The sequence below is a fragment of the Lepidothrix coronata genome, unplaced genomic scaffold, assembly GCF_001604755.1.
Source record: "Lepidothrix coronata isolate B3197 unplaced genomic scaffold, Lepidothrix_coronata-1.0 Scaffold24, whole genome shotgun sequence".
Lineage (NCBI taxonomy): Eukaryota > Metazoa > Chordata > Aves > Passeriformes > Pipridae > Lepidothrix > Lepidothrix coronata.
The window spans coordinates 1,188,942-1,258,725 of NW_016690204.1; the positions used below are offsets into that span (position 1 = coordinate 1,188,942).

Genomic DNA, 69,784 nt, shown 5'->3' on the forward strand with positions numbered 1-69,784 from the left:
GCTTCTCTGGGCAACCTGTGCCAGGGCCTCACCACCCTCACAGCCAACAATTCCTTCCCAATATCTCATCTAACCCTGCCCTCTGGCAGTGGGAAGCCATTCCCCCTTGTCCTGTCCCTCCATGCCTTGTCCCCAGTCCCTCTCCAGCTCTCCTGGAGCCCCTTTAGGCCCTGGAAGGGGCTCTCAGCTCTCCCTGGAGCCTTCTCTTCTCCAGGTGAACCCCCCCAGCTCTCCCAGCCTGGCTCCAGAGCAGAGGGGCTCCAGCCCTCAGAGCATCTTCATGGCCTCCTCTGGACTCGTTCCAGAGCCCTTCCCTCGTGCTCACTGGGTGAGGGGAGATGGCAGAGCTCTGGGGTGGGGGCTGTGCCCCCCTTTAGTGGTGCCAGCCTGGGTCCCCCTCCTCTCCCACACCCTGAGGGCTTGAGCTCATGTGCTGCCTCGGAGCCATGTAGTGTGAACTCCTTTGGGGGTGTTCTGGTGAGGGGTTTGTATCCCCGTGGGCTGAGGGGATGCTTACACTCAGCACTGCTCAGTTTGGCTTCTGTACCTGGCAGGGGCCAAACACAGCCCCCTCCATCCCCCCACCCACCTCCCAAACAGCCCAGCTCCCACAGCCACTGCTAAAGCAAAACGAAACGGCAGATAAAGCAAACCAAAACAGCAGATAGAGTTAATGGAAATAGCAGCTGTCCTGCTGGAGTCTCTGCCACTCCCAGCCTCTGCTGACGGTGTTCCCCAGGGAGCAGGGGCTTGGAAGGTGAAGCCTGCAGGGAAACTCTCGCTCCAGGGCTCAGCCCTGGCAGGTGGAGCAGGGGAAGCAGAGAGGGGGGACCTGTGCATGCCTGGATTCCCCAGGAGAGAAAAGCCACTCCTCTCATTTCTGTCCATCAGCCCATTGGCTCCAAAGCAGTGGAAGTGGAGAGGAGGAGGATGGGCAGGAACCTCCTTGATTTTATTTCTTTTTTCAGCCTCTGGTTCTCAGTCCTGCCACTCCAGAGGACCCTGCTCATGGCTCAGTCAAGGGATTTCTCACCTCGCTGGGATAGTGGAAACCAAACTGGAGCTCAGACCAATGGGAATCATGGCAAGAGGGTGTGAGGCAGAGCTAGAAGGGTGATCCTGGCAGAGGGGGGATCTTGGCAGGTGGTGTGTGGGTACTTTGCCATGGCTGTGCACTCAGCTGTATGAAAGGGGAAAGGAATGGGAGGAGTGCTCTGGGGTGAGGAGGAGTGGTCACAAGGCCCCATCATTCCCATCCCAGCTTGGGCTCCTGCTCGGATTGGGCAGTGCTGCAGAGGTTTGTCCTCCCCATCCTGCCTCACACCAAACAGCACCACACCATAGGAACAGGCTCAGGGGAAACCCTCACTGACTTGTAGGAAATCCAGAGCTGGAAGAGCATCACCTCAACCATGTCCAAGGCCTGAGGTGGGATCAGCTGGGTCAGGGCTCCTCCCTCCATGGGCTTCACGGCCTTGGCAGAACAATTAGAGCTGGACCAGTGGTGAAATCCCTCTGTGTGGGAGAGCAGAGGATGAGCAACTGCCCAGCCAGGCCTCAGGAGGGGGATGAGCTGCCTGCCTGGGTAAGCTGAGCCTACAGCAGCCCCCCTGCCTGTCCCTCTGCTGTGGCAGCCACACAGTGCTTGTTAAACAAGAGGGAAGAGCTCGATTTTTCTCCCAACATCTTTATTATAGTGTAATCAAAATCCATTTAAGTTCTGATTAAAAGGTTTAACTAACCCCAAAACCCCACACCTGTCAGCAGAACAGAGCTCTCCATCCCTAAACTCTCCCACAGAAGCACCTGTACCTGGTATGTGCAGAGCATCCCTGGTCCCACCTGTGCAGGGACCTGCTGCCACTGGCACTGCTGCCACTGGCATTGCCATCATCCTGCTGGCATTGCCATTGCTCTGCCCAGCACTTCTGCCTGCAGAAACAGAGCTGTCATGAGCCTAAAGCCAGTCTGATTCCTAAGGCAGGGCTTGTTCCTGGCCAGTCTGTGTTTCACATCATCAGGCTGCGTTTCACATCAGGGCTGTGGTGGGAAGGAAGTCACCTTAGCTGGGGTTAGTGGTGACATTTAAAGCAAACACTATGTCACACTTTGCTCCTGCTGAACGTTCATGTGAGAGAAGGAGAAAATGTACCAGTGGTTTTTAAGCAGTGATCAAACTTCCTCTCAAACTTCACGCACAAATACACAGTTTCAATGAAACTGTCAGTCATTCAGTGCTCTTTCGTAACACTTTACTTTAAACCAGAAAACACTGTAAGGAGGAGGATTGATTCCAAGAGTTGTGAAGTTCTCACAAATTTCCCCAGTGCCAGAGGTTAAATAACACTGCGGATGGGAGAGGTGCTGCTGCTTCTCCCTGCCCTGAGTGAGCACAGAGCAGGGCCCCAGCTCTGCTGCTCCCCCCGAGCAGCACAACCAGCACCTCCCCTGCCCCGGGAATGCAGGGAGTATATTCTGTCACCTCCAGCATCCAGCAGCACAGGGATCCTCTTGTATTTGGCTTGCTGAGACAGTAAATGGGGAGTTAGAGCATTCCTGGTTTGAGGCCTTGGCGTGGGTAAGGGCTGGAGGTGCCAGCTGGGAGTCCAAGGCAACAGACTTTTGCAGCAACTACTAATGGAAAATGGTGAGCCAGATGCAAAGGTGATGGGCACACTGTTCTCATCCAGGAACAAAAATCAGCTGCCCATGTGAGGTTTGGGTTGCTCTGAACATGTTTATCCTGCACTCAAAAGCTCCTGAGCCAGCTGGAAAGCCCCATGGCCTCCTGTCATGTGGGGGATCCAGACCCATCCCATCTGTGTTCAGAGCACACTCACCCTGCAGAGCCTCAGGGCTGCACACAGAGCTGTTCCCAACACGTGGGCACTGCCAGGCTGGGGCTCTGCTCCCCAGCCCCCAGAGCTGCCCCTCTGTGCTCAGCACAGCAGCAGTGTGGCTGCACAGCACGTGCTCTCAGTGCAGAGCAGCTGGCGAGGAGCAGGTCAGGTACCTGAGTCAGCGCACAGGCACCCCAAAACCAGGGCTTAGACACTCCCCAAGAGGCAAAGGGGCTGCTGGGCAGTCCCTGAATGGGGGGAACAGGAACAGAGGCGGCACAGGGCTGCAAATGTTCTCAGTCACTGAAGAGATCTGAGTTATGGTGTCTCCAAGCTTGGCACAACAGGACAAAAGGCAATGGGCGTGAACTGAAACACATCAAACCCTGGCTGAAGAGCTTTTCACTCTGAGGGTGACCAAGCACTGCACGGGTTGTCCAGGGAGGTGGTGGAGTCGCCATCCTCGGAGATATCCCAAGGGCATGTGGACACAGTCCTGGGCAACCAGCTTTGGGTGGCCCTGCATGAGCAGCGGGGCCGGACCAGATGATCCTGAGGCCCCTTCCAACCCCCACCAGTGGTTGCTGCAACCAGCAGGTCTAAGGACAAAGAGTAAATCCCTGAGGGCTTGAGTCAAGCAAGAAGATGGTGTTGGGGCAGCAGGATGAGGCAGCGCAGGCCAGAAGGAAAGCAGCTGGTTGTCTGCAGGATGACCATGCAGGATATTCCCTGCCTTACACTCCTGAAAGTCAACCTACGGGTTATACACTCATGGAACCCTCTTTGTGTGGGCCTGAACGGGGCCCAGTCCAGCTGCAGGATCAGGGAAAACTCCCAAACCCATAACCAGAGCCTTCAGTGCAGTGTAATTGCTGAGGTTTCCTTTCAGCATTGTCACATGCTGTGCTGGTGAGGAAAGGAAAAGATTTCTCCAAGGCAGAATTTCTATCTAGGATGGAGTTTTGCACACAATGAATCACGTTTTCCCTCACAAACCGCCTGCCTAAGTAAAGAGGGAGTTTGTGCCAGCACTGGGAACCATAGGGTGGGAGAAATAATAATTAGAAAATGCAGTATTAAAAAAAAATCTGCAAGATTAGAGCCTCCTTGTGCCTGCTCTAAGGCGTGTGTGGTAGGAATGGGAGATCTGAAACCTTTAACTACTTCTCATCCAAGGGCTGACATGGAAAATATGGATCTGAGGAAAAATCAGAGCCAGAACCTCACCAGCAGCCTCTTCCCTGAGGAAATGCCAGCGCTGGGCCAGTCTGTGCTGCTGTGGAAGATGATGCTGATCCCAACTTCTAATTAGAGGGATGACATAAGGTCAAGTGTTCCTGAGCAGGATGTCTGCTGAGTTGTTGTAATGTCTGTGCACAGAGTCGGAAAAGGGTGGGGGAAGACTTGTTTCACAGCAGGGACTGGAAAGGAAGAGGAGAGACATGGCAAAGATCCAGCACAAGGAACTCAGATGCTCAGATACCACCACGGGAGAGGAGAGCGCCCAGGGGGAGGAGCAGTGGGACAGCTGGGGCACCAGTTCTGGGTGACACAGGAGAACTGCACCCACAAGGAGCTGCCACCGCCCAGCTGGGCTGCTCAGGGTTCTCTGTGTCTCAGAAGATTCAGGATCTCAGGTTTGAGGAGCTTTCTCTCAGTTTAGTATTTCCCCATCCCCACAGTCAGTATCAACCTTTAGTAAACGAACCCAACACTGGAACATCAAACACATCTGGCAGGTTCCCAAAAGGAAGGTCATATTTGCTGGTCTTCATGGCTCTGTGCTGTCTCTGGGGATTTCAGGTCACTTGATCCCAAAGGACAATCACAACTAAGACCATCATGAACTGTCTGGTCTCACAGGAAGATTTTAAAAGCCAGGAACATTATTTTTGTAAGACCAAAAATAATAAAGTTTCTCACAGCAGTGAGTGAACTGAACTGTGCAGGCCTGGGAGGAACCATTTAGTAGCTCCAGTGGAAAGATGAGAGAGGGTAACGTGTAAACCTGCTGTGCTGAGAGCCAGGTGAGGATGGGACTGCAGGACTGACTTCAGCTGAAGTGAGAAACATTACTCAGACCATTCATCCACTAAAGGCATCACTGCCTGGAGTTATTCCCACCTGCAGTGAGAAATACCTGGGCAGTGGTATTCCAAGAGAAGAAGATGCTGTATTTGTACAGGAGTTTTCAGCAGGGATCATCAAGGAGGAACCAGATCTCTCCAGTTTCTGCGGACAGGGATGTCCCACCCAGAGCCTGCAGTGGCAGATGCTGATGGGGGGCTTTTGCCATGCTGGCTTTCTTCAGTGAGGTGCCCTTCTTCCCTGGATGAGGTAACAGGACATCCTTTGGGAGCAGGGTCCATACAGCCCTTCCTCTCTTCATGATGTCCCTAAGAAACCTGGAAGGCCTTGGAGATTTGCCTGCTAAGGAAAGTCTGGACCAGGCACCTGCCTGCAGAGCTTCCTTTCCTCCTGATCAGGCTGTGACTGGAGAGGCAGTGGCTGCACCATGACGGGCTTTTAGCAGCTCCAGACAACCCAAATATATCTGGTCAGGGATGTCTTAAGGCAGGGGGGCCATAACCCTTCTCTTCTGTGACAGACTCCAGCACATGGGGTAGGAAACTCTTATCCTGCCCCTGGAAGTGCTGAGTGAAGGCTCCCAAAGCCCACGGCACCTTGCCTTGCCTCCATAACTCCTGCAGGCAGTCCTCCAAGGAAGGGCTGAGTCACAGCACATCCTCCTCCTCCATCCTGGGTTCCTTGGACAGCCAGAGGAAATGGGGGCAGGTCCAGCACACCCCTCACCTGCCAGTTAACAGAGCCACTTTGGGTGTGCAAAGCAGGGTACAGGGACACAGCACCCTTGTTTGAGCTGGGCCACAGGAGCCAGCAGAGCTGGAGGAAGGATATTTTGGGTAAGGGCTGTGTGTAAATGCCTACACAACCACAGAGTATCCAGAGGGACATAACCCTCCCATGCACAAGACAGGGAACAGGAGACACATCAAAATGAGACCAGGACACGAAAAACAGAGCACTGCTGCACTGTGGAGGTGTACTCAAAGCAGGAAATCTCCCCTAAGAGAAATCATGGAATCACAGAACGGTTTGGGTTGGAAGGGACCTTAAAGCTCATCTCGTTCCACCCCCTGCCATGGGCAGGAACACCTTCCACTAGACCTATAGTTTCAGGGAAAGAAGTGGCTTTAAATGCCTCACAGCCAAGACTTTAAAAGCTCCTTGACTGCTAGGAAGTGCAAAATGAGGGACCCCTTGACGAGGGTCTCACCAGGGCCCTGGAAACAGGGGGTGTATGGGCCCTGTCAGGGGGTGCAGCACAGGCTGCCCTGAGCTCACTGAGCTGGGCAAGGAGCTGGGCTGAGCACCCCCAGCAGAGCTCTGGCCAGAGCTGGACTCAGCAGAGCTGTGAGAGCCTCACACTGGGACTGGAGAGCCCTGAGCCTTGGCAGAGCCCAGAGCTCTCTGTCCCCGGGCTCACAGCCACACACACCTGAGCAGTCCCAGAGTCACAGGATACTCTGAGCTGGAAGGGACCCACGAGGATCATGGGAGTCCAAGTCGTTCGGGAATGCCCACACAGGGCACTGTTTGCTTTGGAGAACAATGTAGATGAGACCACACAAGCACGCTGTTTCTGTGCTGAACACCTCCTCTGGTGCTGCAGCGGGGCTGAATCCAAGCTCTCCCAAAGGGAAAAGAACAAATATCCTCTGAACCCAGACAAGCTGCTGCTCAGTTTTCAGTGTGTGACTTTACAAGACAATCCTCCACTTTGTGTTTGATCAGCTTGAAGGCTGAAGCACAAAAAGTCCAAAACACCCTTTAGCCAAATGCACCTCAGCATTGTGCCTCTGAACCTCCTCAGGGGCTGGCCCTGTGAGCCAGCACAGAAGGAGACATTCACCCCCAAACCATTCAGGAGCTGCTTCCTTGGTGACACGGAGGGCTGGTTTAGTGAGGCACTGACGGGTTTCACCTTTAGCTTCCAAAATAATCATTAGCATGTTATACAAACACAGTGTAAGGGAAGAGGAAAGTGGAAAAATAATGCTTAAAAACACTTGCCTTTAAAAATTCAGCCCCTCTCATGTTACCAAAATCTATTTAAAGGGATGTGGCAGTTGCTGGCTCCAAAAAGCCTTTGGTCCTAAAGCATTAGGATTCAGTACGTTTTTCTGGCCAAGATCTCCAGCTCTTTCACTGTCTTTAGTCCTGCTTCTCTCCTTTGTGTTTCCAAGGGTAGATCAGCTCTCCAAGGAACAGCTTCTTGCAGAGAGATGCCCAGGAGTCCTTGGGGTAACAGCTGTAGGTGGGCAGCCTGTATGTCTGTACAACAGCACCATAGGAGAGAGGGTTGATCTGTGGGAGAAAGAGGGGCAGGAGAAAGGAAAACATGTGGTGAGAGGCTCAGGCAGCTGAGGAGGGCAAGTGCAGCTTCTGCACAGCACCAGCCTCTGCTAAAAACATCACTCCTGCTGCTCACAAAGCATCAGAATCCCTCCCTGCCTTGGTAAGGCTGTTTGTCCTTCCACACCATCCCCAAACGTGACCAAATGGAGCTTGGTAAGGGATGCCATTGAAATCATCTCCAAGCAGAGAGGCAGCACAAGTGCTGGTGCAATGACAGTTACACATATCACACACAGGTTGGGACTGTGCCCTCCTGTGTGATGGGGTGGCAGTGGCTGCAGAGACAGTGATAGAATCACAGAGGCATGGAATTGTTTAGGTTGGAAAAGACCTTTAAGGTCATTGAGTCCAACCCTTAACCCAGCACTGCCCAGGCCACCACTAACCCATGTCTCCAAGTGCCACATCCACACAGCCTCCAGGGATGGGGACTCCACCACTGCCCTGGGCAGCTGTGCCAGGGCCTGACCAGCCTTTTAGAGAAGAAATTTTCCTTAATATCTAATCTAAACTTACCTAATTATACCCCCCCCATGGATGGGGGATGCACTGGGTCTCTCAGGAACTCTTCTGGAATGGGCCAGTGAAGCCATACCTTACATGAGCCCTCAGCCTACAGCTGTGCTTTAAGTTAAACCTGATATCACCCAGTGGAACTGAGCCCAGGACAGCATCACACTCCAAAATAATTACCACTACTATTTTCCCCACTTTCCCCAATTTTACCTATTGGAAATTACCATTTTCAATTAAATCTCCTTGGCTGAGTTCATCTTTTTAAATTTGATTTCAATCACCATCCTAACCCGTGCCTACAAAAGCTCTGATTATGGTCACAAGTTGCTGTATTGATCTTTTGAAGAGGAGGGCAGACAAAGGCTTTAGCTGGATGAGGGGTGACAGAAGTACATCAGACCTTGGAAAAGCTCATCCCACTGCTTTCAGGGCAGGAGACAGGTGAAGTCCATGGGATGGATCCAATGCAGCCAAGATCTGACACATCTGAAGGCTGCACAGCAATAGGTTGTCTCCAAAAGAGCAAAAAGCTTGCACAGAAATGGTGGGGCTCAGAAAACAGATCATGAGAGATGCCAAGGGAAGGGACTTACAAAGTTAGAGGAAGCTTGGACACTGGGGAGAACTGGAAGGACATCCTCTAGTGAAAGGGTCCAGCTCTGCTGGAACCAACCAAGCAGCTCCATGAAAGAGGACTCTCATTCACAGCAGAAAATCCAGCCACAAAAAGGAAAGAGAGACAGCAAAAACCACACAGAGAGTCACCACTTGGTCAAAAGGTGAATATTACCACTGAGAAGTACCCAGTTTTCTGGGACTGTGCCTGTACCACCAGCTTGCTTCAGCTTTCTGGTGCTCACAGAGCAAGGGAGTGAACTACAGGGATGGAGCTCTAGGAAAGGGTGGTTGAGCAAAAGGTTCATTAGAATTAATCCTGGAGACCTTTGTCAAATTAGTTTCAAAGTACAACATTGCTGAAGCTGAAGGGGAAAATGCTAGTACACAGAAGCATCCCTAGGAAGTTTAGGAAAAAGGCCAGGGTTGCAGCTTGCAGGGGAAAAAAAAAAGAAAAAAAGAAAAAAAGAAAAAAAAAGAAAAAAAAAAGCCAAAGAAACCTGCTCCCAGAACAAACAGCAGTAAAACCTGAGTAACTGTTTCTGCCCATTCCCTCCCTATAGGCAAACCAGTCTGTTCTAAGTGCAAACATGCTGGGGGAGGACAGGAACTGCTGCTCTGCAAGGGACAGACACAGTGTGTGTTCCTTTGACTATTGGCTCCGTGGGCTGGAAGGTTTGGACACAACATTTCTTGTTAAGAAGCATCTCCAGGCAGAGTGTGGATACCAACACTTCCCTACTAAAACATATCCAGGGATGGGGCTACACCCAGAGCAATACATTCCCTGCCTGTCCTGTTAAAAATGGAAACATGAGGCAAACCCCATGCATAAGTGAGGTGCCAACATGAGTTCCCCTTATGCAAATCCTGCAGTTCAAAGCTATGATATTCCCTGCTGGAATATCCATCCCTCCTCTCATAATGGAGCTGTTCCCTTTCCCTTCCTCTTCTGCTTAACCCTTTTCAAAGCAATTGCTGGGAAAGGTGACACTTCCAGCAGCAGGATGGATCAAACTCATCATGTCCTAGAATCATAAAATCAGAGAATGCAAGACTGGTTTGGGTGGGAAGGGACCTTAACACTCATCCAATTCCAGCCCCCTGCCATGGGCAGGGACACCTTCCACTAGCCCAGGTTGCTCTAAGCCCTGTCCAACCTGGCCCTGGAAACTTCCAGGGATGGGGCAGCCACAGCTTCTCTGGCCAACCACCTCTCTGGGCTTCTCTCACCACCCTCACAGGGGAGAATTTCTTCCCAATATCCCACCCAAACCTGCCTTCCTTCAGCTTAAGGCCAGTCTTTCCCTGGGCTATCAGTTCAGTTGAGCCACACTGCCAGAATTATTTCTTCTTATGCATCCAAAAGAAATTATTTTAAATACTAATGAAAACACTGACCTATGTAAGAATTCCTGGAGAATATTAAGTAGCATTTGGAATGGAAATATCATTCCCTGCCCTCCATCCCCCCTGTGTCTGGACTTTGCATTCCAGTGGCACTATCTTAAAAATCAAAAATAATCACTTGGCTGAACCACGAGCTGGATGGGAATGCTCAGACCCAGAATTATTGATTCCTAATCCATTACCAGTGTCCCAAAGGACAGCTCTGAATGTATCACTCACCTACAGCTTCAATTATTTTGAGCATAGCTCCATGCAAACAGCCTTATTTCCATCAAGTAGAGCTCCAAGAGAGCTACAGGGAGAGGGGGCAAAGCCACTGTGAAAATTCTAGAAAGGCACATCACCTTGTACAATAAATAAGAATTTTAGCATGTCTTTTAAAATAAGCTTTTTAGATCGTCCTCTCCAAAGGCCTATCAGAAAGTGGGATATTCAGCAGGATTTCTAACACAAGCCCATTTTTCATTTCCACCAGCACAAAGAGAGTGAAAAAAGTGCCTTTCCTGACTCTCTGCTCATTATTATTTGAACAGAAGGCTGGGACAGACATCCACTGCAGCACTTCCACCTCTCCAGATGATGACTTGTGCTATATTCCAGATAGCAAATGGATCTTCCTGCAGTGGCCCAAGGAAAATTCATCACAGTCATATGACTCACTGCCTCTGCTCTTTAAGTGGGGATCTCTTCCCTCTGGAGAGCCCAACCAGCTCATGCACACACAGGCTGATGCCAAAGCTCCTGTGCCTCATCTCTGGTCTCTGGGTTCTTTTTTAGGGAGTTCTCTGGCCATGGAGGATGATGGATTTTGGTTCCTACACCACTATCCTACTGAAAGACAGGAACTGGGAATACAGCATGTTCAGGGAATGCTAGATTTGCCCTGGAAGACATCTGTTGAAGGGATTCCCTCTGGAATTGCTGCTAGCTGCTGTGCTGTTCCCTGCTAGGCTGACCTTTTGAAACAGGGCTGGACCCAAGATGGAAAAAGCAAAAGAACTGGGAAGCTGCAGTTAATTCCTTCCCACACACTCCCCCAGTGTCCAAGTGTTTTATAAGTGCTTTGCTACTTGCAGCCTCTCCTCTTAGGATGCAGAGAGCAAGCAAAGTCACCCTGGGATATGGCTGTATTCCTGCTGGGTCAGGAAATGGAAAATTCACTCCTGAACCATAAGGAGAACTTCCCTGCTACCATCACCTCCTTGCTTTTCAGAAAATAATTTCCTTCAGTATCTGTGATGTCAGAAATGCAGGGTTACAAAAGCACAGGTGAGCTCTGCCTATGCACCTTCCCAGAGCAATTCAGGGGAAAGAGGAGGCCCTTCCCTTTCTCCAGGCTCAGGTTCTCCTCCTGTCAGCATTGTGGAGCAGCCAAGGCTTTTTGCCACAGCTGGAGGGGAGGACCTTTCCTGATGCTTCATTCTGGATGGTTTAACTGCCTCCTTTTGCTCCTCTCAGTGTTCAGCAATTACCAAGGGGAAGCTGCCAGAGCCAGGAGGTGACAATGACATCAGGTCTTAATCCCAGAAGTATCACGGCTCCGTGTTTCTCCTGCCTTCCCTTCTACTGCATTTCACTTTGCACCATGCAGGGCACTACATTTTCTCCAGAGGACTCAAGCAGGGCATCAAAAACACAGAGAGCACAGCCAGCCATGGCAACAGGAAATGATTTCCTTCATTTTGGTGTTTTACAGCTGATGTATTTTAAGTGGAGCCTTTCAGTGGGAGCAGCTACAGGAGAGGGAAGGACTGTGGGGTCACAGAATCACAGAACATGCTGAGTTGGAAGGGCCCCAGCAGGATCAAGTCCAACTCCTGGCCCTGCACAGGCCCATCCCCACCCTGTGCCTGAGGTCACTCTGAGGGGAGTGGCAGAACTGTCACAGAGGGCACCAGGGCCTTACCTGCATAAGGAGCCGCAGAGGTTTTCCATCCTGCTGCTCAAGGACTCTGAACTTCACTCCAGCTGCAAAGACACAAAACAAGGAAATCCATGGTGGGATTCTTGGGACTGTTCTGTGCAGGGCCAGGAGCTGGACTTGATTATCCCTGTAGATCCTTTCCCACTCAGGATATTCTACAGTTCCATGCCATTTGTTGCCCAGTGCTGTTGTCTGAGCACTGATTCCCTAGAAACTGTCTTAAACCTTTCTGGATTTGGGAACCTCCCCACTTTTTCAACAGGATTCTCTCGTAGTGGTTTAAGGCTAATTACAAATGATATGTTTCCCTCAGCTCCATTAAAAGCATCTCCTCTGACTTCCAGCTCGAGAACACAGCCCTAAAGCAAGCACAAAGACCAGAAATCAACCAGCCAGACCTGATGATGACAAAGGGGCTGGGAAAACCTTTTTCTTTCCCCAAACTTCCATCAGAATGGGCACTCCATGTTTAGAGCAGACAGAGAGCTCACCTTTAACTTGTGCTCATGTGGATCCAGCACATGTGCAAATCTCTCCCTCTTTCAGACCGAGGGAAGGAAGTGGCTGACTAGAGGCATGAAAACATTTTGGAGCAATCCCTGCCCATTAATCCCAGCATCCCGATGTTTTTAACAGGCTACTAACCCCATCAAACCTGCCACTTTTCTATTTCCTCTTGGATAAACCTGTCCCATCCAAGTGTGTCCCTGTTATTCCTTTCTGCAGGTAAGATGAGACAAGATTAACAAAAATGATCTGCCACAGATCAAACACTGCCTCAGGAGTACAAATAGAAATAAAACCTGCGTAAACCCCATCACTACTGTATCTCTGTGACTCCTACACATTTAAAAACCAAAATGTTTCCTCTTTTTCCTCAAGCTTTGAATTAATTAAAATTATATAGTACACTCCTGAGACAGAACTCTCCTCTAGCACAGAGGTCTGGTTCAAACTCTCTGCCCAAATCCTAAAACCTTTCTTGTCCAGATCAGGAGGGGTTTATCTGCATTTTGCTGGATTATATTGAAACATGGGCTCCTCCAGTGGCTTCAAACAGATGTTTGAGTACCCTGGGCCTCAACAAGCAAATGTGCTGGATGACCAAGTGTGTTCAATGTGATCACAGAGCTGTGGCTAAGAAGAAGTGTCTGAGCCATTCCAGGAACTATTTTCAGGCAGAATTTGTCAGAGAGAGTCAGAAACAATAGGCAGTGAAGGTTCAGGTACAGGGTCGAGCACTCTGGAGCCTTATCCTACAACAGCCCACCAGAGCAGCAAAAGCTGGTTCTGTAGGTCATGGCCACACACCTCCCTTCTACAGCTGCAAGCCAACCACCTCTTAATTAGATTATTTAATTGCTCAAGAGACTGAAACTTCTAGGAAAATATGTGCAGGAAAAGGCCATAAATTTATTTTAGAATGACCTACAGATTCCTACAGTGCTCAGAAGTCTGAGCACTTCCCAGGAGAGCAGGAAGGCTCAGTCTCCTGCAGGTCACTCCAGCAGAGAAGAACCCTGAACTATTCCATGATTTCCAGCCAACTCCAGAGCTCAGGGTTCTGCTTCTTCTGTACAAAGGCACCATCAGTGGCACAAGAGAGACCAGGACATGAACTCATTTGCTTTGTTTCACAGGACAGCACACTAAAGTGAGCTCACTGTCTGTTTGTATCCCACTGATCATGGAGACAGCAGCACGACAGGTCCTACAGAACCACGACAAAACCTGTCCCAACCTTTGGGATGGGAATACTGGGACAGAGAAGCACAGAGAAAAGGAACTGGCCTGTTCACAATCAAACAGCATGTTGGTAACCTGTGTGTGGGCAGAGCTCTTGAGACCCCCAAACTCACTGTTATGCCTTACTTCACCCTATGAATCCACATCCCAACCAAGGTGGCACCCCTTGAGCTGACACTGGGTGGACACAACTCTTGTACAGAGGACATCAGCTGATGGATGCACAAAAGGCTTTTTAAAGTCACAAATATTTCACTTTGGATGTGTGGAAAGCAAATATGGGCTTAGTTTCTGGTGTGTGGATGGATCATTCACCTACCCTAGCCCAGGCTTCATCAGTGGGGTATTTTGTCAGTTCACTGAGTCATTGAATCATGGAGTGGTTTGGGTTGGAAGGGACCTTAAAGCTCATCTAGTTTCCCACCCTTGCCATGGGCAGGGACACCTTCCACTAGCCCAGGTTTCTCCAAGCCCCATCCAACCTGGCCTTGGACACTTCCAGGGATGGGGCAGCCACAGCTTCTCTGGGCAACCTGTGCCAGGGCCTCCCCACCCTCACAGGGAACATATTCTTCCCAATATCCCATCTAAATGTACCCTCTTTCAGCTTAAGGCCATTCCCCTTGTCCTGTCACTGCTTGCCCTTGCAAAAAGTTCCTCTCCAGCCTTCTTTGCAAGCCCCCTCGAGTAAAGAACTTGGAGGCCAGATGCCATGAGTGAACTGAGCTCAACTTAAACATGACACTAAACCTTTCCCACCAGGAAAAACTATCCATTCATGTTGGTAGAACCATCTTGACGTAAAATCAGCTGCGGTAACACATGCCAGAGGGTGTCTTATTCAAGTTCTGGGTCTGAAAAGGGAGGCAGAACCTAAGCAGTGAGGACATCAGGAGATGTGTACTTTCTGAAGTCCTTTGAATTGGATTCAACTGCTCCATCTGTTCCTGTTGCAATGCCATATCTTTGTGCTGGGGCAGGAACACAGGCTGCAGAAATGCTCAGAGCTGCCTCTTCATCTCACAGACAACATGGCATTGCAGGATCAGTAAAGAAACTCATCTGGGAAGACAACCCTGTGCCCGGGTGGAGGCTTGTTACCCTGCAACAGGTACCTGGCTGAGCAAGAATGAGAAGCATTCCAAGACTGACAGGAATATGTGGCCTTACACAGAAGAGGTTGGAAAAGACCTCCAAGATCATAAAGATCAACCCTTTACTGAACAACACCATGTCAACTAAACCATAGCACTGAGTGCCACATCCAGTTGTTTCCTGAACACTTCTAGGGATAAATCAGGGATACACCTCTCAGCGGCAATGAGACTTCCCTCTGCTCCGTGACCTGCTGTTTACTGGCTCGGTTTTCTTCAGCAGCATCTCCCCAAAGACAGCCCTGAAGGATTAAGAAGTTTCTGCCAGGAAATTCATAGGAACCTGCTGCAGGCAGAGTTGGTAACATGGCTCAGCTCTACCTTCCCAAAACTGAGCGTGGCACTGCTCCAACAGACAAAGCTGAGGTTGCCTCAAGCTCCTCCTGACTTTGATGACTAGCCTTGGTTTAGTGATGATCAAGCTCTTTCTCCCATGTTAAATTCCTGCTGCATGCTCTTTAAATGGATAGGAGATAATAATTTAGATGTGCTTGACTGTAACTAGATCAACCATAGCTGTCGACAGTCAAACCCATTCCAAAATGAGCCTTACTCTGGTGCCAGCCATGGTTTATGGTTACCCAAAGTGCAAACAATGACTAGTTCAAAATGGTGACAGATTAGTCTCAAAAAGACAGTGATGATCTGAACTCTGCCCAGAGCTTTGAATTTAATCCAGACTTCTCAGCTCAGGACTTCAGTCGGTCAGGTCAGCACAGAGCTGAAACAGCTCCATTGATTCACAGCCACTGTAGATCCAGCCCTTTGGAACAGCCAATATTCCAAGTATTTTTGTGATTTGGCTTTTTTCAGAACCCAAACTGCCAAAGCTATCGGCTTGTTTCATAGAATCATGGAATATCCTGAGTGGGAAGGGACACACAAGGATCATCAAATCCAACCCCTGGCCCTGCACAGACATCCCAACAATCCCATCCCTTCTCAAGAGCGTTGTCCAAACACTCCTGGAGCTCTGGCAGCCTTGGGGTGCCATTGCCCCACCACCCTCTGGGGGAAGAACCTTTTCCTGATATCCAGCCTAAACCTCCCCTGACACAGCTTCATGCCATGTGTAACTCTCTGAAGTTTATCTGACCTGGTTCTCTAGAACTGGAACAAAAGATGAACTCGTTTGTGGTGCTTGTTTGGATGTCACTTTTAGCTGCCACAGGATTGGACTGAGTAAAGGTGCTCGTGATTTTGCTTCAGCATCAGATTTCTTTCCATTGACATCCTCACCCTGCTCCTTGCAGGGTTAACAGTGGGGACACCTGCATGACTCAAGCCTCAGGTTCTTTCCTGCCCCCACTGCATCTTATTATTCAGGAGTGACCCAGGGCACCAAAATTAAAAGTATAATGCAAAATCCTTGAGCTGCTTTAGGGGCAGAGCTGAGGGACTTACCTGCGAGCCTGTAGGATCTGCAGAGCCGAAGGATCAGGGAATAAAGGGGCAGAGAGTCAATCAGGTCAACGAGCAAGTGTATGAGGCCTTGCACAATCACCACCAGCAATCGGAGCTACAAATACAGTGTAACAGAAAATAGCAGACAGGAGATGAAACACTTGGAAATTCATGCACTGAGCTGGGATCTGACATCGCTGTGGGCTAAGCCAAAGTCTTGTGTGCTGAGCTAAAGCCTCCCAAAGTGGGTTTGATGTCCAGAAGTGCTGAGCATCCAAACCCTGTGTGAGGATCCTTGGCAATCTGAGCTTTCAGGTGCAACTGGAATGAAGCTCCTGCGGTCCTGCAAGGACGTGGGACCTATTCCACTTTCGACAGCCACAGTTGAAAAGGAAGCCCAAATTCTCCCATTTCTAGTCAACTCCAGCACTGTGTACCACTGAATGTCAACTTTTCCCTCTCCAAAAGGGAGCTGAAGTAGCTTATTTCTGCCCCACACAGAGTCTAAGCAAGAGCAGAGCAGTCAGGAATGAGCTCCCTGCTCCATGTTTTCTGTCCCTGATTAAAGCACCTCCTTTTGTCACACTGCAGTTATTTTTTGCTGCCAAGCTCATCTGAAAAGAGAAGGCTCAAAAAAGATGCTGAAAGCATGTGATTGTCACTGTCTGTGGAAAATTTGGCTCTGGGGAGAGACTGGTCATGTTGGGGGAAGAAAAGAAAAAGCAGTCGCAGCGTCTGAGCAAAGCCTGGCTGAGAGCATTTAACACAGCAAGTTATTCCCTGAAAAAAGGTTCTGGATCAAACCACAGGGGCTGTCACCTCAGACATGGGATGGAAAGATAGAAAAACAGCTTCTGAGAAATAGAGGAAAACAGTTTGTCCTGCTGGCCTGGATTTGCTGGGAATTCCCTTTGGAGAAACACAAACATACATCCTGAATTCCACTTGAGCTGTGTGAGAATCCTTCCTAGGACACCCAAAATTTATATTTTCTTTATGGATGACAATAAATGTCTAGGAAACCAATTTTTACTCTCTCAGAAGAGAGTATATGACTTGTTTCAAGGGTTAAATCTTACCAGGGTAAACACCAAATAATACAGTGCAGTTGTAGGCAGGAGGAACAGCAGGATGGTGAACAGCAAAGTGCCAATAAATAACTAGGGAAAAAGGAAACAGTCATGAGCAGAGCAATGGCAAAATAAAACACATTACAAATAAAAACCAGGAGGCTGTGAGGCAGCAGAAGTTTGCAGGACCCCTTAATGTGGTTTTTTACTGCCTATGTGAATAATGATGTTACCTGGGATATTTTCAGTATTCCTCCTCTCATTGGGCCTTCTTAGAAGGCTCCCTATTTTAGGAGTATGTTTGAAATGATAAATAAAAGCTGGATCCTGACAGCACTTTTCATTTATAGACAACACTCAAGATTTCCTATTTCAGCCCAGCTTCCTTAGGAAATAAGACTTACATGATCTTGCCATTTGTTCCCACCATATCCACAAAAGTTTTAGAACCATTGATCAGTTTTCAGCAGAAAACTGTGGAAAGGAACAAAGAAGAGGAAATTTGGATGGAAATTTTGTAGAGAATTGAGCAGTACTTTTGTTCCTCCTTGTTTTAGCAGAACGGGCACCTGGTTAAAAGCTGTCAGAATTTGGCTGATAAACATTCCCTGAGGCACCAGCCACAGGAATTCTGCCTCTTGCTCAGTGGGAAACTGGGAGAAAGGAAGAAGCTGGAGTTACTGGGGTGGGGGAAGCAATATTCAGTGGATGAAGGAGAAAAAAATCCATGGAAAGCAGGTGTCATTGGCTCCACTGCCCACACAAAAAGTTATTTTTATTCTGGGTCAGCCCAGTTGGTGTAAGTCTAACTAATTCCAACTGGGAGAAATGCACATTTATGACAAATAGGGACCTGATTCTTTAAGTTTCAGTCACCACTTCCAGAACAGAGAAGCCCCAGGAGCACAGGGCACTGCCACTTTTGCAAAAAGAGATCATGGCTGTGGGATATGAAAAAAAAGAACCCACCAGCCACATCACAGAGGTGGATCAGCACCCCAGCTTTAGGCTCACAACCAAGAATAGATCACAATCCAACCCATTCTCCTCACAGCAGTTGTTTCTCCCCTCCTCTGTCACTCCACTGCAGTTACTTAAACCTCCAAAAGTCTTTTAAGGTCTGCTTTAAACGTCTCTTCCTCCCCAGCCAACGACACAATTCCCACTGGTCTCCAGAGCAGCAGAATGAAGCCTGAAGTGCCAACCCAATTCTCCTCAAAGTACACAGGGACCGAACCCTGATGCAAAGCTGGCACGGAGGCTTTTACTCTCCAAAGAAACAAAACCAGCCCAGCAGTGATGCAAGAAGCTCACGGTTTTCTGTTGTAAAGGCAGGAAGCACCGACCCTGGGAGCCCCCAGATATTATTGTATGATTTCAGTGATGTTGCAGCTACCAGAGAAGGAGCAGTTCAGGCTCTGCTGGATGTTTGTGTGGCATTTCAGAATTAAAAAGAGCTTCCAGCGCTCGACCAAAAGCTACCTCTGCCTGAGTGAGAGCGAGTGGGCCCCGCTCCAGCACGACGTGAATGAAACCGGGCCTTTTAATAGAAACGCTGCCACGGCTGTTACTGTGGCAACACTGCCGGGCACCGCATCGGGAACGGCCTCCAGCCCTCCCCCATTCCCGCTCCAGGCTCCCGGACTGCCGGGAGCTGCAGCACCCACCGCGGGCCCGGGCAGGGGCTCAGGGGGATTCAGCCCTCTGAGAACGAAGGGGAGGTTTGGGAAGGTTGGGGAAGGGGAAGGGAAGGGCAGCTGCAGGGCAGCAGAAGAGCCATGGATGCAGTGTTGGGGCATGTCCTTATTCCAAGCACCACAAAGCCTCCCGTGGCTTCTGTCTCAGTGCTGGATGAAGCAGGACAGGGTCACACGGCCCGTGGGCAGGGTCCTGCAGTGAGCCCAGGGCTGCAGCACTACCTGGTCCAGGTCATAGGAGCAGGAGTCCACCCGCTGCCGGAGCACGTTCCACTTCTTCCCCCGGAACAGGCGCCACAGGGATGACAGTCCATAGATCTTGAGGCAGTAGAGCCTGAGCAGAGAGAACACTGTGGGCATCAGAGCTGGGAGCTCCTGAGCCCCAGCCCCAAACAGCCTCACAGCCCTGTGCCCACCCAGCCACCCACATGGGGTGGCAAAAGGGATCAGCTGAGAATGGCACAGACAAATGGCTCAGTCAGTGTACTTGGGCTGGCCCTGGCACAGGGCTACTGCAGCCAGCTCTGGGCCACTGGAGGGCAAAGGCCAGGCCACGTCCTGGGGCTGCAGCAATTGCCAGCACCATGGCACCACCATCCTGGCAGAAATGGTGGTGAGGCCCTGAGGTTGCCCAGAGAAGCTGTGGCTGCCCCACCCCTGTGAGTGTCCAAGGCCAGGTTGGACGGGGTTTGGAGCAACCTGGGCTAGTGGAAGGTGTCCCTGCCCATGGCAGGGGGGTAGAAATGGATGGTCTTTAAGGTCCCTCCCAACCCAAACCAGGCCGTGATTCTATGAAAAGAAGCAGCAAGCTCATTCCCCCAGGCTCATCTGTGTGTCCCCAGTTCAGATCTGTCCCTTCCCCTCATTTCTTCACACCCTCCCATGGCAGGGCTGGCCAAGGTCTGACTCCCCTCCTTGAGTCAATGCAATGCAATTTTGCCTCTGCAGCACAGAGACAAGAGAGAGGACTGGATCCCCTGTGCCTCCTCTAGTAACCCACAGCTCCAAACATCCTGAAGAGGGGGAAGAGATCAAGGAAATGGCTGGTGGCCCCTACTGCATCCCTTCCTTAGGATTCATGAACTTAGTGCTATGACACTTGGAGCTACTTCCCTCCCAGAAAAATGGCAATGAGGAGGGAAACTTGGCATGGCAAGGGATGTGAAACAGACATCCCTCTATGGAATAACATCAAGGAATAAAGGGCTTCTGGGATGGAGAAGAGGCACAAAGAGCCCTGGGCAGAAGTGCCAACATACAGGGATGTAAAGAAAGGGGACACAGCCAACCTGTGGGGCAAAACTGAGCCTGAGAAAGCCTGAGCCACAAAAGCCAGACTGGTAAACCAGAGTAGCTAAGGCATGGAGGCTGCTCAGATTTCCCATCAGCTTTGTGAAAGCAGAGGCAAGGAGTCTCATCCGAGAGAGGAATCTCTAGGATTGAGGAACAGCAGCTGCTTCCAGGAACTGGCAGGGTGCCCCCAGACCGCAGGCACAGCTCCCTGCACTGATGCCTGGGCAGGAGGGTGCCCAGGAAGGCTCCTCCAGGTTCTGGGACACACCTGCCCGTGGCTCTGACTGAGGCCACGCACTCTCTGCACACCCTGACGTTGACACCAAGCGGGTGTTGCTGTGGTGGCACCTGCCCCACCTGCCCTGGCTGCCTGCACACACTTGCCTGCTCTCCTTTCACTCTCTGGTTTGCTTCACAAGGGGATCTTGGGCTTCATCGGCACCTGAACCAGCAAATTCTTCCAGCAGCTGTGGGAACTCAAGGAGCTGTGGTGGCTGTGGGTGACTGCTGTCCCTTCCTGGCTCTCCATGGGGGCACCTGGCTCAGCAAGGCAGCTCAGTGCCAGTGCCAAGGTAACACAGAGCTCTCTGTACTCCTGACAAACACGAGGTGGCTTGGCTGGCTCCCTGCAGCTCGAGGGAAGAGCAATCAGCTGAGAAAATGCTTTTCCTACTTCCACTCTCTACACAATTAGAAGAAGCAAGGCCACTCCTCACAGACCAGCACAGAGATTCCAGTAGTTAGAGGTGTTGGGAAGAGACCCCCCATCACTGACATGATTTTGAGTGTAAGCCCTGTGCTCACAACAGACCTGACTCATAAATCATGTCTCAATATTTCCAACCATTTCCTAAACTACTCATCTAAAGACTTACTATTTCTTCTGTTGTTTGCAGTGTAAAGCGTGGGGAGGGACAATGACCATTCTGTACCTTATAAGCCTAAAGGTCCTTTATTTATTGTATCCCACCTCCCTGTCAGGCTCAGCTGTTGTCCCATGGCCTGAGTGACTCCTTGGTGCAGCACATGCTAAGGAGGCAGGAACAGAGCACAGTGATGGGCACTCCTTGCACAGGAACCTCAACATGCCCTAGATGTGCCCCAAAGCCCCCTGCACTCCCCAGCTCTCAGGCCACAGGGCTCTCCAGGAGGTCCAGACAATGACACCAGGATGGTGTCACAGCCATGCTGTAACCCCAAACCTGGCAACTGTGCTCCACAAGAACCTCTGCAGCAGTGAAGAGACAGGGACTCTGGGGCTTCTCCAGAGCTACGAGAGTTCCCCTCTCCTCCTCCTCTCCTCCAGTTCCCCTCCAAATCACTGGGCAGGGTGCAACTGAGGAGAGCACTATAAGGCTGAATCAAAGGGATGGGGAGAACAGCTTTCCTGTCCTCTGCCTGTCATGTAGTTCTATTTTTCCAGGTCACTACCACGATAAATAAATATTTAAACACAGGAGAACTGAAAGACAGGTTGCTTGTACTACTGTGGCCACCATTTCTACCAGCATAAAAGAATTAATAAATTAATTGCTGGTTAAACTGTGAATTGAAAAGCACTCCACCAGGACTCAATGCTCCACCAGCTGAAGGTAGGCCTGAGGGCTCTGTGGCCCTTGTCCCCACCCAAAGCGAGGAGGGAAGGACTCACCGGGCCCCGTAGACGTAGAAGCAGTAGATGTGGAAGGTGAGGAGCGCGATGATGTCGGAGAGGATGCACAGAGCCACGGTGAGGCCCAGACAGGCTGACAGCCCCACATACCACAGGATCATCTCGATGAAGGGCGACATCAGGTGGATGTAGCCTGGTGGACACGGCAGAGGGTCAGTGTCACATCCTCCTGGCACTCTCAAAAGTCTGATTCCCCCTACTCTAGAACACTGCTCCGGAAACCAGAGCGGTGAAAACATGGAAGTGAAGCTGGAAAGCTCCTTTAGATGCCACCTCCTTTTTAGGAGGGCCAACTAAAACTCTCTTTCAGCCCAGGTTTCTGTCGAGGTGTGGCAGCTCTGTGAGGAAGGGGAGGATACACTTACCTTGAACAGAGCAGCCACTTGCTCCACATGTGATTCATAGAATCAGCATGGCATGGTTTGGGTCAGAAGGGACCTTAAAGCCCATCTTGTTCCATCCCCTGCCATGGGCAGGGACACCTTCCACTAGACCAGGTTGCTCCAAGCCCCGTCCAATCTGGTCTTGAACACTTCCAGGGATGGAACATTTGATTTTCTACACCTGTGTCTGGGTTCTCAAGCACATTTTTAACTGCACACATCATCATTTACTGCAACCATTTCTATTTTCCTGCCCTTCCCACAAAAGCCACCCCATATGGCTTTTATAAAACAAAACAGTGTGGAGAAACAGTCTCATCACTAAAGTGGGGCAAAGTCACACAAACAAGACCATACTTGATTGGTGAGCAAAGTAAAGCATAGTAAATAACTATGGGGTTCATGTCCATCATGACTGTACTCCTCCACCAAGGACAGAAGGGGTTGTTATTTCAAGGGGGAACCTGAAATGAAACTGCACTAAGCTCAAGTTGGGAATAGAACAGGGCTGGTGTTTGCATCCCTGCACATTCCTCATCCCTACCCTCAGCTGCCTTCCATATGGCAAAGGCCATGTAAATGCTGTGTCAGACCTTGTAGAGGTGCCTTCCCTTGGACATCCACCACCAGTGACACCAAGAAAGCTCCATGGTGATCTGCACTTCTTGCAGAGCATCAATACCAGCACTTTGCTTAATGTGCATGATTTCCTTGTGTGGGAATCCAACTTTGGCTTCAGTTCCCACAGCAGGAAGACTCAAAGACAAGTCTGTACTTGCAGAAGAGCATTTTGATTCATTACTCACCTCCAGGCAAACATTAAACACTCAGAGGAAAGAGATGAAAAGGGAGGCTGGGAAGTTAAACAACTGCACTTACTAATCCAGAGATGGATGTGGTAGAGGAAGAAGCGGCCCAGAACCTGATCCAGAGCTCGGTTCATTTTCAGTCCAGCTGGGGCTCCCATCAGCCACTGGAGCAGGTCCTGGAGCTCCTCAGCTACATGCTGCAAACACAGGGAAGTAGGGGCTGGAGATAAAACAGTGCTACCACACCAAACAGGAACTGTGCACTGTTAGTGCTGCCCCCTCAAAGGATTCTTACCACAACCTTCAAACCCATGGAAAAAAATCCAAACAACTACTTTACAGCCGACCAGTCAAATCAGAACTGCACCTTCACTGACTCCTTACTGACTCAAACACAACAGCTGAGAGGAACCTGAACTGCTTCCATGGTCTCAGTGCTGGGAACATGAAACTGTGTCACCTCTGGTAGACTTGCACAGTGTCAATGAGAGTTCTGGAAATAGATGGCAAATGCTGGTGCACAAATGGACTTCTGGAGACAGTCAACTAAAAAGTCAGAGCTGAGCTTGGGGAAGGCTGCCAGGATTGGAAAAGGGGGGAAGATGGCAGTGCAGTGAATTTTTACAAACAACCTTTATGTGTTTAGTGCAGGGTAGAAAACATGATTATATAAATGTATTTCATACACAAAATTTCTTGATACTCTGTGGTGTACTAGGCAAAATTAGCCCTGCTTATAGCACTGCTCTTGCCTATCACTCTTGTGTCTCTCTGGAGGCTCCATGGAGAGGTACCTATGGCATTCCTGAAACAAAGCAGCCTCTGAATCACTGATGAAAAACACTAATGGAGCTTGTCCCCAAATCACAGAATCAGAGACCATTACAGTTGGAAAAGACCTCTAAGATCAACAAGTCCAACCATTAACCTAATATGGCCAAGGCCACCACTAACCCACATCCCCAAGTGCCACATCCACATCTTTTAAGTCCCTCCAGGAATGAGGACTCCACCTCTGCCCTGGGCAGCTGTGCCAGGGCCTGACCACCCTTTCTGTGAAAAAGTTTTCCCAGTATCCAATTTAAACCTCTCCTGGCACAACGTGAGGCCATTTCCTCTCACCCTGTCCCTTGTTCCCTGGGAGCAGAGCCCGACCCCCCCCGGCTCCCCCCTCCTGTCAGGGGGTTGCAGAGCCAGAAGGTCCCCCCTGAGCCTCCTTTTCTCCAGGCTGAGCCCCCCCAGCTCCCTCAGCTGCTCCTGCTGCTCCAGCCCCTTCTCCAGCTCTGTTCCCTTCCCTGGACATGCTCCAGACCCTCCATGGCTTTCTTGTTATGAGGGACCAACACTGTCCCAGGACTGGAGGTGCAGCTCCCAAGGGACTCTGGTGCTGAGCTCCAGAACATGTTCCCCCCTGCCCTGTGTGCTGCCACTTCAATGCAGCAGAACAAACCAAAACACAGCTCTGGAATTGTTATTCCTTACCTCAGACTTGTGCTCCAGACCCTTCACAGGGGGCTTTGACTCACAATTTCTGGTGATTTCATCCCAGGCTGATGTTATTTATCGATTTTCTCTCTCCACCCCACTACTCTACACTCCCCTTGCAGTGGCTCTGCTGCTTGGTGCTTCTCACCTGCCCTACTCCCCTGAGCTGAAACCAGAGGTGAACTTCATTTACAGGCTGTGAACTGAGGTAGCTGAGAGTGGTAACCTTCAGCAAGGAGCTGGGGAACATACCTGGAAGAAGGGACCTCTGACATTGTCCCACACGAACAGATAGTGAGGAAAAGCCTTCTACCTCCAAAAATCCCATTGACAGTTAAGTCCACGCAAGTGAAGGGCACTGAAAACTGCCCACATGTAGAACCACCAAACCACACTCCCTCAAGTACTGCAGCCTACTTTCCCCATCATTCATATGAATAATTTCCCTACAAGGAAATTGTTTCCAAGGAACGATTCCATTTTCTTTATTAACCAACCAACCAAGATCCTGGCAAAATGAGTTTGTAAATATTTACTTTCAGTGCAGTGGCAAAATTAATGGCTCCATCTCTAACTTCTCCAAAAGGCTGTCTTTCTGTTCCCTCCATTTTTCCTCTGTCTCACTGCAAGTCAGGACTGATTGGATCCCATGGAGCTCACCTCTGTGGCTGGGAAGCGTCTGCTGCTTTATAAATAGACTGGGTTTAATATTTAAAGTGTTGGACTGGTAACTTAGAAAAAGCATTTGGGGATTTTAATGAAATATTTAAATGCTTGAAAGCAGTCCTTCAGCAAGGCTGGTTTTCAGCAGGCAGTATTTCTGGAGGCTGCCAGTCCCAGAGGTGCTGCTAAACCCTGACAGGGGCACATAGCCCTGGGAAGGTGCCCTATCTTGCTGTTATTTACCTGGGCAAGCCTTCCCAAAGCATAGTCCCAAGGCATAACCTTGGAGACCGTTTTCCAAACAGATATTTTAGGATTGATCGATAGCCAGGAGAATCAGAAAAGGTGACTGGGAGGCCAATTCTCCTCCTGCAGTCATGAATACTGAATGTGGGCAGTATTAATAAATCACACACAGTGGGTTGAAGTGTTTCATAACAGGGTGCAGGGACACGACCAAACTGGAGAGAGACTGAAGCTAACAAGGGTTAGATGAGCTCACTGTGGAAATATTCCCTTTACTGTCATTCTCTTTCTTGTTTCCATATGCAGAGGGACTGATGGTGATGTGACATGGATAAGGGCACACAGGGCACCCGGAAACCCACTGATGCTTCAGGGAAGGGAACAGAGCTGGGGAAGGGGCTGGAGCAGCAGGAGCAGCTGAGGGAGATGGAGGGGCTCAGTCTGGAGAAAAGGAGGCTCAGGGGGGACCTTCTCATTCTCACAACTCCCTGACAGGAGCGGGGAGTTGGGGGGGTGGGTGGGCTCTGCTCCCAGGGAACAAGGGACAGGACAAGAGGAAACAGCCTCAAGCTGTGCCAGGGGAGGATATTGGGAAAATTTCTTCATGGAAAGGGTGGTCAGGCCCTGACACAGCTGCCCAGAGCAGTGGTGGAGTCCCCATCCCTGGAAGTGTTCAAAAAGCATGTGGATGTGGCACTTGAGGACATGCTCTAGTGCTGAACACAGTGGTGGTGCTGGTTGATTGTGGGATTTGATGACCTTGAAGCCTTAATGGCTCTATCTGGTACAGGCTGGAGCACACAGAGCCAAAGCTCTCGCTGCCAGACACCCCTGCCTGTGTCTGCTGCAGGTGTTTGGGGCTCTAAGACACACTATTTTACAAGTTACCATCTATAAATATTTTCCAGGAAGTGTTCTCTCTGCTTGCTTTGTTTATGCATCAGCGGAACAAGGCTGAGTAGGAATGTACATCCAATTATCTCCAAGCCCCAGTAAGGCTTTTGGAGGCACGATCCATGATAAATATTTAACTGTTTCAAAGAGATTACAGCTTTAGAAAAAGAGACATTGGTGAGGATCAAAGAGATGAAGGAGGTAAAAAGAAACAGAAGATAGTTTATAAGCAAGTGTAGTGCTTTGAGTCAGGTATTTCTGAAAAAAGGCTGTCGTGGAAAAGGGACAACCACTGGCAAGCCTGGTGGGATCAAGGGGAAGGAGGAAGGTAGGAGTCGTGTGGGCACCTACAGAGAGAAGATTATTCCCATTTTCCATTCTTGGATTTGAAAGCCTGCTCCAAAATCAGTCCTTGGTACAGCACACAGCTCCTTGCCAGTGGCTCCCTGGGTGTCTGTGAATCACATCTGCCTCACTGCCTGACAAAAGCAACTTGTTATTACAGCCAGCACAGCACAGCTCCTCAAGCTGTGAGAGTGGGATGCCTTGTGCAGCATCAACAATTGCCAGCTAAGTGCTGATTTGAGAACCATTTCATCAGGGATGAGGAATGATGGCCAGGGAACAGGGATTGAGCCTCCTGGCAGCAGCTGACTGTGTGACCTGTGCTGAGAGGCAAAATACCCCACCTGGACCTCCCTCCTTCCAGAGAGATGTCTGCTAGGCAAAAAAATGAGCAGTTTATCCAGGCTCCACACAGCTGTAATTTTGTCAATATTAAAATCAATCAATCAAACCAATGAGGTTATATGTTATATAAGGTTAGTTTGTCAATAGGAAAATCAGTGAGGTTAAAATAAGGTTATGTATGATTTATAATATATTAGAGTACATAATAATCATATTATAATAGAATCAGGGAATACCCTGAGCGGGAAGGGACCAACAAGGACCCTGCCTTGCATGGGACACCCCAACAATCCCACCCTGTCCCTGAGAGTGTTGTCCCAACACTCCTGGAGCTCTGTCAGCCTTGGTGCTGTGCCCACTGTCCTGGGGAGCCTGGTCAGTGCCCCACCACCCTCTGGGGCAAATGATATATCCAATATTCTATTTACTAACACACAGAAGTGTAAGGCCAATGCCATCAGCAGATCTGGGGCACAGCTCAAAAGCAGAAGAGAAGGAGCTTTAGGGAAGGAACAGGAGCTCTGTTACTGAACTTGGCAAAACACAAGCACTTGAGAAAGCCCCAGTGATGGGAATAATGCATTCCAGATGGACACTCAGCAGCACAGAGGAAACCTACTGCTGAATGGCTGAGGGGAGATTTTGCTGTCATACTGGAAAAGAAGAGGAGCTGGCTTGCACAGCACATGCTGAAGTCATCGGTATATTTTGGGATCACTCAGATCTGCATTTTTAAGGCCTGCAGAATATGCATATAAATCAATGCCCAGCAAAGGCAGTAAAAGGACTCCAAATGATTTTGTGTCCACAGCCTAATATGCCTGAAAGAAGAAAGTAAGGCTGGGAAGTAAGGAGAGTTGTGAGTGGCCCGAACTGATAAGCCTGGATAAACAGGGAAGAAAGGCACTGACTGGCTATCAGGGCCCCCCACACATGGAGGAGTCAGCACTTCCAGGAAGGAAAGCAAACAGCTCCTGGTGATAGCCAGGTAACCAAGTCCACACACGTAGGAGGCCTGTGGAGATAACTGACACTGATGCATGAGCTGAGTGACAGGTGAGCTAAATTACTGAGAGAGGAACAAACAAGCAACCTCACAAGCCAGCCTGTCCAGGACAGGTGCTGGGGTTGGACATACCTTGAGCACAGAGAGTGTCCATCTGCCAAAGACACTGGGCAGATGGAATCCCTCCCGGAGCCTCCTGTGCCACCAGGAACGCAGCCAAAGCCACTTCCCTGCAGACTTGTTAAGAAATCAGATTTCTGAGAGCTGGGCACTTACAATAATCGCATAGAGAGAGCTCTAGGGAACCTAAACTTCTCCAGTTGTAAGGAAAAGACTTAGGAATAAGGCTTAGAAAAATATTTGTAGGGTATAGCCCCTGCAGGAAATGTGGTCCTTTCTACCCACCACTGCTGGTGAACAGTGGCTGCAGCAATCCTTAAAACATGCTATCCTTGAAAGTCTGACTATGGAAGATAAGAACAATAGCAATAACCGTGATCCACAGCTATGCTGGACACTCCATACACACTTTGTGAAAGCACAGCATGTCATGATCAGAGATTGATGGCTTGCAACAATTAAAGGGTTAGACACAGACCAAGCAGATCATCATCAAGGGAAATGGGAGCCCTTCTCAGGAAATGTAGCATAAGTAGGAAAGATAAACTGCTGCTGGAATTCTCTAATCAGAATCAAGAAGCTGGAAAAAGAGCAGAGAGAAGATGTTCTCCAGCTGCTAGAAAGAAACCAATGGAAAGATCCACTCAGAAATGAAAGAAAAGTGGGCAGAGAAAGGATTAGGCTGTGCAGCTGCATGGCAGGGCTCAAAATTGGCTGCACTTGTATTCCCAAGACACAGAAGCTCTTAAGACAGAGCTGACCTCAGATTAGTGGTCTGGCCTCCAGCTTCTGAAGTACATTATATGTTCCTTATTGCCACTAAACAGATATATTGGAGCTCTGCACCTAAAATGAGCCACCAGAAGAGCAGGACAGTGTGAGTCAGACTTGCTCCTCATGAATTTCTGCTGATGCTGAGAGATCTTCGTGGGCAAGAGGAGCTATGTTTGACAGAATCACAAGACACAGCAAGTTTTCCTAGTTTAGCCTCTGTATCCCAAAGCTCTTAGGCAGGATTTCAGGTGTTTGTACCCTGACCAGCCAAAGCCTTTGGACTTCCCCATGAAACTCCTTTCACAAGCACAGCTGCACTGCTTATCAAGTCTGACTTTTCAGCAGTTTATCAGATTCAGCCCAAGTTACAGCTTTGTTTCCCCCCAAACAATCTGAGGACACTTTCTGTTGACTCAAGAACAAAATAAAAGTACTGGGACTCCATAACCACTCAACCTGCAGCTGCAGAGCTGTCCAAGCCATAATTGTTCCTTCAGGACCTGGAGCAGCCCTCCAGTAAACACCTAATTACCATGCACAGCACATGCAAAGCAGAACTGTGTTCTTTTTGAGCAGCCCCAACAGGCTTGATTGAAGATTTCACTGTTCTGAGGAGACCTAATTTGCATGACTTCAGACAGGACTCTCTGAAACCCTTGTGTGGGAGGCACTGCCTCCTTCCAACTACCCCAGGCATCGAGAGCTGCTCAGCACCCAGAGCAGGTGAAAGAGGAACAGCCTTGGCCAGACTTACGTCAGCCACGGGGATGAGAGTGTCAGCAAGGTGACCAATTCGGTTCTTCCTGTAGAGCCAGGACATCAGCAGGATCCCCAGGGCCACATCAATCAGTAGAGAGACAAAGATGTTGGCTTTCCTGCATGCAGGAGAACAAGAAACAGTGTTAGAGAAAAAGGAAGGACAGTGTTTAATGTTTCAAAGACAACTGTTGGCTTTGCTTACATTGCATCTCTAATGTCCCAGGGACAACAGGACAACCCAGTGAAGAGGAACACTGTAGGGACCTTTTGACCTTCCCTGCTCTGCTGTTCCTTCTGTGTTCAGCCAGGAGAAGGAAGACTGAGGGGAGACCTCATGGCAGTCTGCACCTTCTTCATGAGGGGCAGTGGAGGGGCAGCTCCAATCTCTGCTCTGTGACCAGTGACAGCACCCAGGGAAGGGCTGGAGCTGTGCCAGGGCAGGGTCAGGTTGGATCTCGGGAAAAGGTTCTTCCCCCAGAGGGTGGTTGGGCACTGACCAGGCTCCCCAGGGCAGTGGGCACGGCCTCAAGGCTGACAGAGCTCAAGGACAATGCTCCCAGGGCCAGGGTGGGATTGTTGGGGTGTCTGTGCAGGGTCAGGAGTTGGATGGATGATCCCTGTGGGGCCCTTCCAATTCAGGATAGTCTGTGATTCTGTGATTCTAAACATGGAGCCATTCAGAGTCTGTCACACCACAAAACCTTTTTTAGTAGGGAGCAAAGACTGGATTGAAGCTACAAAGAGGAATGTTAGACTGAAAGGTAGAGATGTACTCAGGGGGGATTTACCAATTACCAGCCCTGAGGGCACCAGCACTTGGAGCATCCCCGTTGAGATCAGATGGTTTCCCAACTCAAGGCAATAAATAGTGTTTCTGGGTTCATACACAAACCCAGAAGGACTGCTGAGTTCCCCCTTCCCTGCTGGAGTTTCTGAATGAAATTTTATGACGTGAGTTATTCAGGAAATCAGATTAAACAATCGCAGTTACTTTTGGCCTTCAAATCTGCTAATCTATTTTAAGTGTTCCCTGGGAGTCTATTACTGCAGGATCAGAGAAGCACACAGAACAAGACTGGCTGTGGAAGGGCCGCAGGGCATTCAATATCTGTCTCAGATCTCTGCTCTGTTCCACTCACTGTGCTGCATGTTTGCCTTCTCTCTTACACTGACTTTGTTACTGCCGTCAGAGTTTTTGCAAGAAAAGGTTCCCCAAAAGAGTGGGTGAAAGAAAGGAACATTTAAACCTTTCTGCTCCTATGGGAAGTGCCACTGAACACTGATGGCAGTTTTTGGTTAACAGCAGCACACAGGAAAGCAATGAGTTTGTGGGAGTTGTGAGAGCAAAGCACTCACACATGGGTGCAGGACAAGCTTTTGGGGGGCAATATCCCAGTTGCCTTTCCAAGGCTTGGGAAAAAGGAGTAGAGCAAGGGGTGCAGTGATGACCCCACAGTGCTGTGTGAGCATGGGATCCATGGTTTGGACTCCCCAAGGGAGACAGGAATAGAGCAAAGACACACATGACTTTCCATGTACCCCATACCTCATCAGCTGAGTCTGGGTTTGAGCCTTCTTGTTGCTGCTGATGACCTGGAGGTGCTGCAGGCGATGTCCCAGCTGCTCACAAGTTGAGAGTTTGCTCCATAAGAAAGACAAAGGCCAAAACTTCAGCACCCTGCAGAAACACATGGGAATGTCCCCTTTTGCCTTTGCCATGCAGCAGGCAGGCCAGCATCCCAAATCCATGCAAAACAGTCAATGCACAGTTAAGGCTGTGCAAGCAGAGACGATGATTAGATGTTAAGGACTCTCTGAAAGGTTAACAGAATTAAGGAGCCTTGCCAGACCAAGACATCTAAAGCAGACAAGCCAACCTCCCATTTCCACTCTGTCAAACCACGTGCCTTGCTCTTCCAAGGAAGCCACAAGGCAATCCTGATTCCAGCCTGTGCTTTGGGATACATCACTGGGCTTGCACAATGGCCTGAGCCTCCAGCAGAGAGGAGCCAAGGCAGTTTTGTGTGCAGGGCAACAACACAACATGGTGTAACTGCTGCACAAATCCCAGTATTACCAATCATAGAATCACTGAATGGTTTGGGTTGGAAGGGACCTCAAAGCTCATCTCATCTCAATCCCCTGCCATGGGCAGGGACACCTTCCACTAGCCCAGATGAATCCAAGCCCCATCCAACCTGGCCTTGGACACTTCCAGGGATCCAGGGGCAGCCACAGCTTCTCTGGGCAACCTGTGCCAGGGCCTCACCACCCTCACAGCCAACAATTCCTTCTCAATATCCCATCTAACCCTGCCCTCTGGCAGTGGGAAGCCATTCCCCCTTGGCCTGTCCCTCCATCCCTTGTCCCAAGTCCCTCTCCAGCTCTCCTGGAGTCCCTTTAGGCCCTGGAAGGGGCTCTCAGGTCTCCCTGGAGCCTTCTCTTCTCTGAGCTGAACAACTCCAACTGTCCCAGCCTTTCCTCACAGGAGAGGGGATCACTAGTCTCTGTTTTGTGTGAGCTTGGTATAACAAAGAGCAATGCTCTCTGTGCAGTTTCTGTCCCTTTCCCCCCCTCTTTTCTTTTTTCTTCCAATTGATCCTTTTTTCTTTTTTTCTTTATTACTTTCAAATTCCTTTCTCAGGGTCTTCATTTCTACCTTCTCTCCACAGCCTCACAGTGACCAGCATTATGCAGATAACAGGACACTCGGCACTTAATTAGGTTTCAAAGTTAACATTCACATGAGGCTTGTAGGGGAGGAAACAGTCACACGGTTCTTTTCTTATGACTCAGAAGAAAAGTACTAAATGATGCTCAATTATTTTGGGGAGTTACTTTTATTGCCACACAACCTACAAAGCAAGGACTGATAGTGCTTTGTGTAGGTTAAAATGACACAGCACTGGGTGCAGAAGCCACAGCAACACAGAGCACCAGGTTTGCTTTGGGGGCTAAACTCTGATGTGGACATGATTTGAATCACTTCTCTCCTGTACACAGTTGTTGTTGCACTATTTTCACAGTGTTTCACTGTTTTCTGTTTAGGGTCCAGGGATCTACATTCACTTTTAGTCACTCCACCTACTCTCCTGGACTGCTTTGTCACGGTCCTGCAGTTCACGTCATTTCACACGCCAACATTATTCCTTGTATCCTGCTTTGCTTCTGAAATTGTAGAGCTGCTTGGATCATTACTGAGCATGACCTGGAGATGTGTGTCCCTGCAAAGTGTGTTTGCCTTCCATGGATCTCACCAGAGGACATCAGCCCACGCCCAGCAGCAGAGTGCCCGCAGGACAGTCTGGGATGGACAGACTATTTATACATTTCACACAAATCACAAGGGTATGGCCCCTCCAAACCCCACTCAGCTCCCCGTGGCTGCTATCCCCTCCTCCCCACATCCCCCTGAGCCCTTCCACCCACCCTTTGTGCAGGGTTTGTCAGCTTGAAAACCCAAGTGCTGAAGTGCCCCCTTCCCCCTCCCTCCCCATTCAGATTTCAGACACATTGGCTTTGAAACACACGCAGTGTTCTGTGAATCATTCTTAATTTGAGGTCTCCAAGTTACTCAGCTCTTCGCTACAGCCTCCCACCTTGGAGACAAATGAAAGCACTGCTCCTCAGCTGCCTTGTCAGAGGAGGGGTGGAGGAAAGAGCTCCGTGCAGGGGCGGGAGAGGGGGGGTCACTGATGCAAAGACCTGGGCTCACAGATTCACAGAGACACAAGAGCAGACGAGCTTTCTCTTCCAATTATGCCCCAGCCCAGCAGTTACAAATTCTGCTGTTGCAAAACTTGACTAGAGCAGAGAATTGCACTTGAAATGCAAAGGAGGGGGAAGGAGAAACTCTACCTGTGGGATTATGTCCAGATGGCTGAAGGTGAGGAATTACCAGTCAAACCCCAGCTGCCAGACCCTCTCAGCTGAGGCAGAAAGCAGCAGATCCAGGGCCCTGTGCCACACACTCACAGTGACAGTTCCACATCCTCTCCCAGCACTGGGTGTCTCCCACATCCAGGGCTGCTCCTCAAGCAACAGACACACCAGATGGATGTGCTTGTCTGTGCTACAACTGACTCTCTTTTCTTTTCACCCAACACCACAAGGACAACCTCTACTCCACTCACACACCTTCTTTGCAGAGGAAATACACATCCTTATTGAAATAAAAACACAAACATATTGCAAAAAGCTCAACAGAGCAGCTGCAGGATGTGCTACGGGAACTCTCATCTCTAGGAGGGCTGAGGAAGAAAGCCAGAAATATTCCCTGCGTGGTCTCCTACCCCTTTGCACATTGCCAGAAATGCTCCCACTTGTTTACCACCCACTACATAGAATGATTTTCAGAACTTCAATGGAAAACCAACCAGATTGAAAAACCCAACAGAAATCCAGTGACGTTGTGTCATTGCATTATTTAAGCAGCAGGAGATCTTTGGGGTATTTCCAAATATAAGGAATTTTAGCAATAAATTAGCACAGCCTCCATGAGTAAGTCTTGATTTTCCAGTTTAGTTTTTTCCCAGGAGTGAGAGGGGATTTTTCAGATAACAGATGAAAAGTAATCTTTCCAAATCTAGATCACATGCAAATATTAAGCTCCATTAACCAGAACTCCCAGAAACTGCAGGAACAGTGCCTCCCTTTGGATGAGGGATCAGACCTCATGGTGTTTATAAACAGACTTTTTTCACAAGGAGTACACAGAACTTATTGTTCATCCTGATGTCCCCAAGAGTACAGAGACCTTCAGGAATAATGGGAATCCTGCCCCCAAGTCCCTCTGAAGCAGAATTGCAATGGCCACCCCTCAGCACACGGTGGTGCTGAAGAAATGGTTTAACTCAAGATAAGGGAGCACTGGGTGAGCTTGGACGGGTGTCAGCAACTCACTTCCCGAGATTTCCAGCTGCTGCCCTGCTTCTCCTGTGCAAATACACAATAGGACATATCCAAAAGGTCTGCAGCCCCAGAGGACATTGCTGATCTCTTTCTTTAGCTTTTCAAAGCTGACATCACAAAAACCAGGGAAAGAATGAAGTCCTGTGACCTGAAGGAGCAAAAACCTGGTAAATCTTATTTTATGGGACATCCTGTCCCAGCACGGGGAGGAGGGGACTGGAAGGACACCTGCCCGTGACACCTTGAACCCTCCCTGCCTTGAGGATGTTGGCACAAGGGAGGTTGTAGCACACACTACGTGCTGAGTGGAACCAAATTCCTTTAAATGACTTAAAAAGTTGAGCAGGAGGTTTGTTATAAAGCCAGGTACTAACCTCTGTTCTCTAAGACTGATGCTTTGTATGATAAGTGAGTATAATGCTGATCCTACGGGTGAATCAAACAGAGAAGAGAACAAGCTGTATCTGTCTCCCAAGCCCAAGAACAAGTTCAGCCCAGGTTTGGGCACAGCCAGCCCCACATTCTGCCTGCTGGCAGGTACAGCTGGCTGCTGCTGTGCCTCAAAACATCCATCCTGGGCTTAGGAAAAGCTGAAGTCAGAATTCCTGAGAAGCTGGGTAGCAGCTGGGTAGCAACCAGACTGAGCTTGAGTTCCTGAGTTAGACTGTGGCCTTCTGGGGACCTGTGAGCCTTGGGTTAACCTGACTCTAAGCCTGACTGATCAAGTCAGGACCTTTTAAGACAAAGAAAAGGATCATCCTGTTTGTTGGTGGTGGCACAGCCCATGGACAGCCAGAAAAAGGACCTTCTGAGCTGACTCCCAATCTTCTGCCCAACCACAAAGTTGTGACTTAGTCACCATTAACAGCCACTAACACAGAGTCAGCATCTACAGGGCAGCCCCAGGAACCAGTGTCCTTGATTATATCAGGTTTTGGCCTGATCCTAAATCTCTTCCAATAGAATAGCCCAAAACCAGACAGTTTCCCCTTTATGTACCAAAATACGTAACCCTACTGTTCAGAAAGTCTTTGCATGGGAAGAGTTTCACTGTAATTCTTTCACAACAGTATCACACAATTGGAAACTGTTAAAAGCTTCCCTTCCTCCTGCCCTTAGGCTGCACTTGAGAAGATTTATCCATGAATACAGTAGTAGCTGTTATCCAAATTTCATCAATTAAAGTGTCCCCCTGCAGCTTGGAACCAGAACTCCACTCTCCTCCCTCTCCACAGCCTCTCCAGGCAGGCTGACCAGGGCAGTGGTGGAATCACCATCCCTGGAAGTGTTCAAAAAGCACGTAGATGTGGCACGGGGGGACGTGGGTTAGTGGTGGCGTTGGCAGTGTTGGGTTAATGGTTGGACTCCATGAGCTTTCCAACCTAAATGATTCCATGGTTCTAAACTTCTCCCCTTCAAATCCGCTCAGAATTCCTCATGAGTGCAAGCACTTGCCACATACTACATGTGGATCATCCTAGTCAGTCTCCTGGTTGTGAGAACAGGATTTCACCAAGGATTCATGCACAGCAGCAATCCCTGTGACCTGCTATAAGGCGCCAAGGCTGCAGCACCACAGTCTCTTGGAGGACAATGGATTTAGAAATACTATTTGCTGACGTTTGACAGCTGTGGAGGGATTCACAGCAAACAGGGAGGAGGGAGTCCCAGCTGTGAAGCCATTAAGGAGAGGCTCAAAGCATTCTGTCAGCCATGGAATAGCTGGAAATCCACTGGCCCAGCTGTGATGAAAGTGAAGTGGGGCTGCTGCAAATGCCTCCCCAGAAAGCCTCCCAGCTCCATGAAGAGTCCTATCTGAGGGAGCCTTTGGCCTTGTGATTTCAGTGGGGCTCCCCAAACTCCAACAGCAGCCTGCTTCCAACAGAACCTTTTGTATCAACCATATTTCTCACTGGGGCTGAGCAGAAATCCTGTAAATGCCTAAATTACACTTCCACACAAAACAAGCTGGCTGATATCACATCACTTACCTGCTCCTGCAGATCCCAGAGACCAGTGAGAGCAGGAATGTGAGGAGCATGCAGGCAGGCACAGAGGTCTGTTTGAGCAGCTCCACGATGATACTGGCCTCGACCCCCTCCGACTGCCAGTGGGTCAGCTTGATGGGCCCCTCGTCGTACCTGTCGGTCATGAACAGCACCCTGCTCCTGGCCACGGTGTCGAAGATGGCAGAGAGCTTGGAGGCATCCTCTGCCCTCCCATCACCTGTGTCCAGAGGGGGGTGCAGATGGGAGAGCATAACTTTGCGCTGGTCATAGTACACCAAGATGACTTCTTCCTCCTTAGGGCTGCTGGAGTGTTTCTGAAGGGTAGAGCAGCTCCAAAACTTGCTGTCTCCCTCTTTGCTTATCTGAATCCAAGGCTCATGGGAGAATATGGTCCCAAGGTCTTCCAAGAACTCACTCAGACCCTCCTCTTTCTCCTGTTTGCTGTTGCTCCAGGAGCCGAGCACAGAAAGGCTGACTTTGGTCAGGTGCTGAACTTCCCCGAGGTACTGCTTCACCTGCACAGGGATGAAGGGGAAGTGCACCACGGCCAGGACAACGGCAGAGCTCTGCTCCGACAGCCAGCGGCCGATCAGGATGCCGCTGTCTGCCGAGGAGCAGCACGATGGGAAGAACACCTTGAGTACCATGGCAGGGACCCTGCAGGGACAGGACACCTGCAACAAACACAAAAATAAAAGCTGAGAATGGCAAGTAAATGCAAGAAAATCTGAGCTGGCCAAAGTCACCAGAGAGGAGAACCAAGCAGGTTTGAAAACACTGCGCCCAACCACTTGTGTAAGGACAGTGACAGCCATCAGACACACACACGTTCAGGAGGTTCCTGATGATCTGCAGTCTTTGAAGTGAGGAAAGGTGAGCCTGGAGTCACCTTTTCTGAGTCCTGGAAAGGTCTTTCACTGATAAGCACAGCGCACCGGACCAGAAAAGATCAGGAATTCATTCAGCCTCGGATCTTAGATCCCCAACTGGATGTGCTGGAGCACTTCTAGAGTGCACCATGGTGTCTCTGGGGAGTATTTCCTGCTATTACCAACAATCAAATATTGATCCATGCCATAAAGCCAGATAATTTCAGACTCTCTTTTATCACCTCAGAACCCAGAGCTGTGCTCTGCAAAAACTCACTGAGCAACCTTAGTCGGATCACTCAGCTCCTCTTGCCTCACTCACCTCATCTGGAAACTGCAACAATTTTATCAAAAGGGACTACAGTGATTAATTGAAGTTTGTGCAGCAGTTTTAATTCATTAGACACAAGAGCCTAAAAATGGAGAAGCCTCTCCACTTTATCAGTGCTCTTTATCTGCAGTGTTTTTCTCCTCATCATTAAGAACACATCTCAGTGGCTTTGGGAGACTCTTCCCAAAAGGAGCTTTGAGGCAGTTGACAGTGTCTCTTTAAATAAGGTGGAGGTTTCTAACAGAGCTGTAATTGCAGTAAGGAGGGCGCTGGCGCAGAACAGTCGCACCCGGCGCCCGTTGTCCTTTGCCGTCCTTCAGTGCTTTGTTAGGGATGTGAAAACTCCGCAGGGCCCCGAGGCTGCCTCCTCTGCAGGGACCCAGTCAGTCGGAAAGGGAACACAGAGGGTATTTATAACACGGACAGAGGATGCGCAGGGGAGGCCCTGATGGCTTTGTTTTCCTCGCCGTTAATGCAGGACAAGGGAGTCAGTAAATCTCAGCACCTGGGAATTTGCTACGGTGTGGAGGGATGGGGAGCAGCAAAGGAGAGTGATTAACCTCTGGGGTTAAAACTCAGAGAAGGGTAATTTGGGGAGCTGCAGCTGCCCCATCCCTGGAAGTGTCCAAGGCCGGTTGGACGAGGTTGGAGCAACCTGGGATAGTGGCAGGTGTCCCTGCCCACGGCAGGGGTGGAATGAGATGGGCTTTAAGGTCCCTTCCAAACTTACCACTCTGGGATTCTACGATTCCTCCAGTCCCCCAGCCCCAGTACAGCACTTGGAAATGTAGAAGTTCTCAGCTCCTTGAGCAACAAGGTGAGGTTCCCTTGGTGCACAGCACGGTCCTCCGATGGGAAAAGCACCACAGCTGCCTTTGCAAGGAGTAATGTTGTTCTTCCTTGGACTGAATTTTCCCTTTTACTGCAAAACAGCAAAGCACCCCCAAAACTTCCCTCAAGCAGACATAGGGGTGCTCCTGAGGGATTTTATTGGAGCGTGGTGCTGGAAGCACAGTGTTGACAGGTGCTGAGGGCACCCAGCACCGTCCCTTGCTGCCCCACAGACCCTCCAGCCCCTGGTGAGATCTGGAGGCCACAGGGGGATAACCTTGGAGACCTGGAGTCTGTGAGGAAACAGGATCTCAAAAGAATCATAGAATCACGGAATGGTTTGGGCTAGAAGGGAATTTAAAGCCCATCTCGTTCCACCCCCTGCCATGAGTGAGGACACCTTCCACCAGACCAGGTTGCTCCAAGCCCTGTCCAACACTTCCAGGGATGGGGCAGCCACAGCTTCTCTGGGCAAGTGATAGAACCTCAACTATTATGTGTTTTCCCAAAGGGTTTCAAGCCTCCAGCAGGAGGGAAGGGAAGCAGAGAGCTGCGCGAGGGAGGGCAGAAGTGGCAGCTGTGACGCCCCAAGGCTGTTGGGGTGCAGCACACCAGGCCTGGGCAGGACAGAGACCTGCAGCACAACATAAAAATGGCATCTTTCACCAAAGCCTCGTGACTATCACACCCAAATGGACTGAAAAACAAGACTTCCAAGCTTATTTTTTACTTCTCTGGAAATACAGGGAATAGCTTCTACAGAAAGAGGTATTTTTGGTGTTATTTTTCCGGAGGACCATGGAGACATCGAAGGACACATGTCCTATCCAGAAGTGGTGAAACAGACACAATTAATTAGATTAGTCCTTAAAATAGTTTGAAATAAAACCTGTCCCCTATATTTCGCCTTCCTTCCCTTCAGTATCCCTGGTTTGTCCAGGAATACTGGCCAAAGTAGTGCTCCTTTCACCACCTCTCATGCCTTCTTGCTGAACTCAGGCTGTTAAGGAAACATTGTCAGGTGAGATGATGTTTTGCTTTAGATTTGCAAAAGGATTCTAATTCTTTTCCCCTAAGACCCACAGACATACTCCCAGGAAAAAGGAAATAAATTATGTAAATACAGGGGGTCTGAAAGGCAAAACAACAGATTGAATGTGTCAGGAATGTACATACACACATATGCTCAGACACTACTTAAAATAATACAAATTTAGCTAGTGATAACATTCTAGTTATATCACAGTACCAAAACCTTGTAAGTGAAGTTGCCCATAGCTGAATACTCTAAAAACTGAAATTGAGTTCCATTTTTGAAAGAAAAAATAGAAAAATTAAAAGAATAAATACTTGAAGGGGGTTTTCAGTACTTATATCAGTAATATTGGAGAGGTAAGCTTTTAAAGTTGATTTTTTAATTGTTCTTTTACCTCAAGAGATGTCAGAGGTGTTTGAGTGTATCCCTACAAGAGACTTCCAGTGTCTCTGCACAGCCGACCTTAAAGTTTTGTCCATCCATTGGACATTTGGAAGAGGAATTGTCTACTGACTCTCAACACAAACATTTACTTTTCACTGAGATTTTTTTTTTAAGATAGCCACAGTCATCTGGGAAAACTTCTCATGGAGCAGAAACACTTATCCTTATCTTCTCTATTTTGAGAGTTTTTCCTCTTACACCTTTCCCAACTTTTTAAATTAATAGCATTTTATGCACCCAACTAATCTGGCTATAGCTCAGGTCAAATCATACCCTAAGCACATCATCTGCCCTTTGGTTGCTGCAGAGAAGATTCTGATACAATTTTCAGGCTGTACAAAATATCTTGATAAATGAAAACCAGCTGATCAACTATTCCTACGTTACTGTGGTTTGTATTCCCAAATCCACAACTGGCTATGTATCCCACCTCATTCATTTCAATAGACTGAAATATAAAGTTCACCTCTTAAGTATCACAGTCAATTGTTTTCACTGCTGCTAATTTGAGCAGAAAAATCCTACCAATGTGCTTAGTCCCTGTTCATAAAGTGCCTAAAATCTTCCAGATCCACCCATTCCTGCTGGAAACCCCCAGCCTTTCCCTGAGATGCTGCAGAGCATCAGCAAACGATGTCAGGCGACCAAAACAAAAACTGGACACCACCTAAAATGTGTTAAGGTGACCAAAAAATAAAGACAGGACCCCAGGATGAATTAATTTCAGAACTTTTGTCAGAAAAGCAAAGGTGAACAGTGGGATGTGGCCCAGGTGTCACCACATGAGCTGTCCTGTGGCCACCAGCAGAGCCAAGGGGTGCTGACCCTGGGTCAAACCCACACCTGAGCACTCCAAAGTCCTTCCAGGGGGTGAGGGAGAGCAGGCCAGGAGATACCCAATCACAGAAACATAAAGGTTGGAAAGCCCTCCAAGACTGTCGAATCCAACCATTCCCCCAGCAGTGTCAAGGCCACCACTAACCCATGTCCCCAGGTGTCACATCCACACGGCTTTTAAATCCCTCCAGGGATGGGGACTCCACCTCTGCCCTGGGCAGCTGTGCCAGGGCCTAACCACCCTTTCCATGAAGAAATTTTCCCACTATCCAATACAAACATCTCCTGGCACAACTTGAGGCCGTTTCCTCTCGTCCTGTCCCTTGTTCCCTGGGAGCAGAGCCCGATCCCCCCCCGGCTCCCCCCTCCTGTCAGGGAGTTGCAGAGCCAGAAGGTCCCCCCTGAGCCTCCTTTTCTCCAGGCTGAGCCCCCCCAGCTCCCTCAGCCCCTCCTGCTGTTCCAGAGCCTTCTCCAGCTCCGTTCCCTTCTCTGGACACGCTCCAGCCCCTCAGTGTCTCTCCTGCCGTGAGGGGCCCGGCAGTGCCCCCCGCCCACGGCTCCCCCGGCTCCCCCCCCAGCCCCCGGCCCGGCCGGGCCCGCCCCGCTCCTACCGCCCGCCCGGCGCCGCCGCTTCCGCCCGCGTTGCCCGGAGACGCGGGAGCCGCGGGGCCCCGCAGGGAGGGCCCGGCCGCCGCCGCCGCCCGCCGCCCGCGTTCCGGGACTCTCGGGGCCCGGCTGTGCCCGCTGCCCGTGAGGGCCCGGCTGTGCCCGCTCCGCTCCCTGTGCCCGCTCCCCGCGCTCCTCCCGGCGCCTTTCCCGGGCCGGGGAGCGGCGGGGCCGCCTGGGACGGGCGATAAGGGCAGTCAGCGTGCCCGTCCTCCCCTGGAGCGAGGCCAGGGGCTCGCATGTCCTGATGGGACCTCCCTGCCCCCGATCCCACAGCCCAGGGACTCACCTGTCCTCACCAGACCCTGTCGTCCTCCATCCTCCCCGGCCAGAGGCTCGGCTGTCCTCATGGAACCCAGTTGTCCCCCATTCCCACATGCCAGAGGCTCACCTGTCCTCATGGGACCCCGTCATCCTCTGTTCCAAAAGTCCAGGGACTCACCTGTCCTCACGAGACCCCAATGCCCCCCATCCCACAGGGTTCTCCTGTCCTCATGGGATCCTGTTGTCCCCATCCCACAGGTGAGGGACGTCCTTTTCTAATGTGGGACCCTGATGTCCACCATCCCCAAAGGCCAGGGACTCGCCTGTCCCCACAGGACCATGTTCTCCCATGTCCCCAGAGGCCAGAGGTTTGCCTGTCCCCATGGAACTCCCTTGTCTCTCATCCTCAAAGGCCAGGGACTTGCCTTGCCAAGCGGGACCCCGTTCACTCTCATCCCCAAAGTCCAAGGACTAGCCTTTCCTCAGGAACCCTGTTGTCCCTCATCCCAAAGGTCAGGGACTTGTCCATCCCCATGGGACTCTATTATCCCCCACCCCCACAGGCCAGGGGCTGTCCTGACAGGACCCCTTGACTCCCAGCACCTCAGCAGCTCCCTGGCCTGGCAGAGGCCCATGAGTACAGATGGGTGCCCGGGAGCTTCCCTCCTGTGACCCAGTGGTGGGTTGCGGCCATCGAGCTTGGGAAGACTCTGGGCAATGTGAGGGGGTCTCACATGAAAAGGGAAAAAGTGGGTGTGGAGGTGGAGGTGAGCTAGAGAAGAGGTTTTGGGGGGTTATTTTTGTTGTTGAGTGCCACAGAATTGGAAATAAGGTGGGGGAAGGTTTGGTTTTCTGGGAGCTCAGCTCCCTGGGATGGGACAGGCTCATCTCCATACCTGCAGACCACACAGACAGGCCCCTTCCCTATTGCTGGGTTTGCTCTGGGGCTGCCTCGTTCTACAGGGAGAGGAGTCTGGGAGGGCACCATCTTCAACATATTCAGTGCTTGTTCCAAGGCCAGGAAGGAGCAAGGTCCTCTCCAGGGATCGTTTGGGGTGAGAGGTGGTGACTGGACTCAGGTCTCAGACATCAGCAGAGGCCAAGGAGCCGTTCAGCACCATGTCCAAACTGAGGGCTGCAGATGGGAGAGGAAAACGCCCTTCCCTGTGCCACCACACCCTGCCCGCCTCTCCCTGGTCTCTGCCGATAAGGGCAGTGGCTCCGAGCTCTCCTCCACAGGGGATAACAGACAGCCCAGCCCGGCAGTCTCAGCCCCGGGACAGGGGGCAGTGCGAGCAGTTCCACGTTCCCATATGGAATTTACTCTGTGCAGTGGTTGTTGCTTCCCTGTAGAGGTCAGGAATGCAGCACAGAAGGAGTTCCCTTCATCCTACCCTTCTCCTGAAGTCTGTTACAGACCCAGCGTGCCATTCTGTGATTCCAAAACTTTTCCTAATATCCTGGGGATGAGTTAGTACAGACCAGTTGTCTCAACCATGCAAGGCTGGACAGGGCTTGGAGCAACCTGGGCTAGTGGAAGGTGTCCCTGCCCATGGCAGGGGGTGGAATGAGATGGCCTTTAAGGTCTCTCCCAAACCAAACCATTCTGTGATTCCATGATTCTCTGGCAGGCCACAGCTGCCAGCTCTGGCCTTACCACTCTGGTCATACTCTGGCATCAGGATGGTGGAACCATGATACATAAAAACAGTGTGTGGGGAAGAAAAATATTCATATTAGCTTTGCAAAAACACATAAGGATTCGAGAGTGTGGTGGTAAATTTGCCAAGGCACCAACTCGTGGTCAATTCTGAGTAGCCTGGTCATCCTTTAGCTACTCTGGTGCTGGTTTAGCTGCTCCAGAGTTGGTCTAGTCCTTGATTCTGCCATCTGGAGAAGCTGGGAGCCGTCAGGAGGTCAGGTCTGGGGCAATGCTCTGCATCCGTGGAAGTGTTCAAGGCCAGGAACTTGGAGCAACCTGGTCTAGTGGCAGGTGTCTCTGCCCATGTCAGAGGGGTTGGAACAAGATGAGCTTTAAGGTCCCTTCCAACCCAAAACATTCCATGATTCTATGATATGATTCTGTGTGAAGGAGATGGAGCTCACAGCCACCACTAGACCCACAGCTCAGCTGGGCTGCAGTGGAGCCATCCTCCCTCCCCTCCTGAGTGTTTGGTTGGGGTGACCACCAGGGTTGGTGGGATTGTAAGGGGGTCTCACACAGTACTTAAAGACTTTGACACAGTTCTCCCCCGTGTCTGCCACAAAGAGGTGCCCGAAGGGGGAGCAAGCCATGCCAGCAGGCCTGCGCAGCCCCATGGACACCAGGCAGACGGGAGCCCCATGCTCTGGGAACAAGTGGACTGTCCGGCGCTGCTCGTCTGCCACCAGGATGCTGCCATCCCTATCCACACACACCCCAGCGGGGTTGCCAAACTGGTGTCCATATTTGCTGCTGAGGGAGCAGAGGAGCTTGTGGCTGCTCGTGAAGACCTTGGCGTCCCCACACTCCTCACTCACCACAAAGCCCCCGTTGGGTGCTGGGCTGATGTAGCGAGGCCCCTGCAGGTCAGGGACTGAGTGGACCTGGAGTGTCTTGAAGGCGGGGTCCAGAGCAAAGCTGTGCACTTGGCCTTGGGCATAGTCTGCTACCAAGATCTTGCCCATGGAGTCAACTCCAATGCCCCTGGGGGAACCAACCTTTCTGATCTTTATCCATTCCCTCTTGGAGAGGCTGGTGTGAGGGTCAAAGGCCCAGATGGCTTCATTCACCATGTCGGCCACAGCCACCATTCCCGTGCGAGTCACAGTCACATCTTCTGGCAAGAAAGTGCCCTTCCCCCTTTGCTGGCAGGGCAGGGCCTGCAGCGTGTGGCCTGTGCTGGAGAGGACGTGGACCCAGGGAGCGTTCTCGGTTGTCAGGTAGATGGAGCCATCCGGGGAGCAGTGGATTCCACGGACACCCCCATAGCGGCTGCCGGTGGGGTTGGGGATCTTCCGGACCAGGTTATCCTGGCAATAGTGGAGGAGGTTCTTGATGTTGTCCAGATCTCCACACAGACTTTTGGCCTTATCTTCCAGCTGGTGGACTTGGTGCTGTGTCACCATGCCCACGCTGGGCTGGCTGCTCAGCAGTGGGCTGGCTGTCTGGAGAGTGGCAAATGACTTCAGCTGGAGGCTGTAGATGGTTTTCAGCAGCTTCTCCTTTAGCTGGCTGGTCTCCAGCGTGTAGTCCATGACAAATCTCTTGTCCCTGTTTGGGGGAAGCAGGAGGACCATGACTGTCCCTGCCTGTTGCCATCCCTGGGGATACACTAAGGTGTTTGCTGCCTACCCAGGGTCAAGGTGTAGACACTGGTCTGGATTAACTTCAGTGCCAAAGAAACCACATCACTGTAGTGCCAGCTAATTATGTGCTCAGGACATAAAGACAAACAAGGACATTGGCATGAAAATGAAAGAGTCATCAAGCTGGATCTGCAGCTGGAGGAACAGCCAGAAAGGTCCACTGGCTTCAATGACAGCTCAGCTGGTGTCAGATGTGGCCTGAGGATTTTTGTGTAGAGGTGAGTCATGTGTGAGCACATTGAATGGCATCTTCACCTCTCTGGTTCCTCAGATTAGTGGCTTCCCTCAGGTCTTTAACACCTCTTAACCCTATTTTCTGTGAGCCTCATCTCTCCAAACCATGTTCATTCACAGAATCACAGAATATTCTGAACTGGAAGGGACTCATGGATCATCAAATCCAACTCCTGACCCTGCACAGACACACTAAGCAGTGATGGGAGCCCGGCACTGCTGTGTTCCCAGGGCCTGGCTGGAGCACAGCTTGTAGCTGGCAAGGGAAATGTGGCCTCATTAAAGCTCCTGGGGAGGCAGAAGTTCACTTTGTTTTAAATGTGATTATAATTAATATTATAATGGGCACACTTGGCTGTTTTGAGTTGTTTGCAGGCTGTCATTCCACTTTTATCGCCCCATGTCCCATGATTGTCTGGATCATGTGCTCTGTGCTGCCTGCAAAAGGGACATTTCCCCAAACCACAGCTGAAGGAAGCTAAGGCATACTCTGCCAAACAGTCCTTTCCATGTGCAAATCCCACAATTATCTAAACCCCATCCCCTGAATACTTGCAGAGCTACCAAATACAAATTCATGATGATGGGGATGAGTGCGAATAGAGATGGAATCCAATTTCTGCTGGATTTGGGGCCTGGGAACAGCTGTTTCTTCCCCAAAGTGGTTGTGCTTTGTCTCCAGCAGCAGAGACATGCTTGGTGGAAATAAGCCCCCCACCCCCACCCAGAACTGCATGTCGGGGTCCTCCTTCAGCGCTGGACAGAGTCCGAAATCCAAACCACTGGATTTTACAGATGGGAAACTGAGCCACTGCTATGCCAGCCACCACACCCCCCTCACCACGAGCATCCACCTCCCTTCTCAGGTGCTGGGCACTCAAAGCTGCCCTAAGACCCTTGATGGTGTGTCCTGAGCCAAGCCTGAGCTGCTCATTCAGGGGTCTAAGCCCAAAAAGAGGTCTCTGACCTGTCCCCCGCACAACTCAGGGAAATGACCATGAGCCCAGCTCAACAGACCTTGTACCTCAGTCCTGCTGTCTGGGGAGCTGCCTGTCCTTCCCTGGCAGTGCTGCCCTCCCGCCGGCTCTGTCCTGCTCTGTCCCACCAGCTCTGTCCTGCTGCCTCAGGAGCAGGAGTCGTCCTGCCGGGCTCAGGGAGCAGGACCAGGGGATCTTGTGTTGTTAGTGACGGGCGATTGCCCTCGGGTCTGGGTAAACACAAAAACTCCTTGTGCTGACAACCAGAAGCAGCGACACAAGGGCTTATCTGCGTGGTTTTTTTATTCCCTGCTGGTCTCCTGCCAGAGACAAGGTGCCTTTCCCGCAGGATCGGTCTGTGCTCCAAGGTGCCCAGCTGCAGGGATGATTTGGGGCTTTTAAGGAGAGGCAAAGGGGCTGATTTGCTGCACGTCACCCTTGGCAGCTGCTGGGGTGGGACAGGGACCCTCACTGCGGATCAGGGCTCCTGCCTGGTCTCGTGGCTGTGTCGCTGCCTCCCCGTGTGCCCCCAGCCTGGGCACTGTGACGCTGTGTGCCTCAGTCTCCCCGCTTGCAAAAAGGAGACTGGGGAATTTTGCCACATCAGGCTTTGAGGTGCAGTAATGGAGAAGTTCCAGGAAGAGGCAGATCAGCCAGGACTCCTGGCACAGGCCCCCTCTCCATCTCCATGCTGCTCAAACCAGGCTCCCCTCAGCTGGACAAATCCATGTTTGGAGTTGATGGTCGCGTTTATCAGTTCAGCTCCAACAAAGAGGGTCAGGAGTAAAAGCAGAGTTGGCCAGGAGCAGCCTGCAAGGGGCTGCTCAGAACCTGCCCTTCCTCCCTGGCAGTGATTCCTGACAATGCTTCCTGTCCGTGCTCCATCCACCTTTGCCAGCAGTGAGCTCAAATCACCCACCTTAAACCTGGTCAAGGTGTGAAGAAGTTTATATCTATTAATTCTTCAGATGGGCCGAAGGTAAGTGAAGTTTGGATCAGACTCAGCCACCTCTGGGATGTTTGGAGGGCCTGCAAGTGCCTGGCCCTTAGGGCTCAGGAAGCAGTTTGGGGTCCAGCTGGCTGCAGGAGCTGTGGGATGGAGATCTGCCTCCAAAGCCCCAGGACTGGGTGCTCCTCTTGCCGTGTGTTTAGGGCCCTTCTGGTCCTGTATCAGACTCCAAAGCTCACAGTGCCTGGGAAGCTGCTTCAGACCTATTACCAGCCAAAATTACAGAAATAACTTGACACGACAAGCACTGCGGCCGCTCCATCCGAGCCCCAGCAGGACGGGAGGCAGCTTCAAAAACCATCTCCCAGGGCAACAGGGTCTGACCTTTTGTTTTGCTGTTGTGAGCTCCATCACCAGGATAAACAAACACAGCCTGGCCCTGGGGCTCCTGTTCACCTTTCCAGGACCGTGGCTCTGTCACAACCTGTTCAGAAGCCATCCCTGGACCCCCAAAGACACCTGTGTCATGGCAGGGCCTGGCACAGCCCATGCCCACACCAGCACCGGGAGCTACAGGGTTCAAGGACAAGGGCATGGTCAGCCCGCTGGCTCTGGAAATGGACCAAGGGAAAGAGAGTTTGGGTTCAGTTCAGGCTTTCCTGGTGCACATTCCTTGCAGGTATGAGTGATGAACTTCTCCTCTTGCAACTTTTCCCACCCTGGCCCAGGGACAGCAGATCTTGGTTGAGTGTCCACAGGGAACACACAAGCCCTGGGTCTCTGCCAGTCTCTGTGCCCAGGGATGCTTGGTGCCCGCCTGGCACTGTGCATGTGTGCAGGGAGCCAGTGGGAGATCCCACAGGAGCAGCCAATGTCATTGCTACCAAGTCACAGATTTGGGGGAAAAAATATTTCCCCATCTAGAGCACAGCTCCTTGGCTGGGGAGAGGACCGGGGGGACACAGATGGCCACAGTGTCAGTGCAGTGTTAATTGTCACGGTGCAATGAAACCCTCCTGGGGCTCAGGTCCATGCTGGACACTGGAGCACTCCAGCCCTGAGTCCCGGCAGTCCTCAGCCTGCTCAGGTCACAGAATAACATGATGAGTTGGAAGGGATGCACAAGGGTCATGGAGTCCAACTCCTGGGCCTGCACAGGCCCATCCCCAAGAGTCCCACCCTGTGCCCCAGAGGATCATCCAAACTCTCCTGGAGCTCTGGCAGCCTTGGGGCTGTGCCCACTGCCCTGGGGAGCCTGGGCAGTGCCCAACCACCCTCTGGGGGAAGAACCTTTTCCTGAGATCCAACCTGAGCCTGCCCTGACACAGCTCCAGCCATTCCCTGGCTGCTGTCCCTGGTCCCCCCAGAGCAGAGCTCAGTCCCTGCCCCTCCTCTGCCCCAGCCCAGGAAGTTGGAACTGCAGTGAGCTCTCCCCTCAGTCTCCTCTTCTCCAGCTGAACACACCAAGTGCCCTCAGTGTCCTCACACGGCTTCAAATCAAATCAACCCTTCCCCATCTCTTTGCCCTCTGGACACTCTCCAATGGCTCAATCTCTTCCTTCCATTGTGTCCCCCCAAACTGCCCCAACGTTGAGGTGAGGCCTCCCCAGGGCAAAGCAGAGCAGGACAATCCCCTCCCTGGCCAGGCCGGTGATGCTGGGCCTGATGCCCCCAGGACAGGGTTGACCCTCCTGGCTGCCAGGGCACTGCTGACTCAGGGCCAACTGGCCATTGCCAGGACCCCCATGTCCACGCTGGATGTCACAGCACTCCATCCCAGAGGGCCCCAGTAATCCCCAGCCTGCTCCAGACCCTCTGTCAGCACAAGGGCCTTGCAGCCAAGGGCTGTGATGGTTTGCAGGGACTGAAGGGGCGATGTGGGGACGAGGTGAGATGGCAGCAGCATCCGGCTGGACACGGGCTGGTCATTGCTTTGCACAGACACCAGGCGGCTCCGTCTGTCCAACAACCGCGGGTGATTGGCACTAATTATCAAAAAGCTGGAACGCACCGCGTGTGTTTGTGCGTTTGTGCCGGTGTCTGTGTGTGCGTCTGTGTGTTTGTGTGTGTGTCTGTGTCGGTGTCTGTGTGTTTTTGTGTCTGTGTCGGTGTCTGTGTGTGTCTGCGTGTGTCTGTGTCTGTGTTTGGGTGGGTGCAATGGGAAGTGGTGCCCCAAGACTGCTCGAGAGCTTTCAGTGGGAAGCCAGAGCATGCTCTGCACAGCCAGACAGAAAACATGATTCCCAGCCCGAGCACAGCCCCAGCCCAGCTGCACTCCCCCACTCTCCATGAAATGCCTGCAGTGTCCAGCTGGAGACACACAGGGGCTTGGGGGACACTGAGGACAGTGCTTTTGGAGGTTGATCCCCCACACAGGCTGGGACTGGGGTTGGGACTTCCTGAACCTGGTTCCATGGAGATGAGAGCAGGAATTCAGTTCCTCTTCAGGCATCGCGGAAATCCCTCCAGAAAGGAAAGTTGTAACTACTCTGGTCCCTAAAACTGCCTTGGCCCTCTCCTCTGGCTGGCATGGACATCCTGGAATCCCCACTGCTGGTTACCACACCCATGGAGAAGATTCTCCAGGGTCTGACAAGGGCTGAGCTGATGCCTGGGCTACTCCCTTTCTCCCTCCTCCTCTGCAGCCTCCTGCTCTCACAAGGCTCACAAGAGGATTAGGGAGTTAATCCTCTTTGAGACATCAAGCTCCCTGTTGAGCCTGAGAGAAAGGCCCAAAATCTGTGAAGCACAGTAGGGCACTGCCACAAAGCCCCCTTCCTGCCACGAGCAGCCCCCTGGATGAGCCCCAGCCTGTCCTTGGGGCAGTGTCCCCATTGCCACCCCTTCCCCACCCACCCTGGGCACCAGCTTGTCACCAAGGCCATGGGATCTGGGCAGTGGTCCCACCAAGCTGGCTCCCTCCATCCCAACCTGACCTGGCTCCTGCAGCCTCTCCACACTAGTCCAGGAGGGCAGTGGGAGGAAAGTGAAGCATCCTCCTGTCCTGGCAGGGAACAGCAACCCGAGGCCATGTGGGAAGCAGGAAATGAACAGAAACTTTCTGCAAACACAGCTCCATGTTCAGCCTGCTGGGGAGGGAGGCCTCTGGAGGTCCAGGAGCTCTGCACAACTCCAGCAGGGATATTACTGGAGCAAAGCTGTGTGCCAGAAACCTCCTCTTATGGCTGGTACTGGACCATTTGGTCTCCCAGAAGCGTTGCTCCAGCCCTTCCTCTGGCAGGGAGGTGTGCAGGCTGGCACTGCTGCTGGGCACCACCTACAAGTGGGCAAGGAAGCACCTGCACCTGCATTTTCTGCTCCCCCTTCTGCTCCCCCTTCCCACCCAAACCACAAACTGTCTACATCCTTGAGTACCCCACACCTAAACTTAGGGAGGAAATAACAGTGGCTGGGTGGTTTGACTCCCTGAGCCCCAGATGTGGGAAAATTATGTGGCTGTTTGGGCTTCGCAGCAGCTGCTGCCTGGGATGGGGGAGCCTGGGCTGCCCAGGCACTGTACCTGGCCATGCAGGTTCTCCTGGGTCTTCAGGCAGCTTCTGCTTTGCAGGATTGTTTCCTCCTTCTCTCTCAACCCTTCGACCCTGAGCATCTTCCCCTGCACCCCAAGGCAGCCGTGGGGAGCACCCAGCCCTGGTGCCTCGGCACCTCTTGGCATCTCCCATGTTGCCTCAGTCCCAGCAGGTGCAGGTCCCTTCCAGGCAGGGAAGTGGGCAGGAAGGCAGGAGCTGATCAAACATCATCAGCAGCTGGGATCTCACCCTGTCTTAGCCTGCGAAGCCTGAGGGAAACTCTCTCCCCACTCGGCTGCCTCCGGGAGCATCAGCCCTGTGAGAGCCAGAGCACTGCTCTCCCTGCCCCAGCTCTTTTAAGTACTTAAACCTCAGTGCTTCCCTCCGTGGGCCTTTGATCCAGCTCCAAAGCCAGAAAGGTTCTGCCCTGGGCAAATACCCAGGGAAATGATCCATTCGGAGGCATCCAGGAGCAGGGAAAGGAAACCTCCAATTGCAATAACAGATGGGAAAACGCAGCAGGGAGATTTTGTAGCTTTTTGTACTGTTTTTCCTCATTTAAAGCTGAGGAGATGGGATAGCTGCTCCTCTACACTGGCTGCACGCCATGGGGGGATGGAGAACGCAGGCGCTGCTGGAGCAGCTCTGGAGCTGCTGTCCCAGGAACTGCTCTGCAGCTCAGCGTTCATGGCCGATGGGGTTGAAGAGTTCATGTTGGACTCAAAACACTCCAGCAGTGTTCCCGTCAGAGCCAGGGGACAGTCAGCAGGGCATGTGAGATGGCTGGAGGCGGTGATGCCACCGCAGTGGTGAGAGCGGTGAGGAGCAGCAGTGCTGCTTCCACAAACAGCTGGGAGCAGAGGATGCAAGATGAGCCACAGGCAACGTGTGGAGTGATGCCTTCTGGCTGTCTCTGCTCCTATTCCTCCCACAGAGAGGCTCCCAGGAGGATGAGGGCTTGTGGTTCCTGCACAGGAGCTGCAGTTTGGGTGAGAGCCGGTGGCTGGGCTGTCTGTCCGATCTCATTGCCCTCGCAGATCAGCCCCTGCCAGCTCTCAGCACATCTGTGCTGCTTCCGTGCTGTGCCACCAGCCCTGGGGGTGACATTTCTGCCTCGAGGGGAGCCACATCCTCCCCTGCTTGCTCCTAGTGTGCAAATGCTTCCAAGCAAAGGGCGGGACAAGGCTGAGGAGAGGGCTGAGGAAGAGACAAAAAGGGAATAATGTTCCAAGACACTTTGCTTGGAGCTCCTGAGAGCGCTGCCGTTCCTTACTTAAGGTCATGGGGAAACTCTCCCATGACCCGTGCAGTCCTTTGGCAGAAAGGAAGCCTTGGCAGCCTTTCCCCGGGTGGGAAATGCAAGATGGGCTTGGACAGGCCCCCTGGAGTGATGGGAAGCGTTCTGGGGCAATTCCTGATTTGTCTTCACAGCTCCAGAGTCCTCCAGCCTGAGATCTCTGCCTGCCCTCAACTCGCTGTTGAAGTTGCCCTGTCACTGCTGCAAAGGCAGGTCACTGCCCCCCTCCTGCCCGAGACGGAGCAATCCTGCTCCAGGTTGTCTTTGCAGCTTCACACATCTCAGAAATCTCCTGCCCGACCTTGGCCCTTCTTGAGTCCACGTTTAGTAACTTTCCACTGCTCTGAGCTCTGCTCTGCCCACGTTGGGGTAAGAGAGAACTGGTTGTGCTGGGCAGGAACCACTTCTTGTCCCCAGCTGGTTCCACTGTTACGAGTGAGTGCCCAGAAATCCCAAGGGAGTTTTCTGCTCCGTCCCTTGGACTGTTGTTTCCCCCACCAGGCTGAGGTGCAGTGGGAGGAGGTGATGCCCACCACAGCCCCTGCTGTCCCCCATGAAGCCCTGGGACTGTACCTCTGCAGTGAAAGTCCTCTTCCAGCATGAGATCCATCCCCAAAATTTACCACTGGCCCTTTGCCGGGGAAATTTGGGGACACAGCATTTTCATGGGGTCTGTGGCATGTTCCCACCTCATGCTCAAGACGAGCAGCATGATGTGACCTGCCACCCTTCCCTACAAACTCTGGCCCCATCCCTGTGCCCCAGGGTGCCTGGGTTGCCCCTGCACTGTCTCCCCTTGCTGTTGACCCTGGCAGGGCATCCAGCCAGAGCTCACAGTCACACCAATGCAGCTGGAAAACTGGTTGGGGATGCAGTGAACCCACCTCCACTCTCAGCTTCCCTGGGGCCACGTCCTTGTGCCAATGGGATGGGGAGCATAACAACCTCCCCTTTTACAAGGAACCTTGAAATCTGGTTCCTTCCACTGCCTTGCCCGAGATAAGCCTTCCCTCAGGGTTTGTTTATTAGGAAACTTCCCTCCCACCCAATCCCAGAGCTCTCCTTTGCTCTTGAACCCGGAGGAGAGGGAATACTTGAGCAGGAGCAGCTGTACCCACCTGGGGTTAGAAACTCATAAAAGCTGTGCAGCTCCATTGACCAGGAGCTGCTGGGCTCTGAGGGACCTGCTGTGACTCCACATCCCCCCAGCTCCAGGAGCAGGGGGGCTGCTGGATTCATCAGGGCAGGGGAGGGATTTGTCTGGGTCCCCCAGTTGTCGACTGGGACTGCTCTTGGCTTGGCAGGAAAATGGGGGGAACACACAAGCAGGGGGAGTTTGGTCAACCCTGACCAGGAAAGATGACTATCAGTGGGCCTGCAGTAAAGGGCAGGTAATGGCTCCCTATCAGATGCCTTTAGGGTGACCAAATAGCCGTGTAATGGGCGCTGTGCTGGAGTGGGCTGAGGGCCCTGGGGGTGCAGATTGCAGACTGGATAAGCCACCCTGGTAGTTCAACTCCCATCCATTATTTAAATGTAAAGGTAAATGCTTTCATCTTTTCAGCTGGAATGGTTCCACCAGCTTGGCCACCTCCAGAAAATCCCACCCTGGTGCTCTGCAAGCAGCAGTCCCGGGGCAAGGGGCTGCCTTGGAGAGCCATGCCAGTGCACGGAGGGGAGCCATCCCTTCTGTGAGGGTGCCACCAGCACCCCTGAGGACAAGGTGCAAAGGCTGAGCAACAGGGTGGCACTGGGATGTGGGATATGACCCTATACCCCCTTCTTTGCTCTGCCCTGCACCAGGACTCAGGGGCTGGCACTGCAGCCCCAAGGCCTAGTCATGGTAAATTGGCAATGGAGATGGAAGGAAGAGGCTGTGTGTGTGTGTGCAGGGACTTCTGCAGGAGGAAGGGTAGTGATAGGACAAGGGAGAACGGCTTCAGACTGAAAGAAAGTAGGTTTAGTACTAGTTAGGGAGGAATTCTTTCCTGTGAGGGTATGGAGGCCCTGGCACAGGTTGCCCAGGGAAGCTGTGGCTGCCCCTGGATCCCTGGAAGTGTCCAAGGCCAGGTTGATGGTGGTTGGACAACCAAGGATAGTGGGAGGTGTCCCTGCCCATGGCAGGGGGTTGGAATGAGATGAGCTTTAAGGTCTCTTCCAACCCAAACTGTTTTGGAATTCTATGATTCTATGAATTAGGACCCTCGTGGCTCCTGTGAGGAGGTTTCTTCCCCTGACATCTGCTGCCAGACATAATGGGCTGCCCCTCTTCCCAGCACGGGACAAGCTAATGGTATCCCAGTGTTGATCCAGCAAAACAAAACAGTCAAAACCCACCCACGTAAATACTGACCACATGCAGCCAGAGCCAACATCTGGCCACGTCTGGTGGCTAACCCAGCACCCTGAAAACACAGGCTGCATGTTGGGGAACCATGGCCAGGGACTGCTGCAGGATCTGGCTGGAGCAGAGCTCCATAGAAAGGAGAACAAAGCAGGCAACAGCAACTCCCACTCGGAGGTTTTCCCTTTAATGGTTTGGTTTTTGTTTTGTACATTCGTAAAACTGTGAACAATAAATACTGCGTGATCGACCCCCAGCTCCCACCTGTCCCCAGCTTTCTGGGGAGGTGAGGGAGATGGTGGGTGACGTGGTGAGGGCTGTGGGCACCAGCTCTGGTTGTGGGAGAGGTGCCCAGTTCACAGCATTGGCACCACAGAGCAGGGCAGCATCCCAGCTCAGGGCAGCAGGATGGAGTCAGGGGCTGGGGAGGGAGAGGTGGCAGTGTGCAGGCAGCATCTCAGCTAATACAGGGTGAAAGGCAGCACTGCCTGGAGGTCTGGGCAGGGATCCCCTGCTGAAGGTCGGGGCTGCTGGTCCCAGAGCTCAGCTACCCCCCTGGTGTCCTGGACCTCCAAGGTGCCCGGGTTCAGACGGGGATGTGCTGAAACAACGGGGCTGGGAGGAGATGGGGCTCCCAGGTGGGCAGAGGGACCCACATGCCTTGTTGTTCCTCAGAGAAGGTAAAGGCTGGGAGGGCAGGGAAGGATGTCACTGGAAAATGGGACTCCATCTTCCTGGCTGTGCTCTGGGTGAGGGTCCAGGGATGAAGGGTGCACAGAGAAGGTGAGGGGGGATTAGGGAGCCCTGAGATATGGGAACAGGGAGGTGCTGGCATGGGGACAGTGGGTGCCAGGGCTGTCTGAGAGAGGGAGCTGGGGAGAGGGGGTGACAGAGGGGCACAGGGTGACAAAGGGGCACAGGGTGGCAGAAGAGGCTGAAGAGAGATTGGGAGGCTGGTGGGAGTGGGTGATGTGAGCAAGGTGCTTGGTGTGGAGGGGGCTTCTGTGCTGATGGTGCTCTGGCATTCAGAGATGACAGCACTATTCGCACCCAGAAAGAAAGGGCCAACATCAGCTCCTCTGGTCTCTGGGATCAAGAGTCCTGCACCGAAGCTCTGGGGTCTGTTCTAGTGGAGTCTCATGACCTTCGCTTGGACCCTGAGGGGCCAGGGCCATGCTGGGAAGCAGCAGGACATGGTCCATCAGGAAGACCTGGAGCTGGCTCGAGAGGGCCACAGTGCTGAGCTGATCATTTTTCCTTCCTTTCAGAGAGAAGAGACCAACAACCCCACAGGCCCCTGTGCCTTAGGAAAAGTCTTACAGTGAGAAATAAGCTCCTTTGATGAGGTGGAAGCTTTGTCCAGAGAGCAAAGCAGTGAGAAGAGCCAACTCTTCCTGTTGTCTGGGTCCATCAAAGTACTTGTGAATCCCAGGTCCCATGTGCAGGGTTGCCTTCTTAAGCCACTGCAGTGAGAATATCCACTTTGTGCCCAGGGTGTCTAAAGCTCCTTGGATGCACTGTGCAGGTCCCTTATTTGTGGCTTTGCCTCTGTCCCCTTTGTCCTGCCCTCCTGCCCCCCCATCCCAGTGTTTCTCATTCCAAAAAACAAGCCACCAGGTCAATGTGGTGAAGGGTGCTACCAGGACACCCCACCATGTCCTGAACAGGGAGTGTGGATAGGAAAGAAAGGGTGCCTGGCTTTTCCAGGAGGAGAGCACTGGAGGGAGGGACTCCAAGAATTCCTGGCCCCCAAGCATGGTGACATCCTGAGACAGAGCCAGAGCCAGATGCTGCTCAGCAGGGTGGCAGGAGACAGGGTGGTGTGACTGCCCTGTGGTGGGTTCCAGCCTGCCCACCAGAGGCAAGAACATGGGGAAAAGGTGGCCTTTTGGGAAGGCTGATGCTGATCCCACAAGCATCAGGCACCTGAATGTGTGGGTGGGTCACCAGCGGTCTGGCTCAGGGGTGGCTGCTCAGCCTTGTTCCAGCTTGAGACAGGCCAAGTTTGTCCCTTCAGTTATTTTTGGGGTCTTTGTCCCTTGAGCTGTGTGGTTCATGGCAGCATCATCTCACCCATTTTGCTGTCCCATGTGCCATCATTTGGGGGATTAGGACTAGCGGGCAGGAGCACCTGGGAGCTGAACTCTGCAGAATCAGGGCCACGCATCATGTCTGCTTGGGCAGAGGCCAAGGGGCAGAGGGAGGGAAGGTTCTTTGTGTGTAAAGGCAAAAGGGGGAACCAGACCCTGAATGGTCAGTGGACAGGAGCAAGTCCCCACAGCCCAGCATTCCCTACACATGGCAAACACCCCTGGAGGAGAGCTCAGGACCCAGGTGTGGAGCTGGCAAGGTGGCTGCCATGTCACCTTGTCACTGTGACTGGGAGGATGTTCTTGTCTCCAGAGTGTGGAAAGCACTTGGCCTCTGGGTCAGTCCAGCTGTGCATTCGATTTCCCGCTGTGACCCTCCAGCCTCCATGGGGTGAAGCCACTGTGTCTCTGCTCTGCACAAGGTGACAGCCACGGTCTCTTTGAGCACAGCCTGGACCAAGGCTTGGCCCTCTGTAGTCCCTCCCCTGTCCACAGATTATGGGAGCTGGGTTGAAAATGTCCCTGAGTGTCCCTGATGAGAGGGCTGGGTGAGCCTTTTGCTGAGAGTCTGGTGCTTTTAGCAGTTGTCCGTTGTTGCTGCTAATGATTTCCCTTTGGAAGGGAGCTCTAGGAGCAGGGTGCTGAGGCTGAGGAGCATGGAGAGCCCAGCAGCACTGTCTGTGACACTGAGGGAGGACAGGGACTGGATTTTTACATCTTGTGGAGTCATCCATGGGAGCTGGCTGGACCCCCAGAACGTGGCTCCAGCCAGGCAGCAGCTGAGCTTTCATCCATGGGGAAGAGGAGGAGTGGAGAGGTGGGATGCTGGCAAGGTGAAGCATGAGGTGGTCAGTGAGATCCAGGAGCTTTTGAGTGAGCTGGATTTAGGGGTCTGCATGCAGAGGGCTGTGGACACACACGGTGTCGGTGTCGCCGGGAAGGCCACGGGACAGGGAGCGCTGCATGGCCCGGCAGCCCAGGGGCCCATCCTCAGCAGGGACCGGGAGCTGAGGGCCCTGGGTGGTGCCGGACCTGCCGTCGGAGCAGAGCAGGACGCTGGAGTCGGCCTCACACTTGGTGGTGCGGCTGTAGTAGGGCTCCATGACGTGCCGCAGCTCCAGGGGCACTGAGAGCGGCAGCACCTCGGCCTTGATCACAGCACCCAGGGGGCCCTCGGACGAGGCCGCCCGGAGGCTCTCAGAGCGGCTCATCTTGATCAGCAGGTCGATGGTTTTGTTCTCGGCCTCGAGGAGGCAGCTGGGCAGCCCCTCCCCATCTCCGGTCTCCACCGTGGCCGGACATTTGCTGAGGGGCCCTTGGTCTTTGCCGTGGAGCTTCTCGCTTCCCAGGCTCACGTTGCAGGGCTCCTTCTTGGCCTGCTGCACCTTCTCCAGACCTTCCGAGGATCTCTTCACCGACAGGTCCAGCGGCCCCTCGTGGGGTTTGGTGGCTTTCTCCAGTGCTTGGTGGATGTGGTAGAGCTCCCTTCGTATTTTGACCAGCTGGTCCCTCAGCTCTTTTTGCCCAGGGGTGTCCTCCTTTGCCAGATCAGACAGTTTCTTCTCCACCTCCTGGTACTCCTCCAAGGTTTTGGACAGGTCCCCGATGAGCACGGTTGTTGCCTCAGAGTCTGTCATGGTGGCAGATGTCTCCTGGGGTCTGCTCTGCTTGCAGAGACCATGGTCCAGGGCAGCACCCACAGAGGGAAAGACTTCGGTGTCATTGCCCCTCTCTGGTTCCTCAGGCTGCCCTGCGAGGACCTCTGTGTGCCAGTGGTCGAGGACCTTGGGGATGTGGCCAGCGTTGGCCCTTGAACTGCTGCAGAGAAGAAGCGGATACAGTCAGTAGGGAAAATGATAGGAAAACCCTTGGGCACAGGTCCAGGGCCAGATACAGCCGGGGTTCCTCCACTGGCTGCTGCCAGTGTGGGACCCTTCCAGGAAGGATTTTGGTCAAAGTGTGAAGAGCCCTGGGTGGACCTGCTCCTGGCATCGTTCTCCTAGGAGGAGGATGGGCCCTGGCACACACTGTTTCATGACACCCATCAACCAAGGGAGGGACCAGCCTGGGGAAATGGTGCTGATCCCACCTCATCTGGCCAAACCTGGGTTCTCCCTCTTCTTGGAGCACTGGAGAATGTTGATGGAAATGATCATCCTACAGTTCTAAATGAAGGCTCAGTTGGAGGGGATCTCTCCATCCCACTTGAGAGCAGGGAAAGGGCAGGTGGAGACAGAAAACCACAGAGAGCTTCTCCAGAGAAAGTTCCTCCAGGTGTCAAAGGGGTGGGTTTACTGTGACATTTTTCTTGGAGTCACAGCTGGACTTGGACAACCAAGGGAGGAACCGAAAATCTGTTTAAAGGAGCTGTGCACATTTCTAGCCCCAGGTAAAAGGAAATGTTTGGGAACGTGACCCTCCTTCTGGGCTTTGAAACCAGAAGGCGAATCAAAGGAATGCAAATGGGTGTGTTTAAAAATAGGCAATGATTGTTCCAGCAAACCTGGGATATCTGGGGACACAAGAGGAGCTTTCCTGGAGCCTGAGGAGCACAGGTCTACACCACACAGACACACATGACCTCTGGCTCTATATAGAATAGGGGAAAGCAAGTGACAGCATGTGTGACATAGCCCAGGTGCTTGGACACACCTGGAGGGCAGAGAGTCCTGCTCTGAGTGGGCACTGGTGTGGACCACCAGCCTGGGGGATGCTCAGCCCTCTGGAGCTCATCTCATTAGAGATGATTAGATTAGTAGGGGGATCAGTAATACAACAGGGTACAAAGGTGATGTTTAAGGTCAACCAGATGTCAGGAAGAAGCTGAGATCACCGGCAACTTACCTGCCCTGGTAGCTGAGTTTTTCAGGCATCATCCTCTCAGGTCCTATCAAATCCAGCCCATTGGCTGGGAACTTCCTCTTCAGTGGGTTTCCTGGAGGGCTGCTGGTCTCCAGACAGGTCACCACTCCCAGCTCTGTCTTCCGGACGCCGCCGTGGGTGAAAGCACCATCCTTCACCCCCACCACGGTTTGGTAGATGTCGGTGGCTGGCTTTTTGCGCAGGTTGGTGAGGCCCAAAGCTGGGCCGCCCTCCTTCTCGTGGGACAGCCATTTCTCTTCTTCTTCCTGCTCCAGCATGGCAGGGTGGCTGAGCTCAGAGCCTGGCTCCTCCCGGACACCTTTGGACCAAGGAAAACCTGTCTTCAGGATGGGTACCTTCAGCAGCCCGGGTTTGGTTGGCTCATTGGGAGGTTTGGCCTGGGGTGGTGTGGGCATGACTGAGCCCACCAGCTGCTGGGTGTCTGGCTTGCTGGAGGACATCTTGCTGTCAGTGGAGCCGAAGGTGTGCTCGAAGAGCAAGGGGTAGTAGAAGCGGGGAAGGAAGGCTGAGCGCTCGGGGGTCTGCAGAGGTTGGAAGTGGGAGGCGTGTGGGTGCATCAGCTGGGCCGTGGAAGCCAGGAAGGGCAGCTGAGCCAAGTGTGGGTGTGTTGTCGTGCTGTTGGCCATGGTGGGGCTCAGGTAGGAGAAGAGACTGGGGTTTAATGGGTAGTTGATACCCAGCAGTGAGAGGTTTAGGCCCTGAGGTTCGTGGTAGTCACTGTAGGCTGGAGGTGGATAGCACGGGATGATGTTGCTGTCAGTACAAGGTGGGGAGACCTCAGGTGTATTCCTCCTTTGCCCGTTTGCCACCAGCTTCCACTGCTCCATGAGGATCCCACCGCTGGCCAGGCATTTCTTTGGCACTTTGCAATGCTTTGGCTTAGCATCTAGGTCAGGGGAGGCCATTTCCCTGCTCTTCATGACATGGTTCTTGAGGGAGAAGACATCCGTGATGATGAAGTCGGGCTCCATCTCCTTGCAAGGCTTGTTGTCCCTCTTGTTCTTGAAGCCAAAGACCAAAGCATTCACTTCTGGTTCAGCTGGGTCACCTTGGCAACCTGCCTCTTCGCTTTTCTCTTTCTTCTCCCCCGCATCCATCTCCCGCAGCAGGCCTGCGACGTCCTCCTCCTCCTCCTGGAACTGGCCACCCTCTTCACCAGCTCCTTCAGCAGGCAGGATCTCCACTCCTGACTTGTCCTCATGGCCATCCCTGCCTGGAGTCTGCTTGGTCCGGCCCGACCCCACCGAGGTGGCCGAGGAGTCACAGGTGTCCTGCTCATCCCTCCGCCCGCGCAGCCGGGAGGGCTCCGCGTGCAGGAGCCGCAGCTCTGGGTGCAGCAGGTTCCCCTTCTTGTAGGGCCAGTCAGACTCGATGAGGAGGGACAGGGAGTTCTTGCACAGGCTGTACTTCATGTGGTTGTAGAGGTGGGACTTCTCCATGCAGGTGAAGGGGCACTGGAAGCATTTGTAGTTGTAGGGTTTGCCCCATGGCCTTGGGATGTAGTGAGGCTTCTTCGGCTTCCTCTCCTTGTGCTTGTAGACTGAAGTCAGCTTGCAGCCCACATCGTCCTTGGACATGGTGGTGGGTGCCTGGAGATGGCTCCCTGTGGGAACAGAGGGGCAGGATGTGTGAATCTTCCCACACCTCTCCAGGAAGTGCTGTGTGCCCTGGAAGAAGGACAGCATGGAGGTGGTGAGCTGTGCCTGCAGCTCCCCAGGGTGATGGCTGTGCTCCGTGGGCACCTCCTGGACCCAGAGACTGGAGCTACTGGGACGTCAATCTGGAGCTCCCATGTTTGGGATTGAAACCCAGGCCAGTGATAGAATTTTTACCCAAACCATACAGGTGTTCCTGTACATGCTGATTCCATTATTGACCCTCTTCTCTCAAGCCACCCCAGAGGAAAAGGAAAACAAACACTATTAAAGGCATTGAAGCTAAACCACCTTGAGCTGACATTGAGGCACGCAGCTGCAGCCTCCCTGGGGCAGCCCCAGCCCAGCCCAGGGACCATTTCCCTGCTGAAGGCAGGGAATGAAAGAGAAAAGAATGGAAACCTAAACACTGTGTCGGGCACAGACCTGTGTGGCTTTGGCTTTGCCCTCTCCCGGGCTACTGCAATGTCAGAGCTGATGGAGAAGTTCCAAAGCTGTGGCACCAAAGCTGGTGCAGAACTGGGCTAAATGCAGAGACTTGTGAGCCTGCACATGAACGTGTGATCCGGGCACAAAGAGAGCAGTTGGATGGACAGACTAGGTGGGAGAGACTGTGGACTGACTGCCTGGAACTGGGTGTCAGGGCTGGAAAAGCAGACCTGCCTCCCTGGCTGCCTGGGACTGATATTGTCCTGTGCCACAACAGGGGTCATCCAGCCCGACAAACCAATCCAGGCTAAACCACACCTCCCCACTTCCAGGTGTCTTCCCCAAGATCAAGATGTTCAGGCAACATCCCCAGCAGGCCCCTGATGCCGTGCTGTCCGCTCTGTGCTTCCCACCACAACCTCCCTGGGGACAGCAGGGTCACACCTGTCCCACAGCCCGTCCCTCCAAGGTCGCTCCACCAGCTCTGGGAGTGGGCCGAGGGGCACAGCCTTCTGACTCCTCATCCCCGAGGAGCCAGACCAGCACAGGCTCCACGGCCACGAAACTGGGCTCCTCCACAGATGGCAAAGCAGTTACGGGGCACCCGACTCTGATGCACGTGTCTGTGTCACCCCTCCAGACACAGATTTGCCCTGGGGGGACTTGCCAGCTTCTCGGGAAAAAAAAATACATTTCTCCTGGTGGGGACAGAGTTTGAGGGCTCATTCTGTGTATCTAGGGCTCATTTCTCAAGAGCCAAATCCTTCCCCCACACAGCAGGTCCCTGGGCAGAGCTCTGCCTCAGGAGATGCTGCAGTCAGGCTGATGTGGGGATGCAGAACCCAGGAAGGAGGAGGCCAGGAGCAGCTCCAGATTGCCACCAATGTGGCAGCTGGAGCCATTCAGGGAAATAATCTGCTCCCTGGCTTTCGGGAAGAAGGAGACAGGATTTGGAGGATGGGAAGGGAAAGAGCCTGTGTGTCTGCAGCTTTAGGCAGCTGGGACAAGGAGTTGCCTGGGGGCAGGTCCAGGCAGTGGCTCAAGGACCTGACAGTCCCTGAAACAGGAATACTGGTGATCCTGGGGATAGTCCCACCAGCCTCATGCCCAGGTGATGGCTGTGCCAGGCTGAAGGTGCTTCATGGTCTGTTATCCAATCTCCTCACCACAGGCACCAAAGGGCATCACCTTCCCCCAGGAGCATGGTGAGAGTGCTTGCATGATGGAAGAAAGTCCTACGTAGGACCCTTTCAAATTTCTTTTTGAGGGTCATCATAAACAGTAGGAAGTATTTCCCACCTACAATGGGGACAGGGAACAAGCCGTGCTGTGGCTTTCCCCAGACCAGGCTGAGCTGCAGGCAGGGCTTGGGGACAGCCCTCTGCACACCCACGTGTGGGCTGAGCTGGAACCCGACCCTGCTGTTGAGATCTGGTCATGCAGAAAACAGGCAAAAACGTCCCCTTGTAACAAACCTGCAGCAGCCAAGGCTGATTTCTCCCATCGCAGTGGGATGTGCAGGCAGAGCTTGGGGCCTCCTGCCTGCAGGTTGAGGGCAGCGAGGGACAGCCTACAGGGACATACTTGTCCTTCAGCCCTCAGACACGGTGTGTGTGCATCACGCCCGTGAGCCAGGAGAGCTCAGCACACGCTCGAGGGAGCAGAAGGGATGCAGCAGCAGCTGGGTGGCATGAGGTCCCTCCCAGCATCGCTCCCTGGCTCCAGCCACCGAGCCTGAGGTGCCCCGAGCATCCTGGACCTCGTTGTCCCTGGTTCCCTGCCCCATGTCACCCTGCTGGATGGCAAGGAACCAAGTGCAGGGAGCCGGCGCCTCAGCCCTGCTGCGATTCACGTCCCCTGTTTGCAGGTCAGTTGAACAAACATTTGCTGTTTATATGCCAGAGGTAGATTAAATCTTTGCTGGAAGACTGGCACTGGTTGTTCCATTCCTGCACACCTGATCCTCCTCCTCCAAGGCTGCTGCAAAAGCCGTTGGTTCCCCTCCTGTGCCCGGTGGTGCGGGGCACGGCAGGGAGATGTCCCGTGTAGGGACAGGCAGCTTGGCTGCTTCCACCTCCTTAACGATGCAGAGAGGAACAGCAAGGGAGGAGAAGGGGAAAGAGCAAAGAAAAAGAATGAGAGAGTGAGAAGGTGCCCTGCGTGTGATCTGGGCAGGCCCCGGAGGAGCAGAGGCATCCCCAGAGCCGGATCAGGCCCTGCGGAGCTGGGGGACAGGCGTTGTGGCTCCTGGTTGCTGAGCAGTTCCCGCACCAGCAGATCTTCGTGGTCTGCTGAGTCTCTCTCTGCCACAACACATTATTTCCAGTGGGCTGCCAGGCGCGGCGGGGGGGCCGTGCCCGGGGGCAGCGCGGCAGGGACCGCGCACCTGTGCCTGGGAATTGCGGCATCCCTGCTCCCCGCCCCGGGACCGCCCAGGGCAGGGCAGCGCCGGGCGGAGGGAGCCGAGTGGCAAGGGGAGAAGAAAGAGAGGGAGAGACAAAGGGAAAGAAGAAGGGAGAGATGCCCAGGAAAGAGATCTGGAGTCCCCGGTGCTCCAGTGCTTAAATATCCCAGCCTGGTCTCCAGCCCCAGAGATGCAGGGAAGGGCATACAAACCATTGGGTAGATGAACTGTTTCACCTCAGCTGCCCATCATGTCCCTACTAACAGTCAAAGTAGGTTCCTGAGATGTAGGAGAAGTATCTATAGTACCACTCCAATTTTCCTAATCCCTCGGCCATCCCAGTAGACCGGGTGCCACTGGATGCAGCACACGGCAGTGACCCTCCCCAGTCTGAATTTCCAGGAGCTTCTCTTGAAGCTGTGGAAATGTTCAGCCTCCAGAGCATCCTGCAGCCAGGAGTTCTTGGCACACTGCCCAGAGCTTCATTCTCCAGCTTTCTGAGCCTGTTGTCCCCACAAGTTTCATTTAATGGCCCCCAATTTTTTGACCGGTGGAAGCAGCAACCACGGTCCCTGTCCACCCTCCAGCCACATGGTTCATCATCACACCTCTGCTTCACCACCTCCTTTCCAGGATGAAGCTGTACGTGGGGCCGAACCCTTCCAGACCTCATCCCTTCCCTGAGCCTCCTCCTAGTCTGTGGCAGCCACATGCAGGAAGGGGCTCAATCCAATGGGTCCTGTACCAACACAAACAGTTCCTGCCATCCTCTCCATCCGTAGGTGGACATGTCCTGATCTGCTTTTACAGACACCCAAGAGCTGTTCTGGCTGGAACAGAGACCTCATCTCTCAAATTGGTGTCCTCCTTTTGCCACTGACCTGTGAGGCTGACTCGGGAGGCTGCCAGGGAGCTACAACGCTCCCAAGGAAATTGGTTGCCCTCAACCTTTCCTAGATGGCTGTAGGACATGGCATGGAGGAAGGGGCTCAAGAAAGGCACTGAAGTTCTTCTCCACTCAGTGTTGTGATGAACCACCTGCCTCCACCTCGTCCTGCAGCCGAGGGCTCCTGTGGTCTCTCATGAGCTGGTCCTACCCTGGGTGGGAATTCATTGGTGGTGCCCTGTACTCCCAGCACCAAACAAAAGGACAACTTTTCCCTGCTCCTACATCCATCAGCTGCTTCCTTCTGGGCTGTCCTGATCCCTCATGCTCCAGAGGCTCAGCCTTGCTCCAGTCTGTGATCCCAGCACTGCTGTTTGTCCGCAGGAGTCGGCATCCCAGGGGCATGCTGCCCTGGTGACCCTGCCAGGACAGGACAGTGGGGAGCAGAAGGATGGCACTTTAATGGGATCTCACACCAACCCTACAAACCATACCATTGCTGCCATTACCCGGATTCTGGCACCTCCCGCGGGGTTTGATCCCGTTTTTCCAGCGCTGTGGCTGCAGCAGCCAGGCAGAGCAGGGCAGAGCGGGGCGGGAGGCAACAGGGAGCCGCTGATCAATGCAAACCACTTTCCCTCCACTACCCGCTGTTGCCGCAGGGGCTGCTCGGCTATTAGCGGCTATCGGGTCCCTTTTATTTCCACAGCCTGGGGTTGTGTGATTTGAGCTTTTAAGCGTTTATCGGAGGCTGGGATGGAGGCAATTGGCCATGGCAAAGCAGGAGACACTCAGCAAGAGAGAAGCCTGGCTGGTGGGGCTGAGACCTCTGCACCTCCCTAGCCTCTGTGGCAGTGACTGTGGCAGGCCATCCTGCCATGTCTCTCTGGGGTCCCTACTTCAGCAACTTTGAAACTATTCCCACCTCGAGGTGTACCTTCCTCTGGCTTGATGCCAATTGTTGCATCAAAATCTCTCCTCTTCCCAAATCCACAAAATAGCTTCAGAAAGGCCTGGGGTTTCCCATCTGCTCCAATCTTTCTATGTCTGCCCACCCACCACGTCCTCGCATGCGAGGCCAGAGGCTCTGACCCACACCCCCAAGCTCAGTGCGGCTCTGCTGCTCGGAGGGTTCCTCATCACCTGTTCTGTGCCTTCATGTGTGGGGTCACCAAAGCATGTGCTTCACATCCCAGGGTCAAGCTGAAGTCAGTCGTGGTCTACAAATCTGAAAATATTTGGGTTCCCAACCTTTGGGTTTCCAGCCTATGGGTTGATCTGGAGTTTCTGGTTGGGAAGGCTCAGTTCTCAGGGGGCTTTTGGTCAGGGCCACCTGCAGAGCTAAAGCCCACCCCAGACATGAGGTAGCTCCATCTGTGTGAGCATTGCTGCCTTTGGAAGTGCAGGCTGTCTGGCGTCTCCTGCTGAGCCTTGGGGTGTCCTTGAGTCAGATGATGAACTTACTCCCTGCCATGTGCCAGAGCCAGAGCACCTTCACATGTACAAGTCTTCTCTAATATTGAATAAAAATCTTCTCCCTTTTGTGCACTTGTTCAGGAAGTGTTATTATGTCTCTGACCTGTCCCAAGATGCTCCTCCTCTAGCCTCTATCCCCAAAAAGCATCTATCTGTCCCTAAAACTCACTGAGCCTGAAGGCTCCCTGGGGCAACGCCGGCACCGCGTGAAAAGCGTTCAACCAAGTGGCAATGGGCTGGAGTCACCGCCCCTGCCTGTGACACTCACAACACAACTCACAGGCTCCCTGAGAGATGAGATCGGGCCGTCACAGCCTCCAGGCTACTCTCCAGAGACACGAGGGTCCTCCACCACAAGCGGCCTTCCTCCCACAGCCTTTCCTGCCGCGAGCCCTTCGGGGAAGAGGCAGGTCCTGGCTCACCAGGATGTAAGACTGTCTCTTCACATTATATCAACCACCCCCACAAGCTTGTGCCCAGACCCCACAATGGGAGCTTCCTACATCTTCCTCCACCTCCACTCTACCTGGTAATGGAGCCCCAGGAGACCACAGGTCCCAGTCATGGTGTCAGTGACTCGATGGCAAACTGACCTCCAAATCTGTGAAGACAACATCAATCTCCAAATGAAAATGGGCAGCTGGAGAGAGGAGAAGGTGATCATGCGAAACTCAGGAGGGTCAACAGTGTGGCTGACACCCAGAGATATGAAGAGGAGGTGGTGTCCAGGCTGGCATGGTTACCAGGGGAAAGGATGGACAACTGGAGAGAACTGGGGGGGCTTAAGAGGTCTGTGAAGGTGGAATAGGAATGTATGGTCCAACTATCCTTTGTGCTAAAGTCTGGGTCATCCCTGTGATGTGCAGGGCTACTGAAGGTTCAAAGCATTGCCTTTCCTGTCTCCAGAAAAAGTTTCCATAGATTCTTCCAGTTTCTATGACATCTGAAGTTCTTTTCCCCACTTAGTGGTTTCTCCTCTTCCTGGTGTGACAGCCCAGGATGGATCCCACTGCCTATGACTTCCTGCCCTGGGAGATTCCCTCTCAGCTCTCCACCTGGAAGACTTTGGGTATGGTGACACATCTGTGAGTGTCCTCAGTGTGGACACAGACATTAGATCATCTCTCTGCCCCATTGGGAGCACAGATCTCCAGGCTGGGTATGGCCACCTCCTCTGCCACCTCCTCTGCAAAACGATGAGCTCTGTCACACAACAAGGTGCTTTTTGTCACCCCCTGCCCCATCAGCTCCATGATCTTCCCAAACCTCTGCAGCACCAGTACTTAGAAATCCTCTCCTCATTTTTGTTTCCATTTGTCCTTGAACAGTTCACACTCAAACCCTCTTGGGATGGGAATGATAAGAAAGGGAGGAGATCTCTGCTTTGCTTTTGCTGGCCTAGCAGAGCCCAGATCTTTTCACATCTCCTAAGACACACCAACGGTCACCAAAAGTTCCCATCTTGATACAACCTTCCTCACATCCTGAGCTCTCTCCCACGATGTACCTGTCGTGCTTGTACTTGCTACCCAGGTGTCCTTCACCACCAAATCAGTCTCCATCTTGCAATCAGAAAATGCACCTTCTTTCAGTTCAAATCCACGTGGTTTTCTCTGGGGACAGGAGCAGAGAGTCTTCCCTCCCTGCCTGCCCACCTCCTGCCTTGCAGCCCAGCCCCCTCCTGCTCCTGTACATGTCCATGGCTGTGTCCTCAGTTATCCCTTGCTACTGGAGAGGAGCTGCACACAAGGACATTACAAACATTGCCCTCACCCTTCCCTGTCTCCATGTTCACATTCAATGCTTCCTACTATCTTCCGGGCCTTTCCCTTCTGTCCAGTTCTTGGCAATGTTCTGTCTCTGCTCATGTCGTGGATGTGGCTCCTCTCCTGCAAAGCTGTGTTTTAGCCTGTTGGCCCAGGACATGCCCTGCTACAGGGGGTTACCCATCCCAGGTGCAGGACTTTGCCATTTCCTTCACTGAGCTCTGGCAGGTCCCTGTCAGCCCCTTTCTCAGTTGGAAGCTTCACCTTCCCCGGCCCAGCACAGCCCATTGAGCCTTGGCAGTCCAGCCAGATTTTGACCCACCTCATCTTCACATTTCCAGTTTGGCCATGAGGATACTGCAGGAGGCCTTATCCAGGGCCCTGCTGAGGTCACTTACACAGCATCCCTCTGTCCCCCCCTGCCCAGGCAGTGAGTCATCTCTGTACAGCAGTCAGGCTGCTCTGACACCAGTAAATTCACCCTGACACCTTCTCACCATTGCTGAAGATGGAAAGGACTTCGAGGAGGACTCACAGCTGCCCCAGAGACATGTCTGGCCCACTCTAGGTGCTCCCTAATGTGTCTGAGCCACATGTGCCATGGTACACCTCAAGCCAGGAGCTGTTATGTCCCTGCAGGAACCTCTGCACATCTCAGCAGAGCCTGGGCTGGAGCCAGCAGTGCCCAGGGATTGCTTGATTGTCCCACAGCTGGCCCTCTTGGGACTTTCTGAGCTTGTCAGTGTCTCCAAGGGCTTCCCAAACAAAGCATCACTGGTTGCAGCCACCCAGCCCTCATTTGGCATTGCCCCATTCAGCCAAAGACCCTTCCTTGGTGCATCCTTTGGACATGGGCCTATTTGCAGACGCACTTATTTCTTCCCTGTGTCCTTTTGGACCCTCCTGCCAGCCCAGGTGGGCAGGGGAGGGCAGGAAAGGGGATCACAGGTCACAGGGAACAGACCTTGGTGCACACACAGTACATCCCTTCTTTTTCTTGGTCAGGATCCCAGCTCTCAAGGCAATCCCCATAGACCCCCCTCCCTCTCCTGTTAGAGGAGAGGTATCTTCTTAGCCAAAACATGGCTAAGATGGAGCTGTGATTTCAACCACCCCCAGAGAAAAAGGGGGGCTGTGGCAATGCTGTGCCCCCACCCAGGAGGACATGAGCTTATCCCTGCTCCTGCCTGCCAGCTCCCAGCTCTGAATTCAGCCAGCAATTTTAGGATGGAGCCACAAGGGAGACATTTAAATCATGACAAGGTTCAACAAGCCACCAAAGAACTACCACCTGCAAAGGACTAAGTATATTTAAAGTAAAAGCTACTAAAAAAACCGGAGAGGCTTGATGTGCCAATTTGGCACAAGTTTGGTGACCACATCCATGAAATCCAGCCCATTGTAAAACCCATTTCAAAATGGTTCCAGTTAGGAATGTTCCCTGCTTCTCCCTCCCCATCCTTAGGTGACCACAAGCAACTCGACACACTAAAAAACTAAAGGGGAAATGGTTCAACACTGGCTGGGAGAGCTTGGGGACATCAGGGAAATTGCAGAGCAGAAGAGTTGGTTGGGAAGGACTCCAGGGAAGGTGGAGGAGCAGAGCCAGGCAGAGGCCTCTCGCAGGGATGGGATACTCTGGCTTGGGGCCAGCAGGCAGGGACACCCACAAACCCTTCAGGAGAGAAACTTGTTTTGTTCCTAGGGG

The 69,784-nt window shown here is 52.4% G+C and overlaps 2 protein-coding genes across 7 annotated transcripts in view; both read right to left on the minus strand.

The window, feature by feature from the left end:
• Positions 1-2,235: 2,235 nt before the first annotated feature.
• PIGQ (phosphatidylinositol glycan anchor biosynthesis class Q) lies at positions 2,236-41,527 on the minus strand. 5 transcript variants are annotated; one of them, XM_017808744.1, is made up of 11 exons: positions 41,490-41,527; positions 36,513-37,204; positions 31,157-31,252; positions 29,606-29,726; positions 23,044-23,170; positions 21,761-21,914; positions 19,039-19,150; positions 17,129-17,209; positions 16,050-16,164; positions 11,728-11,789; positions 2,236-7,229 (listed from the first exon to the last, which is right to left on the minus strand). In XM_017808744.1, exons 2-11 carry the CDS (start codon positions 37,175-37,177, stop codon positions 7,077-7,079), a joined length of 1,686 nt encoding a protein of 561 aa, XP_017664233.1. In that variant the 5' UTR covers positions 37,178-37,204; positions 41,490-41,527; the 3' UTR covers positions 2,236-7,076. The 5 variants fall into 5 exon arrangements, with proteins under 5 accessions (XP_017664233.1, XP_017664231.1, XP_017664232.1 ...); XM_017808742.1 differs by having other exon boundaries at positions 31,157-31,288; XM_017808743.1 differs by lacking the exon at positions 41,490-41,527 and adding an exon at positions 38,461-38,851 and having other exon boundaries at positions 31,157-31,288.
• Positions 41,528-56,124: 14,597 nt separating this feature from the next.
• The window catches only part of PRR35 (proline rich 35), a 15,840-nt gene continuing 2,180 nt past the window's right edge, over positions 56,125-69,784 (minus strand). Inside the window, exons 1-3 of one of the 2 annotated variants that reach the window (XM_017808718.1) lie at positions 66,904-67,015; positions 59,422-61,063; positions 56,125-58,395 (exon numbers count right to left, since the gene is read on the minus strand). In XM_017808718.1, the coding sequence (XP_017664207.1) occupies positions 57,462-58,395; positions 59,422-61,037 (2,550 nt within the window). In that variant the 5' untranslated portion in view covers positions 61,038-61,063; positions 66,904-67,015 and the 3' untranslated portion in view covers positions 56,125-57,461. Of the gene's footprint in view, positions 58,396-59,421; positions 61,128-66,903; positions 67,016-69,784 lie in introns of those variants that run through there. The other variant, XM_017808717.1, reaches the window with a different exon arrangement.

Coding starts and splice junctions, on each gene's coding strand:
- PIGQ (XM_017808742.1), bottom strand. CDS start 37,177: ATGGTACTCAAGGTGTTCTTCCCATCGTGCTGCTCCTCGGCAGACAGC. Junction 21,915..23,043: donor CCACATCCATCTCTGGATTA/GTAAGTGCAGTT, acceptor CGTGTCCACCAG/GCTACATCCACCTGATGTCG. Junction 17,210..19,038: donor GCTCCTATGACCTGGACCAG/GTAGTGCTGCAG, acceptor CTTTTTCCCTAG/TTATTTATTGGCACTTTGCT.